General features: G+C 35.4%; 1 non-coding gene and 1 pseudogene across 1 annotated transcript; both read right to left on the reverse strand.

The window, feature by feature from the left end:
• Positions 1–23,829: 23,829 nt before the first annotated feature.
• Positions 23,830–32,230, reverse strand: LOC107141161 (annotated as a pseudogene).
• On the reverse strand, positions 31,559–31,745 carry LOC125619885. Its single transcript, XR_007351469.1, has one exon. It is a non-coding gene; the product is annotated as a U2 spliceosomal RNA (small nuclear RNA).
• Positions 32,231–60,641: the final 28,411 nt, after the last annotated feature.

Raw genomic sequence — 60,641 nt, forward strand, 5'->3', positions numbered from 1 at the left:
TATATATATATATATATATATATATATATATATATATATATATATATATATATATATACTTATGTGCATATATATTTATGTATGCACATATCATGTTATATGCATATATATGCATTATATATATTATATATATATGATGTGCATATATAAATATGCCACAGGAAATTTCATCTTTGTGCATAAGTAAAAAAGAACCAATCATACATAAATAAATAGATAAATATAAGGAAGTCTAGTAGAGAAAGGAGAATGGAAGAGGAGAGGGAAGATAAGAGGGAAAAGGGGGAGGGATAAGAGGGAAAAGGGGTCATAAATCAAATCTAATTCCATTCATGTATAAGTTTGATGCAACATTCTTCATAAAATTAGAACTCAACTACTATGTATTCCTATAAAGTTCAAATAAATAAATAGACAAATAAATAAATAAACATTCTTTTTCTCTTCTAATTGTTCTTCACGGGCCTTTTGGTCATAGTGATGAAAAAGCTGATTAAAACAATGGTTTACTATTGTATTTTAATTTTTTATGCTTTATTTTGTCTTGGAAATCACAGTAAAGAGATATACAACCTGTTTATCCTCAGTTGTTTATAATGTAAAGCTGTTGTGATGTTGTCTTCAAGTTCTCTATGTCCTGAAATGTAGTTTGCCTAACAAGGATCCTGACATTTATTTTAGGGAGATAAATGCTTTCTTGCATTTTTATTCTTGGTTTTGGTTACTGCCTGCCAGTAGGGCTTATACCTCAGCTTTATGATCTTTCTTATTGACAGAGAAAAAAAAAGATAAAGCTGAGGTGTTTGGTTTTGCTATTGCAAGCCATCAGCAGGACACCACTTGTCTTCAAAGAACTATTCTTACCTTGTTCTGTTACATTTCTGTGTGCTAGAAAGTATTGTTTTTGTGGGCTTGAGCTGGCTTCTCAATGGGCTTATAATGACTTTGGCTTTCCTGCCAGCATTTTTACAGCTATTACTATTCATCTTTTGATATGTACTGTTTATTTTTATATTCAATATAAAGTTTTAAAAAATCTTAATAAATTGGAATGATTCTTGTGCAGATACTTTGAATTTTCTATTCTTCTATGTTTAATTAGATACTTTATAATGAAGATTTCTGTTTGATGCCTAATCTCCTTGGACTGAATTTACTTTTAGTGTCTCGGACTCTGACCAAATGTGCCCCCTTTATGTCATGAACCTGAAAGTGTCATTATTATTTCTGGAAAATTAGCATTGCTATTGAGAAAGAATTGATTTGGAGTATCAGTTTTAACAAATAAATATGCGTAATGTAGTTTTGCAAAATAGTTGCAAGTCACCAGAGTCATAGAAATGTGTCATCGAAATGTGACCCAGAAAAAGATGAGGAAAATTCAGAAAGATATGTTTATTTAAAGAAGATAAAGGGACAAGTAGAGCTATATAGTTTCATGGGCAACAAGCCATGTTTATGATGTATTTGTTAGTATATATTTCACTAACATGTCAGCAATTATTATTCCAATCCCTGTTTTTTTTTTTCATTCTTCCTACCTTTGATATTTAGTAACCCTCCATGTCAGAAATCTTCATTCATTCTCCATCTTGTGGAAAATATTTAACCTTATTTCTTTTTATGATAGGAAATGCTTTCCAATCATACATAGTTTACTTTCAACTCAATGACAGATCATGTCAGATCACATAAGAGAAATTGAAAGGGACAAGAGAAATTGAATGAAAGAAGCAAAAGCACAATGCTCAAAATTTTAGCCTTTTGAGAAAAGACCAGAATGGGTTAAACATTGTAATCTTTGCTGTTATAGTAATTAAAGTTGTAAAGTTTGACTTACAAACTCCTCTGTGAAATAATCTTTGTGTGGAGGAATGCTGGAAAGACATTAATAAAATTATGACTTTAATTGAATGGGTTGAACTAAAGTAGATTTTGCTTATAATGTCATTATTTTATGTAACCAGCATTGCCAACAAATATTAATGAGGACCAGAATGCCAATCAGTATAAAAAATATGCTATAACATGTCTAAATTCGGTTAGAACTTGTAGTATAGTTAATATCTTTTAATAGTAGTGAAATACGATAATATAAGCTCCATGAAAACATCCTTACAGCATAACCAAAAACTCTTGATATGTTTTATTATATATATTGTACTTAGACTTATTCAAACTATATAAAAAAATCCTACATAATTTTTCATCAGCAATTTGTAAATCAAGTGATTGGGACCATCCTGAACAAAAAGAACTAAAAAGATTGTTCCTATCCTTCAGAACAATGTTCAGGTGATTGATTCTGATTCCATCACAATATCCTAGGGTGCTTATTACATAAGCAGATTGTTGGAGCTTACCACAGATCTGCTGAATCAGAATTTGGAATTTGAGTGTATGACTCTTCATCTTTTTTTTTTTTAATTTAAAAATTTTTTTTTCAGTTGTCAATGGACCTTTATTTTATTTATTTATATGCGGTGCTGAGAATTGAACCCAGTACCTCGTACATGCTAGGCAAGCACCCTATCACTGAGCCACAACTCCAGCCCATCCTCTCTTCATCTGAAATAAATACTTCAGAAAATTCTTATGCTGTCTTATGTTTGAGAACCTTTATTCCAGAAATCCACATGATCTAGCATGAACAACAAACTAGCATACATGAATATGCCATAAAATAATGAATAGAAACATTTTAAATATTGTTAATAATTTTCATTATATTTATAGCTTAGCTCATAGATGAACTTATGATTGGTGCTTAATAATTGTAATTAGAGAGCTTGCCAACCCAAGCATTTGGATTTTTTAAAAATTTTAGAGGAATATTTTAAATTATTTTTAGTTTCAAAGAAAGGAACCACTTTTTTGCAAGGCATGCTGAGCATTGAACCCACAGTTTCATGCAAGTTAAGTACATATTCTAATATTGAGTATACCCCTGGCCCCTGGGGCTACTTTTTTACTTCTTATTTTTGAAATGTAGCATAAACTAGTTTGTTTTTCGAAATTTTAAAACAATGAAAAAGAAAACATTGAAAGCCCTTATGGAAGAAGAAGTACAAATAGATTCTAAAGTAGGTCTAAAATTGACTTGTAAAAAAACAAGGAGAATCCATAGTCTACCAAAATCACACTTATTGACATATCTTTTCACTCACAAAATGCTTTACCCACTGGAAAAGAGAAGGCAACAAATGTAATAAATAATGTATTAATTATCTAGTTGAAACTCTGCTGATTCTACTCTGACAAAATGAAATAAAAAATGATTCAATTTGTTAAGGCCTCATGCCTGTTAGGAATATGTTTAGCTGAAAACAGAGTCTTAAGCAAATGGAGTTTATTTTTCTCACACAACAAGTCTCTGGATAGATGAAGGCTGGGGTTAAGTCAGCTTTTCTTTAGTGTCGTCTGGAATCTATATCCTCTTAATATTCTGTTCCACTATTCCCAGCATTTTATTTAAATTCACTTTTGTCATCTCATAGGCTCAAGGTGGCTGCTGAAATCCCAGGCTTTATGCTCATGTTCTAGAAGGAAGAACAAGGGAAAGGTGGAATTTTCTATTCTTTTTTTTTTATTACTTTTTAAAGTCAGTGAATAAAACCTTTGTCAGAGATTTTCTCCTAGAGTTCCCTTTTTGACTCATGGCTCTTTGACAAAATTCTGTCAAGGGGGTATTTGTTACAATGTCTAGGAAAATTAGTATCTAGCTTTCTGGATTTTGTCGTGGGCAGCCATTCAAAGGTCAGTTGGGAAATGACTTTTGAGTTGGTCAAAGGACAGTGTCTGGAATAGCTCTATCTCATTCCTAGTGACACCTGGAGCCTGGAGGAAAAAGAGAGCTGGGGGCTTAACTATTGTGAAGGCAGCTTAATTAAGATGTTGGGCTCCCTGACCTAGATTCTTTCAGAATCTTGTCCCTATCTATATTACTTGCTGTTTATTCTGGCCCTGTGCACAATGTTTGTTTTCTGGGCTGACTACTTCGTACTCCCCTCTTTCTGGGCAGCAGTGATGGGGAGCACAGTACTGTAAACAGCTTGGGTTTAAGTCCTGACTGGCTTATTTCCTAGCTATGTGATTCTCAGCCTCTGTGGGTCTTCATAGCATCATTTGCCAAGTGAGAACAACAGTAGAGTTGTTATAAAAATTAAACAACACAGTCCTATAGAAGCATTTGGTCCACACTAAGCATAAGTGCTCAAAGAATGCTACTTGTTACTCTTACTTATTACACATTTGGAGATAAGTCAAAATAATACATATGTATAATAGTTGGCACATCATACTTGGCATATGATAATATATAGGTATGATACTTAGCACATAGAAGGAGCTCAGTCAAGAATTCTTTTCCATTTCCCCTTTTTTTTTGTGCACAAATAATACCTTTTCATGTGATAGTGTGTGTGCATGTGTGATGCTTGTGTGACTTGTGAAGGTGAGCACAGCCAAAATTTTTCAAGAAATGTCCCAGGTTTAAGATTTCTGTCCTAAAAAATATTATTCAAGTGAACTATATTTGAAAAAATCCTAATTTTCTAGAAACCCAAATTTGTCTAGACGAATTTCTAAAACCTCTGTTTTTTCTTTCACTAAAATTGCATTTTTCAAAAAAATTGTATTTTTTTCTTGACATTTAATATACAGTTGATCCCTGACTTGAAATGGTTTGACTTATAATGTTTTCACTTCTTGAGGGTGCAAAACTGATGCACATTTAGTGGAAACCATACTTCAAGTATTGAGTTTTTATCTTTACCTGGGCTACTGACATGCAATTAGATATTGTCCTTCATGCTGGCAACTCCCAGTCAGCCATAGGATCAAAGGTGAACACTTGATACTCTGTAGTATACTGTGTTGCTAAGCTGTGATTTTTGGTGGGTTAGTGTATGAAATGCATTTTCCACTTATGTATTCAATTTATGATGGCTTTATCAAGATGTGACCTCATATTAGGTGGAGGAGCACCTGTACCAAGTCTCCATTATCAGAATTTTTGCAGTTGCTTATGTTTGGGGAACAGATATTGGTAAATGATAAAATAGCATACCAAGAAATTTTCTCAAGAACAAAAAACATGGTTTTGGGAGAAGAATAATTTGGCTGAGGACTGATAGGAAGGATGCTTGGAGATAAACATGGGTCAGCGGAAAGGAGGATGCTGATTAGAAATGAGAAGCAATCTAGAGACAAAGTGTTACATCCTTCACAGTTTTACTCCTACTCAGGCCTGGTTTCAACTTCTGATTAAGACACATTCACTTTAAAATGTCAGGAGTACTCTTTATTGCCTTTAGTACTTAAGTAATCGAAGTTAATCACTTTGAAGGAGATCCTCAGTTGGATTGATGGAAGAGTGAAAAAGTCATTAGGAGAAAACCAATAACAGAAAACTCTAGGGTGGGTAATGTGAGTATTATACTCTTAGCTCTTACAATATGACCCAGTAGACACAGAAGCTCTGACCAAGCAACATCTACAAGTCAAATGTTCATTTTCTCACATGCAAAAACAAGATTATACAACAGTATAGACTTTGAAAGCCTATTGTTTTAGGAAGGAATTAATCAGAGTTTATTTACCTTGTTATTATGCCAGCAACACACCCTGGAGGACTTAGCTCATAGATGTCTGCTGAAATGTGAAAGAACTACTTCTGTGAAAGCTCAGCCAGAGACTGAAAGAGGGAGGGGAAGCAAGAGGTCGAAGAAGAGAAAAGGGGAGCAGTCAGGCTTCTGCATTCTGGTTTTGTTTTCTGGGTCTTTGCTTTCTAAGGTATGGTGCAGGTCACAGGCATCCTAGATAAATAAGTGGGATGAAGAGAACAGGGCTTTTGAACTTTTTCTCCTATTCGTAGTCTGACAATCCCATTTATTACCTAGAGTGCAACATTTTTGAGAATGAAAGAAATCATACATGGCCAATTGGAAGAATCCAGATTTGCTGGACAAACTGAGGCATGTGATTAACCTTCTCCATCCCAAGAATGTATAAACAAATCACTTTAGAGGACAATGGTGCTGTCTGATGCGGTGAGTGCCTGGTTGGCCCTCCTGTGTGTCATGAGCTCTGAAAAGAGAACCTAATAGCTTGGCATCAGGAAGATGGCAGGGAGGTTAGGTGACCCCGCAGCAGGCAGGTGGAAAATTCCAGGTCAGGAGGCTGGCTGAATGGAGTAAATATTAAGTGCCAGTGACCTATGAAGAAATCATAAGACCCAGAGCCAGCCATGAAGTCTTCAGGAGGCTCCTGGCTTACCAAAAACCATTAGAACAGTAGTGACCAGAAGGCAAAGGGCATTGCTCCCAGCGACACTGACTGCACTGAATAAGAGAGGTCTTGTGTGTTATTCCCTAAGGATGTGTAAGCCGTTCATTCCTCCCCTTTTATTTCTAGGTGTCAAATTCAAAAAGGGAGATTGGGGATGGAGTGACTATATTGGGGACAAGATATTTTTTATTAATAAAAATATTCATAGAAGTTTCATTTCCTTTCAAATTATTGGATTGGACTGACATTGCATAAAAATGCAGTATAGTTTATATTTCATAAACAAATTAATGATGAACAAAAGGTGCCATATTTCTGCAAATACAAGTTGTACTAAAATTTATGTGACTCTCTGTTGAATTTAAAAGACTATATATATTTACTGATAGAGGGCAGAGGTCCTTTCCCTCTTAAAGTCATCTTCAAAATTTTAGTAACATCACTATTTTATTGTCATTCCCTGAGATCGATACTTAATATGAACTATCAAATCTGAACAATTCCAAGAAATGTTTAAAATAGGCATTATCATCCTATAATATTGGTAAGTTTCCAAAGCTAGGAGAAATTGGAGGGCGTAAGTTCTTCTAGCTCATAAGCGATAAAACTTGGATCTAGACAAAAGTAAAACATCCACTTGTCTAACATTTTACTTTTCATTCCAAACTGCCTTATTTTATCACCAGTAGATTGAAATGAATGCATTCAGACTGTTAATTTCCAGACTTCTAAACTTAATTACTAAACTGTTTACATGCTTACATTTTTCAGATTCCAGATCCTTTATTGACTTTTTTCTTGATTATACCATGTCTGTGTTTCTTGCATCATTGTCTCTAGATGTATCTATTCATTGAATAAGTATTTACTGAGTCCCTGTTCTATGTCAGGAAGTGTTTTAAGTGTCTGAGTTGTTTCAATCAACAAAATCAGTAATAATCCTTACCCCCTTTGGAACTTATCTTCTGTTGGCAGAGACAAAAATAATAATAAAATGAGTGTCTGTAAGCTATAGCAAAAGGTAATAAGGGCAATGCACAAAAAAGTAAAACAAGATTAAGTGGAATTGGGAATGGACATGGTTGGCTATTTGAAAGAATGTAAGAATAGGTCTACTGGAAAAATTCCATTCTGAGAAAAATCTGAGGTGGGGACCATGCACATACCTAGAAGAGCAATTCATGCATAGGGAAGTAGGCAGAGCAAAGGCCATAAGGTCCATCTGCCCAGGGCAGAATCAGTGAGATAAACTTAGAGAGAACAGGCTCTCTGGGGTCTATGTGAATCAATCTTATAGGAACCTGAAAGTCACTGCAAGAAATTTAACAGGATTACAATAAGATTTTTAAATAACTGTATTCCTTCTACACACTCAGTATGGTTGCAAGCATGTACTTCTTTATAAAAGTTCCTTCCTGGCAGGCACTGACATCTGAATACATTATGTTGACATTTTTATTGATGTATCACAATCTACTGTACATTCCCGCATGAGAAGGTTATTGGTTTATCTACACACAGAAAGTGATTTTTAATTACTAAACTACCAGGAGTCATGGTTTATTCCTACCATTTTGTTAATCGGTATGCTTTCTTTTCTTTCTTTTTTTAAGTCACCTCCAGATCTGGTAATGCCATGGGCATATTGAATTTCAAGCCTGGTGTTTTTTTTTTTTTCTTCTCTTTCCTACTCTTAAAATTGTATTACATTACATAATAAGAAGTTAAGAAAGCTTTAATCTCATCGATTAGATCTCAGGGTAAAAAGACTAGTGATATTTTCTTTTCTTTCCTTTTTTTTTTTTTTTTTTTTTGTGGTGCTGGGGATTGAGCCCAGGGCCTTATGCCTGTGAGGCAAGCACTCTACTAACTGAGCTATATCCCCAATCAAAGACTAGTGATATTTGGTAGTAGGAAAAACCTATCTCTAGAGTGCCCTTGGTCTCATACCCAGGCCAAGCACTTACTGAAGCAAACAAAGCTGCAATTATGCGCTTGGATCCTTTGAAAATGTCTCCCAAATCATGGATTCTTCGGAGTCTCCCCTGAAGACCTCATACATTCTTGGCCAGAAGGGCATGCCTGACCCAGCAAGGAAGGGCTTGAGGAGTCACCCTTGATAACCCAGGCATTTCTCTGCTTGTCTGATCTTTTTATTTGATACTGTTTAGTAGAGTATGATACTGGCTAAAATCTCTGATTCATGTTAGCCTGATCTGACAATCTAATTCTATGAGCTCAATGACAGGAAGGGGATTTTCAGAAAATATTATTTCTAAGAAAGAATGAAAATTTTCACAGAATCATAGATTCTTTGTAAATGCAGAGACCCAGACATCTTCTGAATAACATTATTTTGAGAAAATTTCACTCTAAATATTCTAAGCAGAGTCTGAAGATGAATGGCATGTTACTAAGCAGTAAGAAAATTAAATAAAAACTAAATATTAGCCAACGGAAAAAAACATATGTGTTATTTTCAGATTCAATAGTCAGGAAAATTAGTTCATCCAACTAATTCTTCTATTGTTGGAAGCTCCGGAAATTCTTTCCTAAGGTTTGTTTTGGAAAAATGCATATTTTAAACATATCTTTGAATATGTCATATCTTTTTTCTTTGGTGATGCATTTCAATTCTGTAAATACCTAGAAGTTACTCAGAAAGAAAAATAAGGTAGATATCTATGGATTTAAACAAATGTGTGAATATATAAAAATGTTACTTTTTCTTGAACAGTTTATGAACTAATTATTAAGATAATACCCAATTAAATATAAAACTATCTGATCAAAAATAGCTTCAGTAGAATAAAATTATACCTTCTCCAAATGATTGCTTTGAAGAAAAAAATCCATTTGCATGTTTCCTGATTACCTATGTTGATCATCTTATTTGTAATACCTATTTTGATCACTCCATTTAAAATATGTATTTTTAGTAAAGATCTGTGTTCAATGCATGATTCTCTTATGTCATGTTTAATAATTATTATTTATGGACAACAGAACTTCCTAATGTTTTTTAGTTTTCTCATAATAGGATTCTCAGAGGACAAAGTACAAAGTTCATACCTTGGACCTATGGGAATAAATGTTAGCTTCTTTTATTAGGAGCCTAATGAAAATCTATTGCATTGCGTGTGTGTGTGTGTGTAGACAAATATTCTTCTACAAATATCTAGTGATTACAAAAAATAACCCTCCAAAGATTTTCTTCTGTGTAAAGAATTTGCTGATTTTGCTATCTTTCTCTATATCTGTGCACTATAATCTAGATTCTGTTGAAGTGATATAATTCTCTCTTACCAAAAATAAAAGAGTAATAAATTTAGGAGCAACTTACGTAAAGGTTAAGATGAGCTATATAGTTCTGAAAAACGAGAAGTACTAATTCTGCATCATGCTGTACATGAAATAACTAAAATTAAATGTGTATGCTATCTGTGTGTGTTTGTGGACATATATATTCTGCAAATGCTATTTTTAACTCAAATATTATAGAGGAAAACATAAAATATTGATGTGTGCATCAATTGGAAATCCTCTGAAGAGAAGATACTGAGAGACAATTACCAGTTCAAGAAGTTAGTTACATTAGTCCATGAAGGATAAATGGAGGAGGAAGCATATTTGACACCTAGAAAAGCAAAGTGCGGAGGGTGAGCCAAAGTGGGTAGGGAGAACCTCGGACTGTGGTGAAGATGTGACTGAATGTTGGACAAACCAACAGGGAGCTCTGTATCAAACACACCTGATAGTGGAGTCTGGTGGTAGGCACAAAGGACTAGTTCTCAGTGTGCACCACTAAACACAAAGGACTAGTTCTCAGTGTGCACACTCAGTGTGCAGCACACACGAATGAGGCTGAGAGCTACTCAAAAGTGAGGTGAATGCTGAAGCACTAATAGCTGGGGGCTGCCAGTGGCTGCATTCCTGGAGGCTCAATGATGAATTGAAGATAGATAATGCCTAGCACATCTCCGTGGCTGCCACAGTGTGTGTGTGTGTGTGTGTGTGTGCACAACTATGATCAAATTAGAGTTGATACAAGAAAATGATCTATCATTGAGAGTCTACTGTTTTGTGATATTTGCAACTCATATATACAGATGATATGGCTTTCTTGGAGAAAACTGCATGTAGTTGGCTTGATTTGGACCACTTTGTAGAATTTATATTATTGAAAATTCCTATTGTCCTGACCAATGGCAACAATTCTTGCTGTTAGGACTAAGTAGACTTGATGACCAGAAGACTGTGAATGGGTATCCTGGAGTCAAGTGACACACCACAGAGCAAGTATAATCATGCCTTCTGCATTCATTTTCCTCTTCATATTTGGAGTAGAAGACATGAAGAAGGTAAAATGAGAGGGAGTTAGCTGAGGATTTGATGGGTAGGCCCCAAATGGCTACAGTTAGGTTCCCTCATAAAGGCATCTTGGTGAGCTATATTTTCAGTGTGTAGTCAAGGTCAAAAACACTCTGATTCAGCATTTGTTCTCAAGGTCATAAACATTTGCTTGTGAGCATGTGCCCACTGATGTAACCTGTTGGCAGCATGCCTTCGTTTTCTGGCCTGCGTATAAAAAAGGCCTATGGAAAGGACTTGGGGCAAAATGGTACTTTCTGGGGGCTTAAATGGAACTGATTGGGGCAAAATAAAGCTTTAACTGGAGGCTGGAGACTGTTACCACATCTGAATGCAGCATGTCTACTGTCCCAACTGCATCTTGCATCTTCTTTCATCTGGAATCAAATGACACAGATACCAAATCTATTTCCCAGGGTCTGAGCTGCTGCACAACAAGGATACTCTGTAACTGACTGTCTATCTTTGTCCAGAAGTAGGAAAATAAAAAGGCCCTGTCTGAAACAAGAACTGGATTGTGATGTTATTTATTTTCCTTTTTATTAACGTAACCTATACCAACTATGTCTAACAAATGAAATCAACCTAGAAGAAAGCCTATATTAATTAGTAAGCTCTATCCTGTTAATATTTGTTATTTTAATTTTATTAGTAGTTTGTAAAAAAATTTAGCATGTTGTAGACTTTGTGGTACCAAGAACAGTAAAAAGACTGGGTTGGCATATCAAGTAGGCGGGTGTACTGGTGGAGAGCTTTGTAAGTCAGAAAATATTTTTAGCTGATTTTCATATTCTAGTATTGGATTTGTTTGTGCCCATGAAAAGAAAAAAACACAGAAACATATTGAATTTACAGATTATTTTTCTTTTAGAAAATTAGCCTGCTGTTTATCATTAAAAGTATGTTGATATAATTTTATGTATAAAATTTTGAAATGAACTGTAACTATATAGATAGACAGATATTCCATGCTGTGGTTTATGAAGCTACAATGTTCAAAACATTCTCTCAATTAATTAGCAGATAGATATTTATTTGGTGCCCAATATATGATACAGACCTTAGAATCACTAAGTTGATTGTGTGGCACAATTAAAACAAATAATATGTAGTCTCTAATGAACATCTAATCTATTTGGTCAGATGTAAGTTGGACATTGAAAAATGGGCAGGTTTTGCATAGATGCCAAAGAAGAAATGGCAAAAGTGAGTAAGTACAATTACAGATGTCAATTGGCATCATCGTAGTATACAGACATTAAGAGACTGATCTCATTTGGTTAGGTATTGAGAGAGGAAAGTGAAAGTAATATGAAAGAATTTGATCCTGGGAGTCTAAGTTATGAAAGTATCATTGTGGTAATAAAATGTACTTAGGGGCAGGTTTTACTATTATCAACCCAAGCATAATTGTCCACATTTTCCCTATTATTCTACCTCTTCTCTGAGGGTTCAACTCTTCATTTTGGAAAGATTATAAATGTTCTGAACTGTTGAGAAAGGTTAGTCTTCATCAGAGAGTTCAGATGAGGCCCAGCAAATCCCTAGGTACAGGAGAGCATCCTTTCTGCTGGTGCTTCTGTGGGAGACCAGAAGGCTTCTGTCAATGGAAGACCCCACTAGGAATCTGCACAGGCAAACTTGATAGAACTTCACCTCACAGGATTGGACAGTAGGATTGCCTTGGCTCCTTTCCCCCCGACCCTGTTGCTGGTCTGGATCATGCTGGCCGGCTCTAGGTGCAATTTTACTCTTATTCCTAAAATCCCCAGGTCCTGTCGTCAGCATTTCAGTTGAGGCTCCACAGATGCCCTACAGAATTAATTCCATGAAATTCTCCTTCCTCCTGGGTCTACCTGATTTTCATTTAGCCTTGCCTGAGTAGGATAGCCAAGACTTCCCTTGTCTCTTTTGAATCTGCTTTTAGGCACAAACTGTGCTTTGTTTCTTTCTAAGTCTTCCTTTCTGATTCTCAAGATTCTTTTTTTCCCTCTATAATCTTGGTTCCTGCAATTAAAAAAAAAATAAGCTTTCTGTTTTTGAGTTTAAGAGCCCATTTTAAGTCAGCATCAACAAGAACAAAAATTGAACACTGAGAGTTTCTTGTGATTCTTATTCCTGCTTCACAGTCTAATCTCAGGCAAGGTAGATTGGAGTATTACATATAGAAAATAATATAAAAAGAGTGCTATTTCAACCTATTATCTTATTATGTACTAATAATATTCAGCTTTATGGACACTTAGTCTTATGGCAGAACATGGGACAAAACTTACAAATTAGCTCATTTAACCCATTTCCCCCACATCATCCCAGGTATGGAACACTTAAAAAAAACTTAAATTGAGTAACAAATATTCCACTTATGGTAACTTTGAAATAACAAATATTTATTATGTATAAAGATTAAAAACTTGGGACTTAACAGGGTAAGCATCTGTACCGTTTTAAGGTGGGGTGTGTCCATTTTTGGCAGGTAGAGATAGCTGAACTCTGAGAGGTTAACATCTTGCCAAGTTCACAGAGGTAGTAAGTCAGTGAAGAAGTTCAGACTCAGACACAGGGAGCCACCCCATAGCCTGTGCTCTTGCTGGCTGTGCTCTCCAATATTTTCTTTATCAAGGAATTAACATAATTATAGTAGTGTTTTTGGAAGATTGGTCTGACATCTGCATGAGAACCTAGAGAGAGGATTGTTAATGTGGAGGTTATTTTAGTCTTTCAAAATGTCAAGTGCTGCGGGCCTAAGCTAACGTGGAGATCTAGGTGTTCAGTCTAGCGGACCAGGGTAGGTAGTGTGAGCAACGTGAAGAGACAAAGAAATAGAAAATAGCAATTTAAGACATTAATAGGAAAACATACAGTATACTCTAGAAGTGTTTTCCAAACTTCCTTGACCATGAAATCACCTGCAATACTTGTTAAAAGTATAGAATCCCGAGTCTGACCTAACTAGTCTATTCAGAAATAGGTTTCCTTTTATCTTTTTAAAATAAGCAACATGTCCTTTATTCGGTGTATAAACTATGGCTTATGTCATTGATAACCCTTCATCATTAGTATTAATATGTAACAACACTTAGCAATAAGAAGAAATGAATATGTCATACTTACAACAACTTGTATGTATTTTTAGGTATCATTGAGTTAAAAAAAGAATTTAAGTTGGTCATATACTGTTTGATTCTATTTACATGGCAATCTGAAAATGAGAAAATTATAGAGATATAAAACAGAGTGGTTTTCTAAAGGCCTCTCCATTTTTAATGAAGGTCCCAGATGATTCTTGTCAGGTGAATTGCAATATATATATATTAGAATATCTCTTATTTTTCCTCTATAGAAGCTATACCTTGCTTTATTACAGTGTTTTTTTTTAACTCACTGACACAACTTACTTTTTTACAATTAATGTCTGATGTGAAGATTGAGGAATATATCAGACCAAGACTATTTAAGGCTTTCAGTCTGACTAGTAAACTGAGTAATTTGAAATTTTATTGTCATTGCATTGTTTTTCAGAGTAGCAACTATATTGATTTTGTGTTATGAGGAACATGGTGCCAAGTCACATTCTATCATTAATACTTTATATTGATGAACAGAAAAATGACATGGGTCTCCTGACTCAGACATTTAATCAGCCAAGTCATCCAATTTTAAAGTAGAGCAGGTAATTACTGAGATAGTTTCTGTTGTTGATCAGTGGAGTTAAGATTTATAAGTTCAGTTTTAGAATTTAAATTGTTAAGTTGTGCTCAGGTTTTAAGCAATAAATATTCTGGGCTGAAAAGGATTTTTTAGTGTTTTGTATGTCCTGGGGAAATAAATGTAATAAGCCAGTTTGATAGTAAATAATAGCAGAATACACTTTTTGCATACTAATTCTTTCACTAAGTTTATAGATAATAGATACTAAGCTCTTGGGAATATAGACTTCAGGTTCAGAATTTGATAAATGAATTATTTGGTGTAGTCAAGGTAGCCCATTAAAAGTGAAGAGTCTTGTTTTCCCATACACTTATAAGCCCAGAGTTAGTGTTTTCTGTTTATTTCTCAGATCTTTTCAGTAATCTTCAATTTCTTAGAGAGTTCTGCAGGGAGGTAACAAGAACTTTTATCCTTTCTGTAAAGAACAAAGTTCTTTCCCCAAAACAGCACATGTTGCTCCTCAGGAAGCTAATACTACATCTAATACAGGTCTATTTTGAACCACAGATGTCTAATTTCACAAGCTTCTTGGTTGAGATGTTCTCTAACCTTAGTGCCCTGGTCTAATTGTCTGCTATTCTCACTACCGGACCTTGTGGAATTCACCTTATTTTCAAGTTTCTCCTTGTGTTAGTGTTTTAGTTTTTTTTCATTGTTATGACTAAAATGCAAAAACAACATAGAGGAGGAAAAGTTTATTTTGGCTCACAGTTTCAGACGTGCTAGCCAACTCCATGTTTCTGAGCCCAAGGTGAGGCAGAACATCATAGTGTAAGGGAATGGAAGCAGAGGAAAGCAGCTCCAGACATAACAACAAAGAAGGAGATAGAGATAGAGATAGAGACAGAGATAGAGATAGAGACAGAGATAGAGACAGAGATAGAGACAGAGAGACAGAGAGACAGAGATAGAGATAGAGATAGCTAGATAGGGAGAGAAAGAGAGAGAGAGAAAGAAAGAGAGAGAAAGTGAGCTGCTCATCAGGGACAAAATATATACCCCAAATGCACACCCTTAGTGGCCTACCTCCTCAAACCTACAGTTACACCCAGTTAAGCCATATTAGTGGATTAATCCATTGATTTGGTTACAACTTTCTTACTCTAATAATTTCACCTCTGAAATTTCTTTCATTGTCTCACACATGAACTTTTGAGTGGTACCTGATATCTAAAACATGGTGACCAAAATACCTGAAAAGGACAATTTAGAGGATGAAACATTTATTTTGGTCTCAGTTTCAGAAGTTCAGTTCATGGTCAGCTGACTCCATTGCTCTGGGTCTGAGGTGAGGAAGGGAATCATGGCAGAAGGTGTAACAGAGGAAAGTTGCTCAGCTTGTGGCATCTGGTGGGTGGTGGTGGGGTGGAGGGAGTGGAGAGAGAAAGAGAAGAAGGGGCCATGGACTGATATATACAGGCCATGTTCCCAGTATCCTAGTGACCTACTTCTTCTAAGCAAACCTTACTTGCCTACAGTGACCACCCAGTAGGACATTGAAATTAATAATCTATCAAGTGGATTAATCCACTGATAAGTTTATAGCTCTTAATTTAATCATTTCACCTCTGAACTTTACTATGTTTTCTAATACATGAACTCTTTGAGGGGCATTTTTAGATTCAAACCATAATATTCATTATTGAACATAGTGGATCTCTTTTTTCCAAGAGGACAAATAGGCCAAAATGGACACTGGGAGTTTTAGTTAGCCTTTTGCCACTGTGACCAAAAGACCTGGCAATAACAGTTTTAGAGGAGAAAAAGTTTATTTGATGCTCATGGTTTCAGAATTCTTAAACCAAAGAAGGCCAACTCCATTCCTCAGGCCCAAGGTAAAGCAGAACATCATGGTGGAAGGGTGTGGTGGAAGAAAGAAGAAGCTCAGGATATGGTACCAAGAAGCAGAGAGAAACTCCACTCAACAAGGACAAAATATATGCCCCCGAAGACATGACCCCAATGACCTACCTCCTCTATCCACATATCCTCTGCCTACAGTCACCACCTAGTTAATCCATTCAAGTGGAACAATGTACTGATTAGGTGAAGACTTTCAAAACTCAACTATTTTACCTCTTCCTGCATTGTTTACCCATGAACTTTTGGGGGACACCTCATATCTTAACTATAACACTGAGTGATGTCAAAGACGATACTAAAAGCGGGCTTTATTTGCCAAAGGTAACTAGCTCCTTTTCAGTTTGTGGGTAATAATTAGTAGACTTTTTTTGTACCACAGATACTGTACCAATTATTGGAGGGCAAACTGGGATCTGTTTTTGGCCCAAATACCCACCCAATGAGATCATCTCTTCTTTATTTATTCATTTATTCAGTCATTTACTTAATTCAGCATAGAACTCATGGATAAAACATAGTTTGGGTTATAATCCAGTGTTACATTGTTTATTCCTACAGTTGTTCCAACTTTAGTAATTGGAAGTTCTTTCAGAGTAGCTCCTGTGTTTTTTTGATATGTCTTATCATTTTGGTTTTTGAAAATTGCTTTTTTTCCTGGTGCTACAAGATGCTATAGTTTCATTTTGTATATTCATTGCCCAAACTAACTTTAGATCAGCCATTATGCTTAGAGCCCTAGCTCCTTTTATTAGAGAATTGCCCTTAGAAACCAAGAACTGGGCACCAGATACTTTTTAGATTTTGAAATACTAGTAATGCAGCAATGAGAAGCTGTATTTGTTGCAGATAATCTTTGTATTTGTGCTGATAACATTTATTAGTTAATGTTTGTGATGATAAGAGATATAGTAACATGGAAAAATCTAAATAATAGTCAAAAGAAAAATCATACAAACATTATTTGATGTAAAAAAATTTACTGATAGGTGTTCCTTGGACTATTGAAACATTTATTGCTCAACAAAAGGAAACTATAAATTTAAGAGCTGGCTTTGGCTATGAGAAGATATAATCCAGTGGGGGTGCATTCTCTTAAAATTAGAAGTCATCAGCCAGTAGGTGTTAATTGAAGCTATGGGAATGTGGGCAGGTGTGAATTATAAAAAGTAGTGTTGAAGATGGAGTCTTGGCTATGTCACAATTTAAAGAATTGTTCCAATAGTGAGACTCAGTGGAGAAATCATGGAAATAATCAAATAAGATGGTGTGATAGAAACAAACATAGATGATGATTTCAAGAAATAAGGGAGAAAATTAATATAAATTAAATGGTCTTTAGTGATTACTTCAGGGAAGCTTTATGAAATTCTAGGAAATACTTTAGTCAGCGATACATAAGTAATTTCATTGTAGTGTAAGAGAATTTTGGTGTCTCACAATATTGTGATTTCATCAGAGGACTCTAAGAAAGAAATTTGACTGGTTTGATGTTAAAGGAGAGATATTAAAGAGTTAACTACTTAAAATTCAGGCTATGAAACAGAAAACAATGATTTCTGCAAGATGCACCATGGTATATGCAACAATTCTTTTTATGATCAAGGAAATGGACTGGGAAGAAGAATATTTCCAAAAGGTTATAGAAGGGTGGGCTGCTGTGAGATGGACAATGCCCCTTGGACTCTGAGTCCATAACTTGTCTTGGGATTTCTCGTGATTACCCACAAATTCTGCCACTTTGCTAGGAGGTACATTTCCACTTTAAAATATGCCCAGGACTGAGGTTGTAGCTCAGTGGTAGAGCATTTTCCTAGCACAGGTGAGGCAGGTTGAAGCCTCAGCACCACATAAAACTAAATAAATAAATAAATAATATGCCTAAGTGTAGGAAAATGTTACTTGTTTTAATATATTGGAACACAGAAGTACTTAAGTAGAGGAATACAGAAAATTCTAGGGATCTCAGTAATTTGATCATGAAGATTCTGCTCTGGGATCTTCAAATTCTAGTTGACAAGTTCATGAATTATCACCCTCTCACCACAGGACTGATGCCACTTTGGATACTTCCCCAATGCTTATAGCTCTGTGTTTAAAATATGGTCTGGAGCACAGTAAATATTCAAAATCTATTTGGAAAATAATAAATATTCAAAAACTATTTGTTGAATGATTGAGTGAACTCATGCATTAGTGGATTGTTTCTAATCTTTTGAAACTTTGGAAAGATGACATCTAATATGGTTTGCATATGGTTTGTGTGTCACCCAAGGGTCCATGTATTAAAGATTTGGTCCCAGGGGTTGGTGTTGGGAAGCAGTGAAACCTTCAAGAGGTGGAGCCTAGTGGGAAGTCCTTAAGTCATTAGGAGCATGCTCTTGAAAGGGATTAAGATAATTCTATGTAATCCATTTGTAGTTCTCATGAGAAGGTGATTATTAAAGGAATAAGACTGGCCTCTCCTTCTCTCTGTGGCCTGGTTTGAGATATAATGCTTCTTCCTGCATGTGGTCTGCAATCTGACATCAGGAACTCACTAGAACCTTCACTGTGCTGTTTGAACTTTCCACATCCAGAGCTGTGAGCTGAGTAAACCTCTTCACTTATGAAGTTAGTCTGTGTTAGAATTTCATTACAGTGATGAAAGTCTGACTGATACAACATTCAATATTATTAGCATCCTTGACTTTGTTTACCACATTATATATAGTTCTTGGGGTTTTAGAGTTTTGGTTTTTTATTTTCCTAGCACTTTCTTTTTTTGGTTGGGGGGTACTGGGGGTTGAACTCAGGGGCACTTGACCACTGAGCCACATCTCCAGCCCCATTTTGTATTTTATTTAGAGACAGGGTCTCACTGAGTTGCTTAGTGCCTTGCATTTGCTGAGGCTGGCTTTGAATTTGCGATCCTCCTGCCTCAGCCACCTGGGCTGTTGGGATTACAGGTGTGTGCCACCATGCCTGGCTTCCTAGCACTCTTTCTTTTCCCTTTTGCCCTCCCCTCCCCCATTTTGTATGCCTCTGTTGCTTTTCATGTTGTTCTTCATGTCCTACATTTCTTTTCCTTGTCCTTTCTTTTTTATTACAGCATAATAGTTGTACACAGTAGTTGGGTTCTGTCCTATATTTCTTTGTAAAATATTTGGCAAAAATATTCATGCTTTCTATATATCTCTAACTTTAAAAATTCCCCTTAACTCTTTTTATTTTCTTGCCAGCCTCTTTTTAAACTGGTATTTGTGTAATAAAATTTTAAATTTTGGGGGAAGCAATTCCTTTCCACTATAACAAGGAATACGAAAAGTTAAATCTGTTACAATTTTTTTTATCATGAATCGTGTTTTGCTTGTTAAATTTAATTTAAAAACCAAGCCATTGTTCTATTAACTTGAAGCGAGTTGTTAATTCAAATGAGGAAATTGACTCTGATTATTGGGAAAATCTATAGTGAATCTTCAATAATTTTTTCTTGTGCTTCGTCTGAGGTTTTCTAGCAAATATTTGTGACTGACTTGACTTCACATGACTTTCCTTGAGTCTCATAAGCATTTTCCTTCCTTTTGAATAGACTTAGATTCCCTAAACACATGGTGAATGTCTACTATAAACCAAATATATATTATATGTTAAGATATTTATTTAATCAGTAAAAAGTAATCCAGTGGCAATGACCTCTGAACTTCTTGGTAATTATATTTCATAGTCAGTGACGGATTAGAATTCATCTCTTTGGACTCCAAGACCAGAGCTTTTCTCATCATATACACAGTGTGCTTTATGTATTAGATAGTTTTCACTGTCCTTGGAAATCCTCCTGGCTTCATGGTTCTTTCCGGCTTTTCTTGTCTCTCAGCTTGAAATCACTAATAGATCTCAAAAGATACATTTTGATAATTATGAATTCCAAACCTGAAATTGTGGTTTTCTGAGAGCAGAGTTTTCAGATAATCATATCATATATGTCTAGGGTAAGTTATTTAAAATCCTAATATTTTGAATAAAAATTAAAGGTAAGGAAATTAAGGTCCAATAGCATTTTAAATAAGCTTTAATTTGGATTTCATTATTTAGAAATATTTTAATCATAACCTCCATGAATAAAATGTACATACTGAGCATATTATTAAACCATCAAAAATCAGAGAGCAGCCAGGCACAGTGGCCCATACCTGTAATCCCAGGGGCTCAAGAGGCTGAGACAGGAGGATCACAACTTCATAGCCAGTTTCAGCAACTTAGCAAGGCCTTAAGCAGCTTAGCAAGACCCTGTCTCAAAATAAAAAATAAAAAGGGCTGGGGATGTGTAGGAATGTGACTTAGTGGTTGAGCACTGCTGGGTTTAATTCCCGGTAACTGCCCCACCCCTGTGGTGCCCCCGCCCCCCCCAAAAGCAGAGAACATTGCTTTCATGACAAACTTAGGAGAAACATGAAAAGTTTTATTGAAGTTAAAGATTTCAAATTAAAAAGTGACCAAAATACCTGACAAGAACAACCTAGAGGAGGAAAAGTTTATCTTGGGCTCAAGTTTTCAGAGTTTCAGTCCAGAGTCAGCTGGTTCCAGGTAAGGGACAACATCATGGTGGAAGGCTATGGTGGAAGGTTATGGCAAAGGCAGAGGAAAGCTGCTCTCTCTCCCACCTCATATATATGTATATATATGATATATCCCATATATATGGGATATATGGGAGGGTAAGGGGAGAGGGNCCTCATATACATATATATGAGGTGGGAGAGAGAGAGAGAGAGCGAGAGAGAGAGCGCTTTCTCTTTTAGTATGTACTCTTTTTGTAGGATGTATCCTTTTATATGCTAACACAATAATAGTCATTTCTCTTTCAGTTTGGGCATAAGATACCCTCATTCATTTTTGGGAAGCTTGTCTGATGATCATAACATCCCTTAGGGTTTGTTTTTATTAGAAGGTCTTTATTTCTTCTTTGATATGAAGGATAGCCTTGCTGGGTATATTAATCTTGGTTTGCTGTCATTTTCTTTCAGGACTTAAAATATATCATTCCATGCCCTTCTGGCCTATAGGACTTCTTCAGAGAAATCTGCTGGTAGTATAATGTGGTTGCTCTTAAATGCTATTTGTGATTTATTTTGCAGATTTTAAATTTTTTTCTTTGTCTTGTACCTTTGACAGTTTGACTATAATAATGTTGTGGTAAGGAACTTTCTGGCATCTTAATTTGTCATTCCTGTACCTGGATGTCCATGTCTTTCCCAATATTAGGGAAGTTTTTTGATATAATTTCATTGAATAGGTATTGTATGGTCTTAAATTTTATTTCTTTTTCTTCATATATGCCAGTGATGTGGATATTTCATCTTTTAATGGTGTTCCAAAGATCTTGTATGCTTTCTTTATTCTTTCTTACTTTGTTTCTGTCTGAATGTGATATGTTCAAACACTTGTTGTCAAGATCTGATACTATTTCTTTTGTTTAGTCTATTATTGAGATTTTAAATTGAATTTTGCATCTGATGTATAGAGCTCTTCATTTCAAATATTTCCTATTGGTTCCTTTTTTTTTTTTTTTAGAGAGAGAGGATTTTTTTTAACATTTATTTTTTAGTTTTCGGTGGACACAACATCTTTGTTTGTATGTGGTGCTGAGGATTGAACCCGGGCCGCATGCATGCCAGGCGAGTGCGATACCGCTTGAGCCACATCCCCAGCCTCCCATTGGTTCCTTTTTAAAGTCTTTATCTGCTGAATTTTTCCATTAACATTTTGCATTGTCTTTCTAATTTTATTTAACTATCTATCTGTATTCTCTTGGATGTCATTGACTTTAAAAGAAAAATATGTATATATATATATATATATATATATAGTTGTAGATGGACACAATATCTTTATTTATTCATTTTTTAAGTGGTGTTGAGGCTTGAACCCAGCACACATGTGTGAGGCAGGTGCTCTACCACTGAGCTATAGCCCCAGCCTGGATGTCATTGACTTTTTTAAAAAAAATCATTCTTTTGTATTTTTTTTAAATCAGGGATTTCATCTACTTTAGTATCTTTAGAATTTGTTATACAGAGTGATGGACTTTAAGAAATGTAATATTATCTTATTTTTACACATTCATTTGTCCATTTAGTGAAATGGATATTGCAACTACTTTTATATGATGGCTTTCTTAGTAAATGGCTTTCTTCTAAAAATGTGTCTTTGCGTATTGTTTGTTATGCAGTGTCGAGTTTATTTTCAGCTTTGTACCATCATGCAATTTCCCTGTAGCTTTTTTGACAGTGGATAGTTAGTTTGGATTGAGTAGGAGTGGGTCATGGCTGGAGGTAGATAAAATTTATCTCAGCTGAAGTGCTCTTAGGAGTGAAGGTGAGTGGAATTCAGCAATCACTATGCAGAGCTTCTCTCTACACCTTCTCTGGCTGTTACCAAAGGGCTACAGCAGCATTATTGGAACTTCCCTGGCATACCTTGTGTGTAGAAATTCAGAGTTCTTTCACTGCCTTGTTAACAACAGGTGCCTGTGCATAGTGCATGCTGGGAGAGAGGTGGCATGAACCACTTGGGCCACCATCCTCATTCCTGGTTCCCATATGAAACCACATATTACAGGCCATACCCCCAATCTCTGAGGGCAGGCTTCCCAATTCCCTAGTTCTTATGGATCCATTTCCCCTCGTATTGCAATACCTGTTCCTCACTATATAGCACTTTCAGCAGGCTTGTGTCTGAGTCACTCCACTGAGCCAAGTCTGGTTAATGGGGCAGCCACTCACATGCCAGAGCAGTGGCATGTCTGTGGGGCTACAGAGGTGGAAATATGCAGAGGAATCAAACTATAAAGTAGTCCAAATTCAGATAAGTAGTTCCCTGTCAAGATGGCTCCTGGTTATAGCACCCTGGGGGATTTTTGGGAGAAGAAGTCAATTCCTTTTCTAAGGCAGAGTTATGTAAAAATTTCAAGCCACTTCTGTAAGCAAGTTCCATGAAACTTTCTAGTAGCTAGGACTGTCAGAATCTGTGCTGATAGAGTTTGTTGAGAGTCTCATTTTCACCTTTACTCCATGCAAAGGGGAGACTCCCTGAGCTATGGGGCCAGGGCAGCAGATGAGGGATATTTTGTTTCTCTTGCTATCCTGCTATCCCAGTTCTCTGGGTTTTGTAGGGTTTCCATTTCTTTACTGTTGAATTCTGGTGTTCCCCTGTGGTCATTCATCTCAATATGCAGTTGTCTACCTGTTGTTTTTGTTTCTTTTTCGTGGAAGAGCAGGTGGTTTCTGGGTGCCTCCATTTAACTGTCTGACCTTTTCCTAAGTGAAAAACCTTTCTAAATAATTTTAATATAATTAAGTGAACTATGAATTTTCTTTTTACAAAAATTTGCATAATTTCAGAACAAAACAAACAACAAAAAACAATACATAATTCAATCTTTCTGTCAAATTATGAGGCTTGAGGCTCTTGTTTCCTGCCTTAAATGCAAGGATAGGAGAGAGAAAACCACTAGACTATCCATCAGTAGAGGAAGCCAGGTGGGAGAGGATCATTCAAGGCTACTGTGAGAGCCATGGAGATGCTATACAGAGGGCACATTTTTCTCCGTGGAAACTCCTAATCTACTTCCATGCAAGATGCATCCTCATAACACTCAAGAGGAGGTTATCTCATCAGGAACAGTAGTGCTGGCTTCTTCCCCTGTCACTTCATCTTCGTCAATGCTTAGGCCTGACTTTATCATGCAGTAGATGCAATTGGAGCAAGTCTGGTGATATTCAAGGGAGAAGCAAGAAGAGAACAAGGGTGGTTTCAAGTAATAGCACCATGGGGTCCTTGACAGTCTTGTCATTTTTGTCTGCCTCAGCCTTCTGCCACAGTGTCTCCAACATGGGGTGGTCAGGGTTGATCTCCAGGTGCTTTTTGGCCATGATGTAGCCCATTTTACAGTTATCTCACAGTACTTGGGCCTTCATGATCCGCTTTATGTTGGCTGTTTAATCATAGGTGCTGATAACAATGCAGCAGCATGAAGACACAAGCATATTGAAGATTGTCACTTTCTCAACCTTCCTTTTTTTTTGTTTTTTGGTACCAGGCATTGAGCTTAGGAGCACTTAACCACGAAGCCACATTCCCAGCCCTTTTTTGTATTTTATTTAGAGATGGGGTCTCACTGAACTGCCTGGAGCTTCACTAAGTTGCTGAGACTGGCTTTTAACTCATGATCCTCCTGCCTCAGCCTTGAGAACCTCTGGGGTTATAGATGTGCACCATCACACCCTGCTTTCTCGACCTTCTTATCCAAAGGTTGCATAGGTTCTTGAACTTTGCCATACTCTCCTCCATTTTGTTTTGCTCCTCCTCATCCTCTGGTATCTCTGATCTTTCCTTGGTTACAAAGAACAGGCTCTTCTCATCAAACTCCTTGAACTGCTGCATGTAGTACTTGTCAATAGGCTCAGTCATATATATTATCTCAAAACACAGCTTCTCTACATGCTCCACGAAAGGAGAGTTGGCCACATGCTCATTTCTATCAATATAATAGATGGACTTCTGTGTCTCCTTTATGCAAAAGACATACTTGGACATAGGAATCATCAGATCTCAAGATTGAGAGGTGTGATACCACAGAAGCTCAGAAAGGCATTGATGGTCAATGGAATTCTCATGAAATCAAAGCTTAAGATATTTAGAGAATGCCTCATGGAATTTTTTTTTGAATTCTCCTTATCTCTACCAACTCAGAGAGAAGCCCAGGGAACTTCTTCACGATATTGTTTTTTCAGATGAATTTCGAGATTTTACTCTGTTGGAGCATTTCTTGGGAGATGTTCAGGGGCAGGCCCTCAGAGTCAACCACACCACAGTTGAGATTCTGTGGTATCAACTCATCCCAGCTGTTCATAATGAACACATGACAGACATAGAGTTTGATGTTCTTCTTCTTGTTCTCAAAGAGGTCAAAGGGAGCCCACTGAGGGATGAACAGCAGTGCCCTGAATTCCAACTCACCTTCCACAGAGATGTGATCGACTGCCAAGTTGTCCTCCCAGTAATTGGTGAGGTGTTTGTAGAACTGTCCATATTCCTTCTGAGTTATATCATTGAGGTTTCAGGGCCAAATGGATTTGGTCTTGTTCACTTCTTCAAAATCAAATATACTGATTTTGAAGAGTTGATCTCAAATGCTTCTAATGCCTTGGACAAGATTCACTATGAGAGCCTGAAAGACCCTTCCAATTTGGCCATGCAGAGAACTTTAGAGAGCTATCTTGTCAGAGTGGAAACACTGTCTAGATTGAATTCATGTGCCATTTATAAAAGGCAGCTGCTTGCTGTCTTCTTAAATGGCAGCAAGTCAATGTTTAGTATTATCAAGTGATCTGATTTTTTAGAAAAAATGCATCTTTTGTTCTAATTTCTAAATTTTGGAAACTAAGTTAAAAAACAATACCTCCTGAGTTAAATTTAACACGTCAGACATCCAGACTCAGTTAATGAAATTCCACTTTACAAACATGGTAAAATGGGACAGCTACAATTATATTTCTGTTCCGTGCATTGTCTTTTACCCCCTTTGGATTCACTTGTATATTCAGTCACATTTGTTGCTCAGGTCTGGGTTTCCTGTGTATAAGAAGCCTTCTATGATCTAGCCAGCTTCAATCCTGCTGCTTCCAATGCAGTGGCTTCTTTATGATCCACTGAAGAACTTCAGCACCATTTTGCCTCCACTGTTGGTCTCATAAAGTTGCCTCATATGATGTAAAGAGACTGGTTTGGATTTGCACAAGTCTGTGTCCTGATCTTAGCTCAGTTACATACTAAGTACATTTCTGTAATATGTACTTTACACCCCTGTATCTCAGGGTCCTGATTATCATTTCGAAGTCTCAAAAAATACTATAATGATATACCTACCATAGTGCTTGCCATATAATAGTGCATGTGATAAAATATGCTACCTCCATTCATAAATTCAAGTGCTCACTTTATGCATCTTGCTCAAATCCTACCATCATCTCAAAGTCAATATACTTCCCCCTCTCTTCGCTGAACAGGCATAGAATTAATTTTTTAATTAGTTTTTCCCCCCATGGTAAAATTGTCATTATCTTGAACAATTTTGTTATAATCTGTACCAACTTTTCACTGCTGTAATCATAATATAAATTTCTGAAAGGCAATAAGTAATTTTGAATTTCTTAGATTGTCTCATAGTCATATATTTTCATCTTCCAAGAAGATGACAACTAGTTTCTTTGGGCCTGTGAACTTTAGGATGGAAAGAAATCTTAGAGAGTATTACTATAGTTGATCATTTTCTTGATGAAATTAAATTCTTATTCAAGTGCCTTGTTAAAGTCCCATGGATGGTTTGGGACAGAATTGGGGTCAAACACTAAAATATTTAATTTTTTGAATCTTACAATAATCTTTATGTGATGGTTTATATCATTTGCTTTGGAGTGAAGTATTTCATTCTGGCTCCATCCCTTACCAGCTGTGTGCCCTAGGGCATGTTAGTAATGTCTATAAGACTCAGTTTTTAAATACCTCAAACAGGGTTTAAAATGTGGGATTGTTTTCGAATAAATGAAGTAAGATAGGTAAAGCATTTGTGCCTGGCACTCAGTATATTCTATGTTGATGATAAGAGAGAATTTTTTTTTAATATTTATTTTTTTAGTTATCAGTGGACACAACATCTTTGTTTGTATGTGGTACTGAGGATCGAACCTGGGCCGCACGCATGCCAGGCGAGCGCGCTACCGCTTGAGCCACATCCCCAGCAAATTACTTTTTTTTTTTGGTGCTGGGGATTGAACCCAGGGCCTTGTGCTTTGGTAGATGCAGGCACTCTACCAACTGCGCTATATCCCCAGCCCCTATGTTGATGATAAAAAAAAGAGAATGGAGCTCATGCCCTCAATCTGCTAACTCTGTCATTTAGATAATGGTTGCTATTATCCTTTTCTTTAAAGACTTTGCATATTTTCAAAATTAATAAATTATTTTTCATCCTTTAGTTCTTCAGAAGGAAAAATTTCCATATATATGTGTGTGTGTGTGTATCTCCCAAGAGATAAGATTTCTAACCCTATAGTTATTTATATGACTTTCCTACAAATTTTCTTTACATTTTTGAGTCTTTTCGCTTCACAACTACAGCTATACCCATTCTTTAATATGAAGCTGATTCTATTTTAATGTAAAGAAAGAATATTAAACTCTGTTATAATTCATTGTTTATAACAATTGTCTCAACTATCCCTTGAATGTGAGTTTTTGATTTGTAATTATTTTGCATATTATGAGTTTTTGGGAGTTGTACTACACCACCTTGCTGAAGAGGTATAAAATAACTATCGGTCTGTATTACTGTTTTAAAATGTTGAAATAGTATGAAGCTTTCTTAATACCCCAAAAGACTGAGGGTGCTTTCAACCAAACATGTAAGAATTTTTAGAATGTGGATTCTGAGCTGAGCAATATAACACAGAAGGTCATTCAGAATAGAGATCCACTTAGTTTAGAAGCAGCTTTTATTGCCACATAAATATTATGAAGCAACTAAAAACTCAGTAGCCTTGAGCATGTGCTTCCTATTAAGAACACTGGAAGTCCTAGAAGTTGTGGAGAACAGGTTAGGTTTCTCAACTTCCTTCTTTCTGCTCTTGTTTCCTAACATTTTTTCCCTACTCTTATTAATAATCCATGGCATATAGCGTAAGTGATCAGAGACTCTAAATAACTGTTGCATAAACAAATGAATGACTGAATGATATCTTTCTAACGTGTTTTACTGCTCCATTCTTTTTTTCCATTTTAATTTTTTATTTGTTTTAATTAGTTATACATGACAGTAGAATGCATTTATGCAGTTTGATATATCATACATAGATGGGATATAATTTCTCATTTTTCTGAGTGCACATGTTGTAGAATCATATAGGTCATGCAGCCACGCATATACATAAAGTAATAATGCCTTTTTCATTCTACTATCTTTCCCTATCCCCACATCCCCTTCTCTCCCCTCCCTTCACTTCCCTCTACCTAATGTAAGGTTAACACTATTCTTCTCTGGAGCCCCCTGAGTTTTATTGTGAATTATCATTGGCATATTAGAGAAAACATTCAGCCTTTGGTTTTGGGGGATTGGCTTATTTCACTTGACATGATATTCTCTAACTCCATCCATTTACTGGCCAATTCTTTTTGTACACATACATGATATCAAAGCACATTATTAGTGTATGGAATTGTTTACATTTTTCTGGTCTAGACTTTTGTGAGAAATGCTTATTATCTCGATACAGAAAACCTAGAATATTTTGAATAGAAGCATGTGGCTTAAGTGAAGAAGTGCTTCAAATATTCCAAACACAATTTGAAGTACTGTTGTTAATTTATGAATGCAGAAGAAGGAAAAGGAAATAAAAGTCTGGCATACAGAAAATAGAGAGTGGACCATTTTCAGCAGTGAAGTTTAGAGAAGATTGGAAACAAAGTGATCAAGTAGGTGAACATAATTTATGAGCATAAGCTTTGGGATCAGAATGATTGAGTTTCTACTGTCTTTATCACTTGACAGCAATGCACTAGCTATGTGCAGACTTCTTTTTAAACTTCTTAGTCAGTGTGGAAGGACTAACATTATAGACCTCATATACTTGTGAGGATTAAAGGGGAATTTTATAAAATACATACTATAGTATCTGGTACATACTAAGGATAATATTGTTTTTATTGTTACTGAATAAAGCCAGAAGATAATCAGGTTTTATGAGTTTTTTTTCTTTTCTGGTGAGCTCACATATATCAGGCAAGATCATTGAAAGCATTTTTGCACATAATACTGTCAAATGAATTTGTTTTTTTTATTATGGTTTCTGAGATCATAAAGCTGTCAAGCCTTAGTTAAAATACTTCCTCCGCTTTTACTTCCCATTCTTACTTCACCCTTCTTTCCTTCCCTCCTTTTATACTACCAACATTTACAACTTGACAATGTTCCAGACTATTCCAAGCACTGAGAATACTGACTGCATTTATGTATCTGTCTGTCCATCATCTGCTTATCTATCTTAGTTCAGGTTGCTTTATAACAAAATATCATAGCCAGAGCGGTTTAAACTACAGAAACTTATTTTTGCAATTCTGGAGGCCAAAGGTCCCATGTCAGCATCAGGATGCCAGCATCAGGTTCTTGGTGAGGATCTTCTTCCTGGCTTTCAGACTGCTGCCTTCTTGTGCTGTATCCTCACATGGTGGAGAGAGGAAGCCAGGAAGCTCTGGTCTCTTTTCCTCCCATAAGAGTACTAATTCCATTATGGCTGCTCCACCCTCATGGCCTTATGTAAACCTAAGCACCTCTCAAAGTTCTCACTCTTCTAATACATTTGGGATTAGGAATTCAGTATATGAGTTTTGGGAGGACATATTCAGCCCAAAATTTTCTCTGTCTAAATGCATTTATGAAAAGAGAGTGTCTAATTCTAATGATGTCATCAAAAAACTCCATGAAAGGAAAGTATTTTTTTTAAGTTGTAGGTGGACACAGTACCTTTATTTATTCATCTTTTTGTGGTGCTGAGGATCAAACCCATTGCCTCACATGTGTGAGGCAAGCCCTCTACTACTGAGCCACAACCCCAGCCCCCAAAGGAAACTATTTTAAAGCAAGTCTTGATAGTGTTCTCCAGGTGGTTGGGCAGAGTGGGGAGCTGAGTGACTGAGAGAGAAAAAGGGTGGAAGTGAAGAATTACAGAAGGACAGGCCTGAAACAATGATAGAATTTAAAGGCATTGTTCAAAATAACAAATGGCTTCCCTGAAATATTTGGACATTACCATGACAACCAGAGTATTTTCAGTTGGGGGGTGAAATGATCCAGTCTACCCTCTAGAAGCAGGATATGGTATGGACTAGAGTTCCTATGAAACATATTCTGGGCAGTCAGGTTGAAGAGTAGACAGAAAAAACTGGCACAACTCCATCACAGATAAGCCTTCAGTAGTTATTACACGGTTTTTTAGGCTATGTTGGCCTGGGGAAAGCCAGGAGATGATTTCCTGGGGTGCATGCTTGCCTCTTCTTGGCTTGGGTGTGATTCATAATCTCTGCCCTGCCTCCACAGGGTACTAAGCATCCCCTTCTCACACTGTAGTTCCAATCAGCACCACCAGTGCTGCAGGGGTCTCATCTCTGGCTCTAGCTCCCCTTGCCTCCCCTTGGTCTTCTTTTTGTAGCTATTTCTGATAGTTGTGGTCCAAATCCACTACTACAGTCACAGCTTTTGCTGGCTCCACCCCACCGTGGCCCTGGGTGGTGCAAGACCTTCCAAGACTGCTGACTCTGTGATGTTGGAAGGCTCCTACTCCTCTGCACTTGCCTGCCCTAGTCTTGTTTTATTATGAGTATGGAGTATAAGAAAAGTCATAAACTCTTAACCAATAAAATCAGGATTTCATTCTTAACTCCGACACTAATTCTGTGACACCTTTGGCAGCCTTAGTTTCTTTATTCTTAAAATTAAGAGAATGCTACCTGCCATAAATGGTTATTCTGAAGATTCAATGATTTCACGTAATTAAAATACCTAATATACAGTGTGGCCTGTGGTAACTTCTTATTATCACCACTTAATCCCCGTGATGGGCCGACTTGAATCCCATTTCCACTTTTATCCTCTTCTACCTTTTAAAGCTGACTGTAGTCTTGCTTCCCCAAAGCTCTTACCTATGGAAAGTTTTTCTTATGGATCACAGGTTACAGAGATCATTTATACAATTTCAACTGGAACAATGAGTAGAACATTACTGTTGCTCAATACCTGTTAACTTCTATCCTGTCCTTGTAACTGTAAACTCCCTTTGCGTTACTGTTTCCTTTGGGCCATTTGCCACAGTTTCCTTCCTTTGGTGCGGTATTGCATTCTTTTGTGGAGGTCTGCATCCTAATGTACAAATATACCCAAGCATGGAACTCAAATCACCCAACAGGACAAAGAGAGAAAGCAATGGATGCCAACAGGGTAGAACTGTGGTTGCAGAAATTAGTGAGATATAACAACTCAGCCTGAAAACTGTTGAAAGGTTATTGTAGATGTTACTTAGAGGTTGCAAGTTCAGCAGTTCTAACCAGGGGTGTTAATATGCTGATTCTAGCCATAAGAAAAGCAGCTTCATGGCTGATGCCCCAAATCAAATGGGACATACCATTAAAGTTTTGAGTCAACACGTACTTAGAGCAGAACCCTAGCCTGTGGCCAGTGTAGGACCTGCATATAGTACTTCTGTCCCCATCCTAGGCGAATGACAGTTGTCAATGGAGATGTAGCTTCAAATACCCTAAAAACAAGGGTTTAAGGAAATGCTCTATACCCAATGAGGCATACCCTCTTAATTAGAAATATAGTCCCTGCAGCCAAATTGTCTGGGTTCAAATCTCAGCTATTCCACTTATTAAACTGATAAGAACAGATACTACACTTGATCTTAGCCAAAAGGCCGAGAAGCGACTCAGCTATTCCACTTATTAAATGTGACTTTGGTCAACTTATTGAAGCTCTCTGACCTCTGTATCCTTTTCTTTAAAGTCTCATGAAAATACCTACTTTATAGGGTTGTTAGGAGAATTTCATAGGCTGATAAATGCTACAAAAATGCTGGGTATATTATTGATACTCAACAAATATTAGCTATATTTTTATTACCTCCAATAGGTAGGGAAACCAGGATGAAGCAGTGTCCCAAAGATGGAGTTCATAGATCGTTAGAGAGGTGGAAGAAGAAAATTCTAGGGAACTTTTTCAACCTAAGACTCCTGCTTGGTTCAGCGACAATCACATTAGGTTGATGGGGATGAGGTCATTCTTGTCCTTCTATTCCTGATCAATACTGGCTGAGGAGCAGGGCAGATCTGAGACAGCAAATGGATACTCATCGATGCCTGCTGGAAAGGCTGGAGAGGGCAGGAGTTCACCTTTCAAACTTCTTGTTGTCATCCTGCAGGTCTTACAGGGGACTGAGGAAGAGCTTTTCCATGTGTCGTAGGTTGACCTCATGTCACATAAAAAATATCATGCAATCTTCTTTAGCTGTACTTGAAGCTGATTTGGATGATTGATTTACTACTTTGGATTAATTTCAGCCTAAATTTAAATGAAGAGCAAACATTTCACATTGATGGAATCACAGTGCTTTGTTCCTTAGGAGTACATTTAAACTGGGCAACAAGTACACTTTATGCTCTACATAAAAAAGGTGATGGTAAATAGTCTAAATTAGATAATGTTAGGTAAACACTCTCAGTTCAGTCTCCAGCCCAGAAATAACATGTAAATTCCAATTTTTTTTTTATATTGCTGCGAATGCATTTGAGACTTTGATGTTTCTAAACTACCAGTGATATCATTAAGGTACAGAATTACTTTCTTAGCAGTTCTGGTGATTTGACTATTAAAGTGCTTAAGTTAGATTATAAGCTAGCAAATATTATAATATACCTTATTAAAATATTTTAATTTCAATTGTAATAGGGAAACATGGTTGTGATTTCAAGCATCGCACATTTTGGATTTAATTTTGTAGTTTGCTACATTTGCCTAGCTAATCTTTGGTATTAATCTCCTTTTTCAAAACCCTGTTTTGCTCTGGGTAAAAACTTGTAAATTATTTCATTTTTGTATAAAAATCTATGTTTATCTTTGATACACAGAAATTCTACTTTGGTTTTCCTATTGAGTATGTGTATTTGATCCATGAGCTTTTCAAGCCTGAATTGCAGAAAAAAAAATCTGAAATAAATATATTAGATTAGGTCAGCTGATATGATCCAACAGTGTGGTTTATATTTCAATATATGTGTTATTGTATTTTTAATGGTAATATATTCCCATAATTTTATCTTCTGAATGTTTAATAAAGATGCTTTAATAGGATATAGGAGATTTCAGTGTGTGTTTGTGTTTTAAACTAATGTTATATTTTTGCACTGTGTGTTAACTTTTCAACAAAAGTTGTGCATATTTTTTCAGGTAAGTTAAAATAAACAACTTGAATATTTTATTTTTTTAATTGATTTTATTTTTTTAAATACATGACAGCAGAATTCATTACAATTCTTATTATACATATAGAGCACAATTTTTCATTTCTTTGTATATAAAGTATGTTCATGCCAATTCATGTCTTTATATATGTACTTTGTTTTTTGTTGCATTACAATTCTTATTACACATTTATACCATAATTTTTCATATCTCTGTTTTTATATAAAGTATGTTTACACCCAATTTGTGTCTTCATACATGTACTTTGGATACTGTTGTTCATCACATTCCACCATCCTTGCTAATCCCCTGCCCCATTCCCTAATCCCTCCCATTCCTCTGCCCTATCTAGAATTCATCTATTCCTCCCATGCTCCCCCTCCCTACCCCACTATGAGTCAGCCTCCTTATATCAGAGAAAACATTTGGCATTTGTTTTTTGGGGATTGGCTAACTTCACTTAGCATTATTTTCTCCAATGCCATCCATTTATCTGAAAATGCCATGATTTTATTCTCTTTTATTGCTGAGTAAAGTTCCATTGTGTATATATGCAGCATTTTTAAAATCCATTCATCCACTTAAGGGCATCTAGGTTAGCTCCACAGTTTAGCCATTGTGAATTGTACTGCTATAAACATTGATGAGGCTGGGTCCCTGTAGCATGTTGTGATTTAATTTGGAGATTTCCAAGGAATCTATATACTGCTTTCCATATTGGCTGCACCAATTTGTAGTCCCACTAATAATGTATGAGTGTACCTTTTTCCCCACATCCTCTCCAACATGTATTGCTGTTTGTCTTCATAGTAGCTGCCATTCTGACTGAAGTGAGATGATATCTTAGAGTAGTTTTGATTTTCATTTCTCTATTTGCTAGAGGTGATGAGCATTTTTTCATATATTTGTTGATTGATTGTATGTCCTCTTCTGAGAAGTGTCTGTTCAGGTCCTTGGTCCATCTGTTGATTGGGTTATTTGTTTTTTTGGTGCTTAGCTTTTTGAGTTCTTTATATACCCTAGAGATTAGTGCTCTATCTGATGTGTGAGGGGTAAAAATTTACTTCCAGGATATAGGCTCTCTGTTCACCTCACAGATTGTTTCTTTTGTTGAGAAGAAACTTTTTAGTTTGAATCCATCTCATTTATTGATTCTTGGTTTTAATTCTTGTTCTATAGGAATCTTATTAAGGAAGTTGAGGCCTAATCCTACATGATGAAGATTAGGGCCTACTTTTTCTTCTATTAGACAGAGAGTCTCTGATTTAATTCCTAGGTCCTTGGTCCATTTTAAGTTAAGTTTTGTGTATGGTGAGAGATAGGGGTTTAATTTCATTTTGTTGCATAGGATTTCCAGTTTTCCCATCACCATTTGTTGAAGATGCTATCTTTTATCCACTGCATGTTTCTGGCAACTTTGTCTAATATAAGATAACTGTAATTAAACAAACTTGAATATTTTGGATTACAAATTTGATCTGTCCTAGGGAATGCTATCCTCAAGGCCATCTCTAATAGTTTCAAGTTATGACTAGATGTTAATGCATAAATTTAAACAATGATATATTTTCATATGTGTATATTGACCATTCTTTGATATCTATGCAGAAATTTTTCTTAGGAAATATTTTATTAAAAACTTTCTCATTTATAAAATATATATTATCTTATGTTTGCATATTACTACATTTGGAGCCACAGTGCCTATCTTAGAATTTAAGCTCCACCACTGTCGTGATCACTCTTGGGAACATTAGTTAACCTCTTCTGAGCCTTAGTTTTACTTTATGACATGAGAATAAGAATACTACCTACCTTACAATTAAATTATGAGGAATATATGATTAAATATATACAAGGTGATTAGGAGAGTGCCTCAAACAGGACCATCAAATTGTTTGGTTGTTTCCTTGATAATTTGGGGAATATTAGAAAATATATAAACATGTGGAGGAGATTTTTATATAGAGCAATTTTGATAATATCCCTCTGCAAAAATTACTAAGAGTCTCCCTGTGATTAGATTTTACACTGATTTCCAATGAATAAAAGAAAACTTTGTATTGATCAGCATAAGATAATTCAAAGAATGGTTTAATATCTAAGTAAAAATTGCTATATTGAACTCTAATCCTTAAATAATGGTTAGTGTAGTTGTAATTCTCTGCTACTCTCATTGCTATGTCTTAGATGAAGGACACCAGTGGAAACTAGCTCCCAGTTCTAAGTCAGCAAATGCAGGCTACGGATTACTCAGTAAGGGGGCTCTTCCTGATGGCCATGGGTCAGGGCTGTAGAAGAGCAATGTGAGAAGCTGCTTGGGGCTGGGGATGCTGCAGGTCACAACACCGTTGTTCCTAGAGACCTAACTTGCCCCTTTGCACTTCTGTGAAAAACAAATGGGGGTGCAGCAAGAGTCAATCATGGTCCAAAAGCAGCATTAACATTATGAATGTATCTCATTATTTCTATCACAGAGAAAACTGCTCAGATTAAGAACTGTGATCATCTCTTATCTTGGGGTCAAAAATGTAAAAAAAGGTTGTGGGTTTGCCCCACTTTTCTTTTTAAAATACACTGTATCCAATATGCCTGGTTCAAAAAATAGTAACCATACTGACGGGCTGGGTAAAGTCAGACAGCCTACTTTACAATTCATTTCTACATATACTTTTAATTTTCAGTTTACCACTCTTCCAGCTGCAGGTGTGGCTTGTGTGACACACATTTATGTCAAAAATGCATCATTTGGTTTACTCATTATTTTCTCCTGCAAACTATCCTTTATTCTTAGTTAATATTATCACTGTTCATCCACTTTTTAGGTTATAAATCTCTGTTCTATTCAACTTCCCACTTTTTTCCCGCAGTAAATCCATTGATTTAACCTACTGTGTGTCAAATGTTGTTCTGGGAAGTTGGGATACATCAGTGATGTAAGTGGTGGAAGTAATAATCACACGCATGCACACACACAAACACACATCACTTCCTAACTGTTCGATTTCCTAGCTCTCTCAATTTATTTTTCCTTACCCCTTTAATAAGATCATTTCTGTGAATGCACTATTGTGGACTATTTTCAACTATGAATTACTATATCTTAGCTGGTCTCCACTTTGTCATTTCATTTGCTTCTTTAGTTACTTCTAAAACACAGGGTTAATCATGGCATTCCTCTGATTATAAGGGCCATGGGCCTTATCATTTGTCTCCTGATTTCAGTCAGGCTTTAGCCCCTTCTATTATCCAACTCTACTTCCTTCCTGACAACCGTGGTTATATCTTCTCTGAGCTGCTATGCCAGTGTTCAGCAGAACTGCTCATACCTCACTGAGAAAATAGAAGCAACAACACAGGAGAGTTTCCCTCTTCTTATCCTTAAAGCTATTGCCTTCCATAAAAGAATGTTGTATTCATTGTCTTCCTTTAAAGCCAACTAATGGCCAGGACTTCCAATTATGCTTCAGAGCCCAGCTTCTCTCAATCTTTTCCAGCCTTTGTTTTTGAAATAATTATATGATGTTTCTTTTTTTCTAGTGGATCCTTGTTATCTGTATTTGACATACTTTTTATTCCATTCTAGTAGAGTATTCTCACATATATTTGATATGCTTTCTGTCATTCTGTCATTAAAAAAAAAACTCTATCCCTTGTACATTTTCCTAAAGATGTTATTTCCTGTTACATCAAATTGTTATTTAACTGGCTCTCTCCATTCTTCTCCCACCAATCACTCATCAATAAACTCTAGTCTAGCTTCCCCCACCTTCAATCCCTCCTTTTTCTCCTCTTTTTTCTTATCATTGTTGTGATGTCAGTAATAACCACATTGCCAAATTGATTGAACCCTTTCTGCCCTCATCTTAATGTAGCACTCTGGAACATCCAGTATGATTCACCATGCCTTCCTTGAAAATCGACTTTCTAGGCTACTTGTCTTTATCAGTCTCTTTGTTGCTGATTGGTCCTTCTCCTCTACTTAAAATCATTAGTGTTCATATCTTTTCCCTAGGTGACTTCATCTAGTCACGGTGATTCAAATGCTAATAATTAAAAAATTGAACATCTTCATCTCTACCCAAACACTGAGAACCAGGATTATACATCCAGCTGTTTCTTGGATATATCCATTTGAATGCTCATAGGGGTCTCAAGTTCAGATCCTATAAACCAGAACTCTTGACTGTTCCCATTCCTCGGGCTTCTTCCTCCAGCAGTATTCCTCATCTCAGTAAGTGGTACCATCATCTACCCACTTATGCAAGCTCCAAGCCTAGAAGTAATTTGTGATTTCTTTCTGTTTCCCTCTCATTTCCTTTTCACAGACTCCATCAACGTGATCAAAATGTATTTTTATTTTTTTTGCTTTGGCACATGCTCCCACTTTTTTTTCTTTATTAAATTATTTATTTATTCTAATTTGTTATACATGATGACAGAATGCAATTCATTTCATATTACACATATAGAGCATAATTTTCAAGTCACTGGTAGTACACAAAGTATTTTCACACCATTCATGTCTTCATACAGGTACTTAGGGTAATGATATCTAACTCATTCCACCATCATTCTTACCCCCTTTGCCCCCTCCCTTTCCTTCCCTCCCCTTTGCCCTATCTAAAGTTCCTCCATTCTTCCCATGCTTCCCCCCCTCCCATTGCCATTATGAGTCAGCATCCTCATATCAAAGAAAATGTTCAGCCTTTGTTTTTTGGGGATTGGCTTACTTCACTTAGAAATAGAAAAAGCAATCATGAAATACATCTGGAAAAATAAGAGACCTAGAATAGCCAAAGCAATCCTTAGAAAGAAGAAAGAAGCTGGTGGAATTACTATTCCAGACCTTAAACTATACTACAGAGCAATAGTAACAAAAACAGCATGGTATTGGCACCAAAATAGACCTGTAGACCAATGGTATGGAACAGAGGACACAGGCACTAACCCACATAACAATAGAAATCTTATATTAGAAAAAGGAGCCAAAAAGTTACCTTGGAGAAAAGATTGCCTTTTCAACAAATAATGCTGGGGAAACTGAAAATGCACATGTAAGAAAATGAAATTAAACTTCTATCTCTCATCATTCACAAAACTTAACATAAAGTGGATGAAGGACCTAGGAAATAAACCAGAGACCTTGCACCTAATGGAAGAAAAAGTAGGCCCAAACCTCTATCATGTCAGATTAGGTGCCAACTTCCTTAATAAGACACCAATATTGCAAGAATTAAAACCAAGAATCAGTAAATAAGATGGATTCAAACGAAAAGTCTTCTCAGCAAAAGAAACAATCATTGAGGTGAAAAGAGAGCCTACAACTTGGGAGCAAATTTTTACCACTTGCATATCAGATGAAGCACTAATCTCTAGTCTCTAGGGTATATAAACAACTCAAAAAGCTAAACATGAAACAACAACAACAACAGCAACAAATAATCCAATCAATAAATGGGCCAAGAACTGAATAGACACTTCTCAGAAGATGATATACAATCAATCAACAAATATATGAAAAAATGTTCATCATCTCTAGTAATTAAAGAAATGCAAATCAAAACTACTCTAAGATTTTACCTTACTCCAGTCAGAATGGCAGCTGTTAAGAATACAAACAACAATAAGTGTTGGTGAGAATGTGGGGAAAAAGGCACACTCATACACTGCTGGTGGGATTGCAAATTGGTGCAGCCAATCTGGAAAGCAGTATGGAGATTCCTTGGAAAACTGGGAATGGAACCACCATTTGACCCAGCTATCCCACTCCTGGGTCTATACCCAAAGGACTTAAAAACAACCTATTACAGGGATGCAGCCACATCAATGTTTATAGCAGCACAATTCACAATAGCTAAATTGTGGAACCAACCCAAAATGTATTTTTATTAAAATATTAATGTATATTAATTGTGTAACATAGTGGATTGAACTACGACATTTTCATACATGCATATATTATGCTTGATCATGTCCATCCTCCCTTCTCCCCTCTCTCAAAGTGTATTTTAAATTTATATGTTTTCCATCTACATTGCCATTACCTTGTTCTAAACAATGATCATATTCTGCCAGGACAATTGTGTAGTTTCTGGACTATTATTTTTGTTTTCTCTGTTATTCCTGTCCACATAGTAACCAGAATGATCGCTGGTAAAATATACATCCAATCATGCTGCCCCTTGAATAAAACACTTAGATGTTTTCCAACTTCATCTAGAATAAAGTCCAGGACATTTTCTGCAAAGGCTCTGTATAATTTAGCCCCTAAATATCTTTGAGATCATCTCCCACTATTTCCCCATCCCAGCTTACTCCTTTCTAGCCATACCGTCTCCCTGAATTTACCAAACTGTTTTTCAGCACAATCATCTGCTATATTCCAGGGATTTTCTGGGTGCTTGAGATACACCAAAAAGTAAAACAGGTACAATTCTCTAACTTCAAAGGCATACTTGGTGAATGGGACACACAGTAAATAAAAACTACAAAGGAAAATAAATTCCATATATAAGGAAGGACACAAGAGCTAGAGAGAGAGAGAGAGAAGTGAGGGGGGGAGAGAGAGAGAGAGAGAGAGAGAGAGAGAATATGAATGAGCAGAGTAAGACGTTTTGAGAGTGGTAAGGAATATTCTGAAACTCATACTTTAAGGAAATGAGCATCTCCCAAATGTATTTGATTATAGAATTCTTATTATGATCTTATGGAACTAACCTTGTAGGGAAGGCAATTTAGGACATTATGGTCAACTGACCTTCTCTTCTCCCACCACAAGGCAAGTGCGTCATTTTATAGGGTAGAAACTTGCATCTCACAGAAGTGATTAAGTCACAAATCCTTCCTAGAATTTTAAAAGTTGATTATGAGAATTTTGATGAGATAATCAGTTGAATATCTGGTATATTTGACAGTTGAAGTAGCTTCTCTACATGACACTATTATTTCCAGGAAGAGTCACAGAATAAAACAAATAAAAATAATGTTATAATAATTTTTCTATTGATTTTTGCATGTATAAACATGTCAATAAAAAGTAAATAAATATGTATGACATTACAAATGGAGAAAAGTAATGGGTTAATGCTTTTAAAATTACATTAATGTTTTCTTTTTTAAAAAACATAGGTGATCTGTTCATATCCTAATTCTTATGGGCTGAATGTTTATTTCTCTACAAAATTCATATGTTGAAGCCCTAAATCCTATGTGGCTATATTTAGAATAAGGAAGTAATAAGGGTTAAATGAGGTTATACAATGGAGGCCTGATATGATTAAATTAATGTCCTTCTAAGAAGAGACACCAAAGATACCTCTGTCTCTCTATGTCTGTCTTTCTGCCACTGAGAATACACAGGAAAAAGGCCATGTGAGGATATAACTTAATGGTGGCCATCTGCAAGCCAGGAACATGGGTCTCATCAGAAACCAAATTGATTGGAACCTTTATCTTAGACTTCTAGCATATAGGAACTATACAAAAATAAATTTCTGTAGTTTATCCACACAGCATATTGTATTCTGTTATGACAACCCTGAGAGGACTAGAACATTGATATGTTATCTATTGTAGTACACATATAAATCGCATCTCCTGTCATTTAGCCTTAACTTTTGCAAATTTGTCAATAGCTTTATCAGTTGATTATTTATATATTCTTATCGAATAGGCTATATAACCAGATTTGTCAGTTTATCTTACTAATAATGACTGAAGAATACTTTTAAAATTTTAATTTCAAAAGTTTTTGTCACACAGAACAACAAATATAAGAGAAGAAACATCATCATAAGTATAAATATTTGGGCTAAATTAATTAAAAAACCCTCTTGTATTATATAGTCCAGAAATTTCAAACACAAATGAAAATTTCAAGTGGTCTTATAGAATGTCAGAATTGAAATAACTCAAGTCCTATATTTCATCCTTTCTATTACTAGGGTCATGATTTTTTTCAAATCTACTGTTTAAGGAGTATGTGGTTCCACAGGGGCTCGAAACAGCATTCAAAGAGAGCTTGAATGACTCAAAGCTATTATGAAGTTACTCTCATAATGAATACATGTAGTTGTGTCTACATGTGTTGAAGATGGATTGGAAGTCTGAGGATTCTTTGAATTAATGTTAATGCAAACAGCATTTATTAAAGATAAGTAATAACAAATAATATATATATTTTTTAAAACTCTACAGTAATCTATACAATCAATTAGAATCTAGAGTAACAAAAGTGTTTTCAAGGAGTGGAGTATTTATTACTGACATTCCTTAGAATTACTGGCAAGCTTTGATTATAAAAAGCATGTTAATTTAATATCAGTTTTATCATTGCTTATAAATTCTCCACAGGCAAAGCACTTTTTTTTTTTTTTTGTACCAGGGATTGAACCCCAGGGAACTTAACCACTGAGCTACATCCCCAGCCCATTTTAGATCTTGTCATATTTTATTTAGAGACAGGCTTTCACTAAGTTGCTGAGGCTGGCTTTGAACTCAGAAACTCCTGCCTCAGCCTCCAGAGCTGCTGGGATTACAGGCACGAGTCACTATACCTGACAGCACTTCTTCATTCTACTTCCCTGCCCTCAGTTAATCCTTGGTAACAAGGATATTGGTCAACATTTACTGAAAACCAGTGGGTTAGGGCACACTTAATCATTGTAATGAATACATCAGCTCATAGAGTGTGATTATCCTAAGCAACTTTTCCAGCATGTTTTATGGTGGTTTTCTGACTAGAAGACTTGGAGTCGATTGTTCAATTCCATTAACAAGTTGAGCAAATGGTATTGTATGTGATGAAAGAGAACAATCCCTGGAGGTAAAGGTCAGTCTTTCTGGTTTCTTTCTACTTATTGATCACTAGGACTTGCAACTCTATTTTACTTTCTTCATAATGGTTTCCCTTGTTGGTTGGTAAAGTCAAAATATGTAACACTGGTAAAAGCAATCATATTGTTTTCCTAAATCTATGTTATTATTACAGAAGGTACACTTGTAGTCTACATTTTTTTACACTTATTTTTTGGCAGATTTTGCTGTGAAATAGAATAATAAAAATTATTTTACCTTTAATACAGATGCTAGAGGGACATTATTTTTATGTTTTCTTTTCTAGCCTTATTTTTATCATGAAAAGAGAGGCTATTTAATCTCTTTTTCTAATTTTCTGTTATTGTTAAATATATAACCTTGGAAAAGATTAGGTAGTTTAATTATTCCCTATGTTGTATTACTTGAAGAAACCCTGCCTGAGAAACCCTTCTTCTTACTTGAAGAAACACCAATATCAGCCCATATTTTTCAACTTATTAACTTGTCTGCTCCACTCAGCTTTCTCTCTCCTACAGGGCCCCATCTGCAGTTTTAACAATATTGATGGTTAATTCTACGAAGAGTAGTTTAAACTGCAAAACAGAACCCAGAACTGAGCTGCAGAGTGGCCATATGCTCAGAGACATCCCTACAGCATAGAAAGAAATGTTTTCTTGAGATTTTCTATTATTTTGTTGAAAGATAGTCTGGAAGCTTCTGCCCTAAGTGGTTCTGGAGGGCCATAGTAATAAGTTAGATGGTTGTAAACGTGTAATAAAAATGACCCAGTTTAGGCCCTCAGAGTGACTGTATGTTAGGCAGCTGGACAGCGGGGTAGTTCTCAAACTCAAAAGGGATATTGTGCCGTCTTCCATATAATTTGTTGCTTTTTCACTTGAAACTATTTTTTGGGGGGTCCTGAAGTTTTGCTGCTATATTACTGTGCCTAGCAATGTGAATATTTGCCATATCTTTGCAATATAGAAAAGCACTGGGTTTGGAATTATTTCTATCACTTATGAGTCATGTGACCTGAAAAGTGGCTTATTTTTAGTTATTTATAAAATGCTGCTCAAGATGGTTCTAAAAATCAAAGAGGAAAAAGTATATGAAAATTAACTGGTACAAGGCATCAAATCAGTATGGAATTTAAAAGATAATGTTAGGTTTTAAGAACTTCCTAGGTCAATGGAATATCTGTATTCACAGTTGTCTGATTTTTTATTCTTGAATTATTTGGTATTTTAAGGTCAAAAAGTGACTCTCACCTATGTTTAATAAAACAAGTATCCCAAGTATGGATGAGCATGTATAGTTTAATTTTTAAAATGATTTTTCCTAAGTTAGCTAAAATGAGGTAATTATATTTTAGTGTCTTTAGAACTAATATGGAAAGTTAGTCATTTAATGCTGTATTTATTGAAGACATTTAGAAAGAATTTATTTCAGTGTGTGTTTTTATTGCTAACAAACTATTTTAAAAATAAAAGGAAAAGCAAGATTATAGGATTAGATAGAATAATTCAAAATAGGATACAATATCAGTATTAGAGATTATTTTCTTAATTCTCCCCAAATAGAAAGCACCTTTATCCCACTAATGACTGAGACAGTAATTAGATATTAATAATAATAAAAAAAACCAGTGAATCCATTGGTCTGATTTTCCTGCTGTTGTAGTTTACAATGTTATAGAACTATTTTATGACCATATTCACAGTTACTAGTATATGGTTTACAAAATGTTTATTAAAATATTAATTCCATGGAATTAAAAAGTCATTTTATTAGTGTTATGTTGGGAATATTGGGAATTAAGAAAAAAAATTACCAATATTCTTACCCTCTATCATTTAATCACAGTTTTGTTTTCTGCTTCTTCTAGACATTTTATAGTTCCTATCCCAGTTCTATCATCATCATTCGGTATTTTTATTGACCTCTTACCTTGGCCATTTTAATGATAACTTTGCTATTTTCTCTTTCTGCAGTCTATTCTTCTCCAGTCACTGTTTCTCAATGTAATCATCCATTTAAAATAATCTATTTTTTTAAATATATCTTATCTATTAGGATCCCATTCTTATGGGATGGTGGGATTCACTGTGGTGTTTTCATGTATGCACATGGGAAAATTATGTCCGATTTCATTCCACTATCTTTCCTTTTCCTGTCCCTCTTCCCTTCCCTCCTTGGATTCTGCTGTCATATATAACTAAAAAGAACAATAAATAAATAAATAAATAAATAAGAAGCTAGAAAAAACAAACAAATCCAATTCTAAATTAGTAGAAGAAAAGAAATAATAGAGATCAGAGTGGAAGTAGATGAAATAGTAACTAGTAAAAAGAGAAAATATCAACAAACCTGAATGTTGGTGCTTGGGAAAGAAAGAAAATTGACAAAACTAGCTAGACTAAGAAGAAGAGGGAAAATGACCAAATGAATAAAATCAGAAATAAAAGAGTAGATATTACAAAAAAATTAGATTGTCCATTTGTCATTGAATATCATTATGTGGTTTTCTAGCACCTAGAAGAAAAAGACTAAACTTATTATATATATAAATATTATATATATATGTGTATATATATATATATATATATATATATATATATATATATATTTATACCCTTTTATAATGGTTCCAGCTTTTCATGAGTGATGTGTTCCAAGCACCGAGTGCCTAATGGATGTAAGGCACTCAAAGCATTTTTAAAAATTTATTTCTTACATACATGACAATAGTGAAATTCAAAGCATTTTTGATGAATGAATGAATGAGCCTCCTCTTTCAGAATCCTTTCTTCCTTGCCTTCCTGCCCTCTTCCCCATTTCCACACTCAAATCTTTCTTTGCTTTAAAATTGACATGATTTTTTTTTTCTACCAGAGTGCCAAGTGTTTTTATATTTAAACCTGCAGAGAGGGCTTAAATAAAATGGATTAAGGGATTTTGGCTGTGAGACTCAGCAAGGATGAGTTGGGGCCCTAATCAAGCGTGGGAGATGGTTGGCATAGTGACGAATTACAAAACAGGATACTCATAAAGGCATGATAAAAGTACAATGGTGTTTATCACTGGAGTTTTATTTTAATCCTGACCTTGTTGTTGATTAATGTTATGATTCTAGAAGAGCATATTCTAGTAAATGAAATAATAGTGCTTGATAATGATGAATTGGAATTATTTCTCTCTCAGGAGAAACCCCCCAACATTTTGGAAGAAATTATTTTAGAATAGGAATGTGATGAGCACAGAGCAGTTTTGAGAGAGAAGTGAGTTTTGGGGAGGATGCTTTAAGAACGGAGTGCTGTCCTTTTACTTTTTAGGGATGAGCTACTCATAAATGCAGACCTGGGGATTTCAGGATAACAGGGGAAGGCATGCTGGACCTTACGTATAGAAAGGAAACTTTGATAGTATAAATGGAAGGGTATATAAACTAAGAGTAGAAGAAAGACTAATAACAGGAATATCAACTCAGTGCAGCCAACTGTGTGTGTGACATTTTCTTACACAGCATATAGTTATAGGGTCAAAGTAATTCAATGGAAAAAAAGTAAAGAAAGGATGAGACTAATGAACCCCAAAAGTATTTTCTTTTCTATTTCTCCTCTAAGAAGGAGCTAGATTGGTTTGATTTTCTGAATGATTGTCCAATAGTTTTCCCCTGATTACTAAACTACTAAAGATTAGTATATTATTTTTCTTCTTTAATATCTGTTTTATTCTACAAAAGACCTTAACAAAAGCATTTTTTACCTATTTTTAAGTATTAAATTAAGAAATACTTATTAGATAAATATTTCTATATTATGATAACCACATAAGATCAATATTCATAACAAAATGTTTAGTGTACAGTAAGCAATGGGTACAATGTGGTAAGCAGATCATTAGAACTTATTTTTCTTTTAATAGTAATTGATATTTTATATCTGTGTAATAGCAACTTTTCATTTCCTTTTCCCCTCAGCTCAAAGCAGCCACTATTCTCATCTGTATCAGTTTGACTATTTAGATACTCACATAAATGGAATCGTGAGTATGTGTCTAACTGTGACTGGCTCATTTCACTTTACATAAAGTTCTCAAGTTTCATCCATGTTTTATATGTCAGGATTCCTTTCTTTTTTTAAAGGCTTGATCTGTCAATTGACATTTAGGTTTTTTCACATCTTTGGTACTTACCATGATTAATGCTGCAACGAATACAATAGTACAAGTAAATCGTTGAGAATCTTATTTCAGTTCTATTTGGATAAATTACTGAGAAATGGTATTTCTGGATCATATGGTAGTTTTAGTTTTAATTTTTTTGAGAACACTCCATACTATTGTCTATAGTGGCTGCACCATTTAACATTTGTACCTGGATTTAATCTACTTTGAGTTGATTTTTTTAGTCTGGTGCAAAATAAAGGTTTAATTTAATTTCATTTGTTTTTATGTGAAGATCCTTCCCTCATTGTGTATTCTTGGCATGCTTTCAAAGATCAGTCAGTTGACCGTGCTTGCATGGGTTTATTTCTATGCTCTCTATTCTCTTTCATTAGTTTAGATGTCTATCTTTATGCTAGTATCATATTGTAATCACAGTAGCTTTTTAATATCTGGAAGTCTGATCTCTCTAGCTTTGCTATTCTTTCTTGTTTTGTCTATTTGGGATTCATTGTAGTCCTTTATAAAAATTAAAGAATTAAAAATATATTTCTGTAAAAATGCTACTGGGATTTTGATATAGATTACAATGATTCTGTATATTGTTTACGGTAGTATGGACATTTAAAAAATATTTAGTCTTCCAATTCATGAACACAGGGTGTCTTAATTTATTTGCCTTTCCTTTCTTTCCTTCATTAATGATTTTCAGTTTTCAATGTACAGATCTTTCATCTCTTTGTTTGAATATTGTTATGGTTTAGATATAAGGTGGTCCCCAAACTGTGAAACTCCAAATAAATTTTTTCTCTAATTATTCTTGTCAGATCTTTTAGTTACAGAAGAGAAAAAGCTGACTAAAATATATTCTTAGGTATTTAAAGACAGAGAAGAATTTACTATTGCCATTTTTTCAATTGCTTTCTGTTGGGTAGTTTTTTCTGTTCCTCTTTTAGTTTTCTCTTGTGGCTATTTAATTCTATTTATTTATTTGTCTTTGTATTTAAATGCTTTGAGTTATTTTCTCTTTTGTGTATTTTACAGACTGGGGGAATACCCTCACCAGTCAGCTGAGGCAGAGATTTGGGGTCCTCTCAAACCTACTGGTCTAGCGCACTGTCTTTGTTCTCAGTAGCTATCTAATACACATGCCAGGTCTCACCAGTGCTCTGAGACAGGTAAAATAGAAATTAGTACTTCTTGCAGCCCCTAAAATGTTGTAATGTTAGGCAGGTGGTCTGACTCTACAAGGAGAAGTTGGGATCTGTTTTGCATTTTTGTTTTTTGCCCCCTTGCTCTGCTCATAGCCAGGGTGAAGGACCAATGTGAGTGTAATCACATTACTTCAAATCTTAGTCTTTGTTCTTGGTGTTGTTATGCCATATTCGTGGGACCCCAGTAGACCTCCAGGAGCTGAATCCGATGCAATCACACAAGAGTCTTTATTGCAAGCTCGAGCCTGGATTCACAACGGTTCCCAATGCAGTGGTCCCAGGGAGTGAGTCCCGGTCCTTTTTGCAGTGAGATTTTATAGGTTTTGGGGGGATACTCCATGCGTCACAACATCACACAGCAAGTCATTCCATACCGTTGGAAAATCAAACAACAACTCTTAACATTGATTAGCACATTCAATGACGGGAACAAGTTGGGTAGGGTGATTGGTTAGTACAAGAGGGGGATTCCTTTGAACTGATTGGTTTAGGCCACAAGGGGTGTACGTGCTAAACTACATGGTTTCCCAACATGTTATCAACCACCATAAACTACTGGGGGGTCATCTGGCATTCCAGGTATTTTCCCTGTCTTATGCTGATTGGAGGTTGCTAGGGGTTGCTATGGGTCCTCACCTAGCCTGACTGAGTCAGGGACACCTGGCGCCACAGACCTCTCCTGTTATTTACAGACAAACAACTCAGCAGGGTGGGTATGTGCTTAGGAGTGCTCTGTGGGTTTTTCCAAGGACAAGGGTCATGCCCCCTTCCTTAGGACAGGCCTTGAGGTAGAAGCTGCTATTATTTATTTATTTTTAAAAATGGAGTCACATCAGTTTCTCAGTGTCCCCAGGTATCTAGAGTATGCCATCTCCTATTTGTATTTTGAGACCCATGAGACCAAAACCAGTCCCTTGGTCAGCCCTTAAAAGTTGGAAGGTATGGTTTAATTCTTTTCCTCCCCAGGGAGAAAGTTGCCTCTGGAGGTTTCTTCCTGATCATATGGCCCTGGGTCAACTGTAGGAATTATGATGAGAGTGTATCTCAAATATTTTGCTGGCCTTGATAGGACTGGTTTTATACCTAATCAAGAGGCAGTAATCTCTGGATTCCTCACAAATGGAATTTGTCCTTGTATTGTTGATTCAATGAGTCTGTGGGAGGAAGAAGGGCCCAGAGTTTCCTATTCTTCTATTTTGCTGATGGTACTCCTTCCATTCACCTATTTTAGTCTTCATGAGACATTCTACTTGTTAAAAAAACATTTAGTGACCTGCATAGAATTTACTGAGGTTATAAATTATCTTCCAACTCTCCATTGTTACTCAGTAATGAAGCCTGGGTGTCTCACTAACCCAATCCAAATGATGTATTCATACTCCTAGCCAGAAATATATCCTTCCTGAGAATTCAGAAGAATATGTTTTTTTTTTCTATTTTATTTCAAAACGATTAAATCTGAAAACCTTATTTTAGTACTTATGTAATAATAGTAAGCAGTATATTAGAAGGCAAACTTTTTGGTTTTTCGCCAAAGATTCATTTTAGTGTTAATAACTGCCTGATTTACAGAAGAATCAAAGCAAAATTGCGTGGGCTCTCTCTCGTCCAGTGAGGGGGTCCACGAAACAGGGTAGAGGAGACTGTGGCTGCGGAGTTGCTAATCAAGACCTCCGGAGACCAAGCAAGAAGCAGGTCTGATTTTATTGTGCAATTACTATATATATATATATATATAAATCAGGCAGTAACTAAGCAGATTTTAGGCAGCCACCAATGCAATATCTGCTAACTGTCCTTGCAGCAACCAATCAAGGAGTGGGCCATGGAGCAAGTGCAGGAACTGCAACACATGGCCTCACTTCCAGGGCTGTGCCTACGGGGTAAGTGGAGTGCCGCTCACATGCCTAGCAAGAAGGGAGTGGCCTGCCACTCAGATGCCCTTAACATATGCCATGTATGCAGTACTCTATGTACTTGTCCCCACACAAAACAACGTGCACAAAAGCTGATGTGAGCTGCAAAGCTCCACCCAAATGTAAGACAGTGGTAGGATGATTTAGGCATACATCTGGATATAAGTTTTATTTACTTTTAGATATTCATTTATCCAGCCACCATACTGAGGTATGCAACATTTTCTTTTCCTTTCAATTATGTTTATTTAAAGAACACATGAAAAATGATTTTTTGTCTCTTTCTTTTGGTTAGCATTTCCTTTGCTCTCTTCCTTCCCTTCATGCCACTGATCTTTCTTCTTTCCATTTACAACCTACTTTTGTTTTTTTATTACTATCCTGTGGCTGCCAGGACCTCTGTGCCACCCCCACACAAGCACATATGAAAGTTCTGTCAAATTCATCCCACTCTTCTTCCCCTTTCCCACCCCTTCTTCCCCCTCCTCAGTCCTCTTTGTCTACTCTACTTATTTTTTCCCTCTATTTTGGTGAAATTCCCTTTCCCCTTTCCCTCCTTCTGTCTGTCTCTCTCTCTCTCTCTTTTTCTTTTTAAAAAAATGTATTCCCCTAGCTCATTATTTTGGATTAGCTTCCAGATATCAGAAGAAACGCTCAACCTTTGACTTTTTGGGACTGGCTTATTTCACTTAGCATGATGTTCTCCAGTTCCATCCATTTACTGGCCAATGCCATGATTTCATTTGAAGAATGATTTTTAGGATTCTCTTAGAACTCAAAACTGAGGAAACTTAATTTCTAATCAAATTTCAACTAGTAATATTTGTGTAATGAAGGATATAGAAGCCATCAATTTTTTTAACTTTTAAAATTTGTCTTCATTAGTTATACATGACAGTAGAATGCATTTATGTAGTTTAATATATCATACATAGAAGGGATATAATTTGTCATTTTTCTGAGTGTACATGTTGCAGAATCATATTGGTCACATAGTCACATATATACATAAAGTAATAATATCTGTTGCATTCTATCATTCCTACCCATATCCCCTCCACTCCCCTCCCATCTCTTCCCTCTACCTAATCTCAGGTAACACTATTTTTCCCTAGTGCCTCCTGCCTTATTGTGAATTAGCTTCTGCATATTGGAGAAAACATTTGGCCTTTAGTTTTATGGGATTGGCCCTTATTTCACTTAGCACGATATTCTCCAACTCCAACCATTTACCGGCAAATATCATAATTTCACTCTTCTTTAAAGCTGAGTTATATTCCATTAAGTATATATACAACATTTTCTTTATCCATTCATCTATTGAGGGATACTTAGGTTGGTTCTAGAGTCTTACTATTGTGAATTGAGCTGCTATAAACATATCCTCTCTGATAGTGACTACAGAAAAATCAAAAGTAAATGGCAAAATGTAAATATTTTACTTTTATTTTATTTTGCTTAGTGGGCATTGAACCCAGAGGTGCTTTACCACTGAGCTACATACCTAGCCCCATTTCTTTTTTATTTTAAGATAACGTCTCATTAAGTTGCTTAGGGCCTCTCTAAGTTGCTGAGTCAGGTCTGGAACTTACGATCCTTCTGCCTCAGCCTCCCTAGCCTCTGGGATTACAGGTGTATGTCACCCCAACTGGCAAAAACATAAATATATTTAGAAATATGCCTTACTAACAAAACATTCAGGAAAGTAAAATAATTAAAAACTTTTAAAAACATCTTTGCTGTGTGAAGTAGAAAGATGGCTCTTTAAAGATATTCATATACTAATCGTTAGAATCTATGACTATGTTATGTTCCATGGCAAAGAAGAATTAAGGTTACAGGTAGAATTATAGTTGCCAATCAACCCACCTTCAAGTAAGGAGTTTATTCCCAGGCAGATCCAGTGTATTCATGATAATCCTTTAAGTATAAAAGAGAGAAGAAGAATCAGTGTAAGAATGACATGATGTGAAAGACTCAGCCAGCCTCTCTGGGGTTGAAGAAGGAAGGGAATTGTAAGCCCAGAAGAGAGGAGACACAGGCAACCCTACAAGCTCAGAAAGGTCCGTAAACAGGTTCTCCCTCAGAGCTGCAGAGGAACGCATCTCTGCCAATACCTTGAATTTAGCTCATGGAGTCCCATTTTTTATTTCTGACTTGTAAAACTTTAAGATGCTAAATTTTTGTTGTTATAAGCCACTAAGTTTGTGGTAATTTATTATAACAGCAATAGGAAACAAATGCCTTTACCTAAAAGATCGTTTAATTGGCGGAACAACATAAATTATTTATACCTTCTGCCCTGTTATTTATTTATTTGAGAAGAGCGCTTTACTTTCTTCTCAATTCCTTTGAAATTTAGTAGCTGATACTCTGGAGTTCTTATACTTTTTCTTCAGTTTTAAACATAAAGTCTTGCTTTGGGATTGCTCTGTTTTCATCTACCTTTGTACTTTTATTTCCACACAGTAAAGCTTCTGCCATGTTAGCAAAGTCTAATGAAGATGGGCTACCTCTTTTAAAAATATTTAAAAAATTGTGGCAAAATACACATACCATAAAATTTACCCTGTGAATTATTTTAAGTGCACAGTTCACAGAATTAAATACATTCACATTCTCATGCAGCCTATTCCAGAATTCTCTTCGTCTTGCAAAATTGAAACTATACCTTTTAAATAACAACCCCCTTTCCCCCTCCTCCTAGTCCTTGGCACCATTTTGTGTCCCTATAATCCTACCTCCTTTTGTGTGCCTATAATCCTACCTCCTTTTGACATGTTACTTAATCAGCCCAATCCAAAGAGAATTATTCCCCTCTGTGCAACTCCAGCAGTGTGCTTAACTGCACTGTACCCTTATATGCTGCCACATACACTGGGGTTATTTTAATACACCCTGTATGGGTTTCCTTCTGTTCCGTTCTCCAGATTTGTTCTTCTTCCTTCTTCATCCATCCTCCTTCATACCCCAGACAGCTGACTTGCATGGATGGTTTCTATGGGTTTCCTTGTTCTCTGCTCTCTAATGGAGGCTGTGCATACTAGAGGTAAAAGAGGAGAAGGAGTGAAGCATTGGCTTGACACGCTTCTAGTTATAGGTGGACAAAATATCTTTATTTTATTTTTATGTGGTGCTGGGGATCGAACCCAGTGCCTCACGCATGGTAGGTGAGTGCTCTACCTCTGAACCACAATGCCAGCCCCCTGCTCTGCTCTCTTGCCCTTTAGGGCTAAGGGTGTAATGGCTATCAGCCTTTACCACACCTGGAGGTACTGCGCCATCTCTCCTGATTTCTCTACATTCTGTACACACCTTTGTAAATAGCTCTTAATTACCCAATTGCTATAGCTGTTTTATGCTGAGATGATGATAGATTAAGGCTTCAGATAATGTTTTTATTATATTTGTTTTGCTCTAGCTCTTCTCCTTAGTTCACTCCTTCTGTTTTGAGTCAGAAAGACTTACCAATAAAGAAAGCAAAGAGTATTCAAAAAGGCAATAAGTAAATAAGTAAGCAAACAAACTCACTCTTTCCACAGGCAAATGACCAAATTAGAGATAAACAACAATAGATTAAGTCTTAGGAATGGCATTATATTTCACCTCTCAAGATCTTTAGAAGATTAAGTGAATTATTTCTGTTAGAAGACATATAACTTCCTCTTTCACTTTAAAAAAAAATTTTCAGCTGTAGAGGAACACAATACATTTATTTTGTTTATTTAGATTTTTTATTTGTTGTAATTAGTTACACAAGACAGTAGAATGACCTTGACATATCATACATTTGAATCAGATGGGATATAATATCTCATTTTTCTGAGTATACAGGTTGCAGAATCACATTGGTCATGCAGACACATATATACACACAGTAATAATAATATCTGTTTCATTCTACTATCCTTCCTATCTCCCCATCCCCTCTCCTCCCCTCCCATCACTTCTCTCTACCTAATGTAATGCAACACTATTCTTTTTTTTCCCTCACATCTTCATACATGTATTTTGTATAATGATGAGGGTCTTTCTTTCTTTCTTTCTTTCTTTCTTTCTTTCTTTCTTTCTTTCTTTCTTTCTTTCTTTCTTTCTCTCTTTCTTTCTTTATGTGGTGCTGGGGATTGAACCCAATGCCTCACGGTGAGGACTGAGGCCTCTGGAACCATGAGCCCCCAAAAGCGTTTCCTCCTCTTTTGTCAGAGTGATAAAAACTTGACAAAACAAGCTATTTTGCACTATACACTATTGTTAACTGTAGTACCCTGCTGTGCAGTAGACATTAAAACCAATTTATTCTGTCTGAATCTTTGAATTCTTTAATTAATGATTCCACGTTCTTTCCTACCTCTCTGCCTCAGTCTACTTTCTACTCTCTACTTGTGTGAATTCAATTTTGGTAGATACCATATGTGGAATTGTACTTTTTTTTTCTTTTTTACATGTTTTATTTCAATTAGTTTAATGTTTTCTATTATTCATCCATGCTGTCACAATTGACTGGATTTCCCTGTTTTTAAGGCTGAATAGTATTCTACTGTGAACTTATACCACATTTTCTTTATTCATTCATCTACTGATGAACACTTACATTGATTTTATATCTTGGATATTATAAATATTGCTAAAATGATTTTAATTCCTTTGGATATATGCCCAGAAGTGGGATTACTGGATCATACAGGAGTTATATTTTTCTCTTTTTGAGGAAACTCCATATCATTTTCCATAATTGCTGCAGTAATTTAAATTCCCCACCAAAAATGTATAAAAGCTCATTTTTTTCTACACATCCTCCTGAGCTATCATTCTCTTTCATTGTTCTGACAATAGCTATTCTAACTTGTATGAGATGACATCTCATTGTTGATTTCCCTAATGATTTGTGTATTACCCTAATGATTTATAAGGCTGATAAATGTTTTCCTGTACCTCCTGGCCGTTTGCCTGTCTTCTTTTGAAAGATATCTGTCTGTTCAGGTCTTTTTCCCATTTTTAGTCATGTTGTTTGTTTTCTCGATGTTGAGGTGTGTGAACTGAATCTATTCCCATTAATATGGTTGTTGTCCTAATAATCTTCTATTGTGTTCTTTCTATTGTGTTCTTTGTTTCTTATTAATCTTATTCATAATACTTCCTTATATATTTGAGAAACTATTTTTATTCTGTATAATCTTACATTTTTGGGTTTCTTTTTTCCAATTTTCAACTTCCAGGTATCTTTTGGAAGTACAGACGTTTTAAAGTTCAGTGACCTTGAATAAATGTACCATTTTCTATATTTTATATAAGAATTTTTCTTGACCTTAAACTGTGAAGTAATAGCCCTGCACTTTATTCTAAACTTTTAAAAGTTTAGTTTTATGTTGTGTTCTTGATTCTCATGGAATTTATTTCTATAAGTTTCTTGAGTTAAGAGACTAGATACACATGAATTTGGCCTTTAGAATACTAGTTGTTCTTGTGTTATATATTTAATGGATTATCCCTTACCTCAGATTTGCAATGCCAAGTCTGCCAAATATCAGTTTTCTGGAAAGGTTTGAGCATGTCTCCATGTTTTATGTTGTCTGTTCCTGCACAAATACAAGGCTAAAAATTACTATAGTTTTATTATAAGATCTTATATCTAGGGAGAAAATCCTTGCTATTTTTGGTATATGTTCTTCCATATAGATTTTAGAACCCATTTTTCAGGACCATCAAATAATAAACACTTTGATTGAAATTATATTGATTCTACTCATTAGTTCAAGGAAAATTGATATTTCTCATTTCCCCCCCAAAATGTATTTATCTCTTTATTTATTTAAGACTTCAAAAATATCTTAAAGTTTTATAATTCCTCCACTGTTATTGCATATATTGTATTAGATTTAATTTCATGTTTTTTTGTTGCTTTTGTTAATAGGAGCCATTTTAATAATAAGGTAAAATTTTAATATAACTTTTGTGTTTTAGAGAATGTCCAGTAAGAAACTTTACTGCCAAATCTACTAGAAATGAATATGTTAATCTAGGTTAAAATACAGTTTGCTGAAACTTCTGAAATATTATATTAAACTAAAACATTATTAAGATACATATTTTAATAATATTTGAAATTTATTATACAAGGAGTTTCATGACTCCAGTGAAAGTCTTAAAACTAATTTGGAAATTAACCTAAGCTAAATTTTGGCAAATTTTTTTTCTTTAGTACATAAGGCGTCAGAGGAAGTTCAAGGTTTCAGAATTATTTCAAAGCAATGTTTTCTTCATTTATATTCCTTCTATTCCTTTTCATTTTCTTTTTTTTGGAAATCCACATTTATTAGAACATTCCCAGAGATGTTCAAATTGGCTCTTTAATATTTGTACTAAGTTTTGGTTTCATTGTTGGTTTATATTTATTTGCAATCAATTTTAATAATGCACTTGAGAAATAGGTATTTTTTTTAAAGAATTTGAAATTCAACCTATTATTAAAGTTCTAGCTTTATTTGTTTCCACCTGACAGTAATAAAAGATCTTGCCAGCAAGATAACTTTATATCATTATTTTTGATTCCTAGTCTTCCCTATATTAAAATTTATTATTTTTTTATTATTAATGAAGTATTTTCACTGAAGAAACTGAACATTTTATTTTTGGCATAATTCAGTGTGATATCAACATTCTAAATATTAAGAAATATTTTAGTGGGATAATAGTTTAGTTAGGAAAGAGTTACATTAGTCAATCATAAAAAAAAGTTGTAATAATGCTTTAGAGTCTGAACTGTTTTCTGTTTATAATACCTTACTTGGCAATTCAAAAATAAAATGGATATGAGTTAAAATTATTATTTCTTATTTTATTTGTACCAAGGACACTTTATTAGGTCATATTTGGAATTTTCAAAAAATACCTAAAACCTCTGGATATATTAATAAGTTAACTAAATTAATTTATGGTTAATATAGATTACAAGAACTCTCTAGAATGAGTGCTCAATGGTTTACTAGAAAATGGTGATAGTATGTCCTGGAACAGAGATCCATTTATCATTTTTAATCAGTTTTGAATTAGAATTCACACAACGGTATGGTTTTAGTCATGAAATATTTGGTTCAGTTATAAGAATTTTATTTATTGACTGGATCTATAATGCCAAAGAGTAATAGCCTGTAGGCATTTGACTATTGCTTACCCACCCAATGGTGTGCTGGGATGCATTTGTAATGATAGCTGATGTGACCATGTCTCCTTGCATCTCTGTGCTCAGTGAATTTGAGATCAACCTTGGTGGTAATATTTATACCATAGAAACTGGAAATGCTACAAATCATGTTTTTTAATTCTAGAAAGCTGTTTGCTAAACATTTAGTAGCAAATCACTTGTATTATTTTGTGTTTCATTTCAGTTGATCCTAATAATAAGCTAACAGTGGAGGCTATATTATCATAGTATAAAAGAGGAAATTGGGATTCAGAGAGAATAGATAACTTTATTTACATTTTAATTAGTGCTTTATAGATATAGGTAAAGGTGGAATTCCCCGTGGTATATTTACATATGTACATAAAGTAGTTTGATCAGTTTCATTCCACCATTTTTCCCTGTGCTATCCTGTCTCCCTACTCCTCAATCCCCTTCCTCTGCTCCATTAATCTCTCTTCTATTTTCATTAGATCCTCCTTTGTTACCCTTTATTTTAGTCTAAATTCTGCATATGACTTCTGCAAACTTAACTTTCTAAGTTTGGTTTACTCCACTTAGTGTGATGTTCTCCACATTCTCTAGTTCCATCCATTTACCAGAAAATGCCATAACTTCATTCTTTATGGTTGAGTAAAATTCCATTGTGTATACGCCACATTGTGTAAGAAACCAACCTGTATAACAGGCATCTGGGTTGGTTCCATAATGTGGCTATTGTGAATTGTGCTGCTATAAATATTCATGTGTCTAAATCACTATAGTATGCTGGTTTTAGTTCTTTAGGATGAATAACAGGGAATGCAACAGCTGGATCATATGGTGGTTTTATTCCTAGGTTTCCCCTCCCACACCCATATTGCTTTCCAGAGTGGTTGTATTAATCTGCAGTCCCACCAATAATTATGAGCATACCTTTCTTTTCACATCCTCACCAGCATTTATTATTTTTATTCTTGATAATTGCCATTCTGACATGAGTAAAATGAAATCTCAGTTTAGTTTTGACTTGCATTTCTCTGATTGCTTGGATGTTGAACATTTTCTTTTTTCATATATTTGTTGACCATTTTAATTCCTTCTTTTGAGAAAAATCTGTTTAGTTCTTTTATTCATTTATTAGTTGGGTTATTTGTTTTCCTGTTGTTAAGTTTTTTGAGTTCTTTATATATTCTGGATATTCATCTCCTGTCTGAGGAGTAGGTGGCAAATATCTTCTCCCATTTTGTAGGCTTTCTCTTCATGTTCTTAATTGTTTGCTGTGCAGAAGCTTTTCAATTGATGCCATCCACTTATCAATTCTTGGATTTATCTCTTGTGTTTTAGGGGTCTTGTTAAGGGAGTCTGTGCCTGTGGCAGTATGTTGGAGTGTTGAGCTTATATTTACAAAGAAACCTTTAAGTAAATAGAAGGAAGACTAGTAGAGTAGAGGAACAGGAACAGAGGAGGAAGGAGGGGAGGGAAGAGGAAGTACTGGGGACTGAACTGGAATAAGTTATAATCCATGCTTGTATTATTATATCAAAATGAACCCCAACATTATATAACTATAATGCAGTAATAAAAAATAATAAATTTCTGAGATTTCCATGTACAGCAGAGTCAGGGTTCAAATCCAAGTCTATCTGACACCATGGCTACTTAATTTTTAAATTATATGGTGTTTCCTTGTTGAGATAGGCATTTAGGGCATATAGACTTTTTCACATTCCTCAAGTGTCTCCTTGAAGTTGTGACCTACTACATAACATCACAGAGCTGACTCTGTACAAGACATCAGGATGTTTAGGGTAGAAACATCTCTCCAACATTTCTCTTGGAGGGGAGAACTTAGTGCCTTACACTATAATGTTTGCATTGTAAATCTACATACAGAAAAAGACGAAGGAAAGGGAAATCATAGAGCACATCCACAGTGTACAAACCTGAGTGGATTATCATTATTGTTATTCTCAGTACTTGTAAGAATGAATAGCAACCCAATATGAAATAAATCAATATTAATATTATAGTACAACCATCTTTAAGTATTAGGATCACTGTCATTGCCATTATTATGTCTACCATATTTTGAGCACTCACTGTGGTCCTGGGGTTTGTGCAAAATATTTTAAATAATATTATCTTATGTAAATCAGTTATTCAACATGTACCTTACACTTGTTCTGAATAAGGCATAGTTTAAAAAATCCCAAAAATTATAAAGCAGGTATTACTGTACTATTATAGAATGGGAATCCATTTTATGCATGAGAAAAACTAGCTTTAGAAAAGCTTCCAAATTTGTCTAATGTTGAACTGTCCTGACATTCTTTAAATCTTACTTGTTAATATGTGATTTCCCAGAATTCTCAAAAATTAAGGAAATTTTCTGTAAGCTACAATAACTGTGCATGACTAATATGAAGTATTAATTGATAGTGCTGGAGTGATACTGGGCAGTGCCATCATACCTACACTTTTGAGGGAAGAATTTATCTGAACAAAGGATGACACACGATAACGCAAAACCTACTTTCTTGGCATATGAAGTGAAGAGGTCATTAAAATTTCATACTGTTGAAACCCAAATATTTAAATCATTGTATTTCTCTAGAGAATTAAAGAGATTAGCATCCCTTGCAGAATGTGATCAAGGGTCAACATGGGGAAACAAGTATTAGTATGGAAAAGTTCTAATTATTTTCACAAGTTGTAATAAAAATCAATAGCAAATGTTTTGAGAAGACCCATAGGTTTTTCATTTCTAATTGTGATGGGTTTTTCAATTGGGGCTCTGTCTCTACTCCTTAAAGTGACTTTGTCTAACATTATGGAAAGTATATTTTATTCCACGAAATTACTCCAAATACTAGATTTTGTTGTTTTTCATTGATATTTCATAACAAAATCTCTATATATTTTAGAATAATATGCTGCAGTCTCAGCCAGGACACATTAAATTTGAAATTTTTAAGTAACACAGGGATAGCAAACCAGGCAGTTTAATGGTCTCATGATTCAGACTTGAAATCATTTAAAATGAATATTATATAATACAATGTCCTTAATCTAAAGATTGAAATTAAGTTTTCAATTGTAGAAATATTTTCTTTCTCTAGGTAAATCACTCAGCAAATTTGCAATTTTGATCTTAATAGAAATTTGGATTGCTTCGTATCTATCTGAAAGCATAAAATTCTATAGCATTTCAGAGCTCCATTAAAGATAAGGGAAAGAATGGAAGGCAATGATTTGAGAACAATATACAAAACCTGATGGGTTTGGTGGCATGCTGTACTTTTATTTTGGAGCATTATAGAAATCATTTAGTCTAACTCCTTCTTTTTAAAGCTTTTAAAAATATTTCTAACAGAACTTTGTAATTAGCCAAAATACTAGAGCATAAAGAAACAAAAGTACACCTTGGGAACTTCCTAGTTTTCTAATATTATTTCTGTTAATATATATTTAAATATATTGAATAATTTTAATTTTCCCAACACTGTTTTAAGTACTCCATGTAGATTTTTTATTTGAAATTTCTGTTGTTATTAGCAGAAACTGTCATAGGTATTTCTATAAGAGTATTCATGCTATGATTACATGTATAACATCTGAGCTGCCCCCATGGAATATATATTTTGAGTAATCATTTACTTATTCAACAAATATTCAGTTCCAGTTCTAGAGCATACACTGTCTAAATTTTATATAGAGAAAATCTTTTTCTTTTATGTCCTTATATTCTAGGTGAGACAGGAAATATGTCTATAATTTGATAGATGCAATAAATGCCATAACAGAAAATAAGATAGAGGGTGTATTGAGTGACGAGCATGCTATTTCGTGTAAGTTAACAAGGGAAGTTTTTCTGTGATATGCATTTTAAGTAGATATGTAGATGAAGTAAAAGAGGAAGACATGAAAATGTGAGTTGAGGAGGAGGAGGAGGAAGAGGAGGAGGAGGAGGAGGAGGAGGAGGAGGAGGAGGAGGAGGAGGAGGAGGAGGAGGAGGAGGAGGAAGTGGAGGTGGAGGAGGAGGAAGGAAGAAAGAAATCAAGTATAATAAAAGCAGAGAATTACAATTT

Source organism: Marmota marmota, unplaced genomic scaffold (assembly GCF_001458135.2).
Source record: "Marmota marmota marmota unplaced genomic scaffold, marMar, whole genome shotgun sequence".
Lineage (NCBI taxonomy): Eukaryota > Metazoa > Chordata > Mammalia > Rodentia > Sciuridae > Marmota > Marmota marmota.